Below are 72089 nucleotides of genomic sequence, written 5' to 3'. Positions count from 1 at the left end.
ATCCCCGGCAACGGCGCCAAAAACTTGGTGCACGAAATTGTGATCTCCAGGCTCGAACAAATCCTGGTAATGGCTTCAAAGCTTGGTGCTCTGATCTTAATTCATGATTGTCACAACTTCGATACAACTAACCAGCAAGTGCACTGGGTCGTCCAAGTAATACCTTACGTGAGTAAGGGTCGAATCCCACGGAGATTGTTGGTATGAAGCAAGCTATGGTCACCTTGTAAATCTCAGTCAGGCGGATATAAAATAATTATGGAGTTTTCGAATAATAAATAAAAGAATAGGGATAGAGGTACTTATGTAAATCATTGGTAGGAATTTCAGATAAGCGAATGGAGATGCTTTTCGTTCCTCTGAACCTCTGCTTTCCTACTATCTTCATCCAATCAGTCTTACTCCTTTCCATGGCTGGCTTTATGTGATACATCACCACTGTCAATGGCTACTTTCGGTCATCTCACGGGAAAATGATCCAATGCCCTGTCACGGCACGGCTAATCGTCTGGAGGCATCACCCTTGTCAATGGCTTCATCTTATCCTCTCAGTGAATAATATGCTCACGCACCCTGTCACGGCACGGCTATTCATCTGTCGGTTCTCGATCATGCTGGAATAGGATTTACTATCCTTTTGCGTCTGTCACTAACGCCCTGCAATCGCGAGTTCGGAGCTCGTCACAGTCATTCAATCATTGAATCCTACTCGGAATACCACAGACAAGGTTTAGACCTTCCGGATTCTCTTGAATGCCGCCATCATTCTAGCTTACGCCACGAAGATTCTGGTTAGGAGATCTAAGAGATACTCATTCTAGCTTATTTCATGTAGAACAGAAGTGTTTGTCAGGCACGCGTTCATAAGGGAGAAGGATGATGAGCGTCACACATAATCATCACCTTCATCACGTTCTTGGGTGCGAATGGATATCTTAGAAGCGAAATAAGAAGAATTGAATAGAAAACAGTAGTACTTTGCATTAATCTTTGAGGGACAGCAGAGCTCCACACCTTAATCTATGGAGTGTAGAAACTCTACCGTTAAAAATACATAAGTGAAGGTCCAGGCATGGCCGAGATGGCCAGCCCCCTAAAACGTGATCAAAGGATCATAAGGTAATCCAAAGATGCCTAATACAATAGTAAGAGGTCCTATTTATAATAAACTAGCTACTAGGGTTTACATGAGTAAGTATTTGATGTATAAATCCACTTCTGGGGCCCACTTGGTGTGTGTTTGGGCTGAGCTTAAGTGTTGCGCGTGCAGAGGCCAATTGTGGAGTTGAACGCCAGTTTTTGAGCCAGTTTGGGCGTTCAACTCTGGTTTTGGATCCTTTTCTGGCGCTGGACGCCAGATTTGGGTAGAAAGCTGGCGTTGAACGCCAGTTTACGTCATCAAGTCTTGGCCAAAGTATGGACTATTATATATTGCTGGAAAGCCCTGGATGTCTACTTTCCAACGCAATTGGAAGCGCGCCATTTCAAGTTCTGTAGCTCCAGAAAATCCACTTTGAGTGCAGGGAGGTCAGAATCCAACAGCATCAGCAATCCTTTTTCAACCTCTGAATCTGATTTCTGCTCAAGTCCCTCAATTTCAGCCAGAAAATACCTGAAATCACAGAAAAACACACAAACTCATAGTAAAGTCCAGAAATGTGAATTTAACACAAAATCTATTAAAAACATCCCTAAAAGTAACTAGATCCTACTAAAAACATACTAAAAACAATGTCAAAAAGCGTATAAATTATTTGCTCATCATCTATGCACATCCGCCATCCTGTGACTCTCCTTGTAGGAATTAGTTCGTTCTTCTCATTGGGAACCACGGTAATTCCTCCCTTTTTTGGGACAACATTCACGGGGCTAACCCAGGGGCTGTCTGAGATCGGGTAGATTACCCCTCCCTGCCATAACTTCATAACTTCTTTCTGTACCACTTCCTTCATGATTGGGTTCAACCTCCTTTGGGATTGAATGGATGGTTTGGCATCATCTTCCAGCAGTATCTTGTGCATGCATATGGCCGAACTTATCCCTTTCAAGTCAGCAAGAGTCCAACCAATGGCATCTTTGTGGTTTCGCAGTACTTTGAGCAGTTCATCCTCTTGATCTTGGCTGAGGCATGAGCTTATGAATACTGGGTAATTTTCATCTTCTCCTAAGTATGCATATTTGAGAGAGGGTGGCAGTGCTTTGAGTTCAAGTTTGGGTGCTTCTGACTTTTCGTTCTCTTCCTTTGGTCCACCTTGTATTTGAATCTCTGCTGTTGCAACCTCCTCACTAAACGTAGACTCCTCCTCTATTATACCTTCAGGTTCTTCTTCTTTAAAACTTTCCTGCACTGTATCTTCAAGTGAGTCCAACCTCATACACTGTTCCAATTGCTCTGGTGGGTAACTCATGGCCTTGAACACATTGATCGTCATCTTTTCATTGTGTACTCTCAGGGTGAGATCACCTTTTTGGACATCGATGACAGCTCCAGCAGTGGCCAAGAATGACCTTCCCAGGATAATGGAGATCTTGGTTTCTTCCTGCATATCCAGCACTACGAAGTCTGCCAGGAATATGAAGTCTCCCACTTTCACCAGCAAATCCTCTACTACGCCATGAGGGAACTTGAACGATCTGTCTGCCAATTGTAAGGCCATTTTTGTTGGTTTAGCCTCCTCTATCTTCATCTTCCTCATCATAGCTACTGACATCAAATTGATGCTAGCTCCTAAGTCACAAAGAGCTTTCTCCACTGTGATTTCCCCTATAATACAAGGGATCTGAAACTCCCGGGATCCTTCAATTTCTGGGGTAGTTTGTGGTGAATGATAGCACTACATTCTTCGGTTAATATCACAGTCTCGTTGTTCTTCCAGTCATTAGCTCCTTTAAAAACTTGGCATAGAGTGTTATTTGTTCTATTACTTCAGCAAAGGGTATGTTGATTTGTAGTTTCTTGAAGATCTCCAAAAATCTCGAAAACTGGTTGTCATCCCCCTTCTTCTTTAATTGCTGAGGATATGGGACTCTTGGTACGTCTGGCTTCAGTACTCCTTCCCCTTTTTGTGAACTCAAAGTGGGAACTCGAGATTCATCCTGCTGTTCTTCCTTTTTATTTGAGTCTTCTTCTTGTGGTTTCTGGGGGGTTTCCTTCAGTTCCTTCCCACTCCGAAGGGTGATAGCCTGACACTCCTCCCTTTGGGTTGAGTTAGTATTGCTGCGAAGGTTGTGGCTTGGAATTTGCTTGAATAAGTAGCCAATTTGTGTCTCCAGTTTCTTGATGGCAGCATCCTGATTCTGCATATTGGACATCACTTCTTCTCGGAATGCTTTACTATCTTGAATCTCCTTGCCTATCCCTTCAAGTAGATTCTCAATCTTTGATAGTCTGTCATCCAATGATTGTAGATTGGGATCAGAGGTGGAAGAATGAGGTATGTTATTTTGGTTTTGATGTGGATATGGAGAGATGTTGTTATGGGAGTGTTGATATGGTTTAGATGTGAAATGTTGGTGAGCTGCATTGTTGGGATTTGGGCGTCTTTGATCAAGGCTTTGGTCTTGTTGATTTCCCCACCCAAAGTTTGGGTGGTTCCTCCATCCAGGGTTGTAGGTCTTGGAGTATGGATCATGGTTTTGCCTAGGTGAATTCCCAATGTAGTTGACTTGCTCCTGACTTCCCTCTGCTTCTTCATTCAGTCCTTCTTGGGTTGTTGATGAAGTGGTGATTGCTGCTACTTGGTTCCTCTCCATCTTCTTGGTGAGGTCAGCCAGCTGCTGAGTAATGAGCTTGTTTTGAGCCAGCAGAGCATCTACATTGTTTAGTTCCATCACTCCTCTCGTGTTCCCTCTTTCGGAAGCATAGAAGTAGTCATTCTCTGCTACAGTTTCAATGACATCTATGGCCTCCTCAATGGTCTTCTTCTTGTTCAAGAATCCTCCGGATGAATGGTCTACTGCTTTCTTTGACTCATAAGAGAGCCCTTCATAGAAAATGTGCAGCTGCACCCATTCATTGAACATATCTGGTGGGCACCTCCTTGTTAGGTCTTTAAACCTCTCCCATGCTTCATACAGAGTCTCACCATCTTGTTGCCTGAAAGTTTGGAACTCAGCTCTCAGCCTATTGATTCGATAAGGAGGGTAAAATCTTGCTAAGAATTTGTTCACCACATCCTCCCAGGTTGTCAAGCTCTCCTTTGGGAAAGACTCCAGCCACTTGGCTGCCTTATCCTTGAGTGAGAATGGAAATAAGAGCGGTCTATAGGCATCAGAATGAACACCATTAGACTTCACTGTGTCACATATTCTCAGGAAGGTGGTTAGATGTTGATTGGGGTCCTCTTGGACACTCCCTCCGAACGAACAGTTGTTCTGAACAAGGGTGATGAGCTGTAGCTTCAGTTCAAAATTGTTGGTGTGGATGGTTGGCTTTTGAATGCTACTTCCACAATTTCCTGGGTTTGGATTGATGTAAGAGCCTAAAACTCTTCTGTCCTCCCCAGCATGATTTGCTCGACCTCTTCTGCCATGGTTGTGAGTCTCTTCTTCATGATGGTTTTCCATGTTTTCTTCCATGTTTGGTTCAAAGTATTCCTCCTCTTCCTCAGCACCAACTACTCTTTTTCCTCTTGCTTCCCTTCTTAATCTCAAGAAAGTCCTCTCAGGTTCAGAATCAAAGGAAGTTGAAGCCCCACTTCTTCTCCCTGTCATACAACCAACAAGTACAAGCAAGGAAAATAGATGCAGAAAGTATTTCTGTCAGAATTACAAGTAGTATGAGTGATGCAATATATCAAACAGTTATGGGTTAGTGAAATGAATTATAAATAACTAAAAACAAAAAATAAAAAGAAGGGGGAAGGGAAGAAATTAACTAAAACTGAAAGTAAATTACTCAAACAAAAAATTAAGTCACACAAAAATAAAATGCTCAATCTAGTTATCTTCCAATTTAATCATTGTTGATGCACAATCAATCCTCGGCAACGGCGCCATAAACTTGATGCACGGAAAACTTATCTCGTGACAAATTTCCTTCGGCAAGTGTACCGAATTCGTCGTCAAGTAAAAACTCACAATAGAGTGAGGTCGAATCCCACAGGGATTGATTGATCAAGCAACTTTAACTAGAGGATTGTTCTAGTTGAGCGAATCAGAATTTGAGTTTAGAATTGCAAAAAATTAAATGGCAGGAAAGTAAATAACAGAAAAGTAAATGCTGGAAATAAAGAGCTGAATGTAGATGACGGAAAGTAAATTGCAGAATCTTAAATGGGAATGGGGTAATTGCTCATAAAAGTAAATGACAGAAAATAAAGAGAATGGGTAAGATCAGAAATAGGGAGTTCATTGGGCTCAGGAGATGTTGCATTCTCTGGATCAATTTTATTTTCATCTCTTCCTCAATCAATGCACTCATTGATCTCCTTGGCAATATTAAGTGACCGAATTCCAATTTCTTGTAATTCAATCTCTCAAATCTTGATCAATAGCCAATTCCTTGGTCAATTGCTCATGAGAAGAGATGAAGTATGGTCACTGATTATACCACATGCATTTCCCAAATCAAGTGTTGAGAGGATTATAGTCACATATCCATCCAAACCCAATTTGGTCCAGCATGAGAAAGCATTTCTAGCATGATCTCTTTATTCCTCTTTCAAGGTTCAAAAGAGATCCAAGTTTGAATAGCTTCTTTTCCAAGATAACTACCCAATTGGATGAAGATCGAAAGCTTTCAAGTAAAATCAAGAGAAAAAATAGAAGAAGAATAATGAAAACTAGTATTGATCCATCAAATTACAACAAAGCTCCCTAACCCAATGAAAGGGGTTTAGTTGTTCATAGCTCTGGAAAATAAAAACAAAGATGGAGAATACATTATGAAACTAGAAGTGCAGAGAAAGTAAAATACAGAGAGTAGTTATATGCCAAGAGGCTCCCTATAATTTTCCAGCTCCCCCAATTTAATTCAAAGCTACTCCTATATATACTACTCTTCTGTTCTTCTAGTTGGCTCTTCAAGTCTTGGGTATGGGCCTTTGGATCTTGAGTTTGAAGCACTTCTCTTCTTCATTGGGCTTGGATTTACTTGCAGAGAGAAAGTATAAAGTGGGCAGAGACTTTAGCTCAGGACGTTAGTGGTGTTAACGTTCAGTGAAAATATGGGTTCGAGAACGTTAGTGACAATCACCTTTTCCACTAACGTTCCTCACCAAAGTAAGAGCCACGTTAACTTCAACGTTAGTGGCACAAACGTTGCCACTAACGTTGCCTCTATGCCCTTCGCACATGTTACTGGGACTTACCTTTCCCAGTAACGTTGAGAAGTCTCCCCCTTCCTTACGTTAGAGTCCACGTTAACTTAGTTAACGTGGCTCTTTTAACGTAGGCTTGCCAACCTTCGAGAACGTTAGTGACACTTACCATTGTCACTAACATTCCAATGTGCCCCTATTTCTGACGTTAGAGTCTACATTAACTAGGTTAACGTGGCTTCTAACGTGGCCATGCTAGCCATCTCCAACGTTAGTGACAAAGTTGAGTGTCACTAACGTTGGCTCATCATTCCCTTATCCATGTTAGCTTCCATGTTAACTAAGTTAACGTGGGAGTTAACGTGGCTCATAGTGGATTGTGTGGGCTCATTCCAACATTAGTGACAATGTTTGGTGTCACTAACGTTGTCGACCACCTTGTTTCTTCACGTAAGCTTCCACTTTAACTAGGTTAACATGGGAGTTAACATGGCTTATTGTGACTTGGCCAATGTTAGTGATAAAGTTAAATGTCACTAACGTTGGCTTCCCCTTTACTTCTTAACGTTAGAGGCCACGTTAACTAAGTTAACGTGGCAACTAACGTGGCCACTTATGAGCTTGGTCCAACATTAGTGATAATGTTGAGTGTCACTAACGTTGGCTCCATTTCCTTTCTTCCACGTTAGAGTTCACGTTAACTTAGTTAACGTGACTCTTAACGTGGGCAATGATGGCTTCGAGAGCGTTATTGGCAATTACTTTTCTCATTAACTTTGCAAGTTACTCCCATTCCACGTTAGTGTTAACGTTAGTGTAACTAACGTAGCCACTAATGTGGTTCTTCTTCCTTTGTCCTGAAATCAAGCAATAGAGTGCATCAAAGTTCTAATCCAAGTCATGGGAATTGCAACATCCAATTTGTCATTAAATCCATGCAAAATCCTCATGAAATCATGTAAAGTGCACAATGTATGCTTGAATCAAGATGTAAGTGAATATCTACCCAAAACTAGCTTATTTCCTAAGGAAATGCATGAAACTACCCTAAAAACAGTAAAGAAAAGGTCAGTGAAACTGGCCAAAATGCCCTGGCATCACCCGGGTACCTGGCTGGGTGTTAAACGCCCAAAAGGGTAGTAATTTGGGCGTTAAACGCCAGAATGGATACCATTCTAGGCGTTTAACGCCAGGACAATACAAGGGAGGTAATTTAGTTTTTAATTCAAATCTTTTTCAAATTTTCATAATTTTTCAAAATCAAATTTTTTCAAATCATATTTTTTTTACCATATCTTTTTCAAAATCAAATCTTTTCCATTTTTCTCTCACTATTTTCGAAAATCCTTGCTACCAATTAATGATTTGATTCAAAAAATTTAAGTTTGTTACTTCTTTGTTAAGAAAGGTTCAATATTTGAATTTTAGAGTCATATCTTTTAAATTTCTTGTTAGCCAAGTCATTAATTTTAAAAATCACATCTTTTTCAAAATAATTTTCAATCATATCTTTTTGATTGCTAATTTCAAAATCTTTTTCAAAATCATTTAACCACTTTCTCACTTTTAATTTTCGAAAACCATCAACCACTTTTTCAAAATTCCTTTTAATTTAAATTTTTTTTTTATTTTGTTATCGAAAATTTCCCCACCTCCTCACCCTCTTCTATTTAAGGACTAACACTTCTCCTCTATTAGCAATTCGGACTCTCTCCCTCTCTATAAGTTTGAATTCTCCTATCTACCTCATCCTTTTATTCTTCTTTTCCTCTGACACCTCAAGGAATCTCTATACTGTGACATAGAGGATTCTATACGTTCTTGTTCTCCTCTCTTTCATATGAGCAGGAACAAGGACAAAGGCATTCTTGTTGAAGATGATCCTGAACCTGAAAAGACCTTGAAGAGAAAGCTAAGAGAAGCTAAAGCACAACTCTCTGGAGATGATCTAACGGAAATTTTTGAAAGAGAAGAAGACATGGCAGCCGAAAATAACGACAATGCCAGCAATGCAAGGAAGATGCTTGGTGACTTCACTGCACCCTCTTCTGACTTCTGTGGAAGGAGCATCTCAATTCTTGCAATTGGAGCAAACAACTTTGAGCTTAAGCCTCAATTAATTTCTCTGATGCAGTAGAATTGCAAGAATCATGGACTTCTATTGGAAGATCCTCATCAGTTTCTAGCTAAATTCTTGCAAATCTGTGGCACTGTCAAGACCAATGGGGTTGACCCTGAGGTCTACAAACTTATGCTTTTTCCCTTTGCAGTAAGAGACAGAGCTAGGACATGGTTGGACTCACAACCTAAAGAAAGCCTGAACTCTTGGGAAAAGCTGGTCAATGCCTTCTTGGCAAAGTTCTTTCCACCTCAAAAATTGAGTAAGCTTAGAGTGGAAGTCCAAACCTTCAGACAGAAGGAAGGCGAATCCCTCTATGAAGCTTGGAAAATATACAAGCAATTGATCAGAAGGTGTCCTTCTGGCATGCTTTCAGAATGGAGCATCATATGTATATTCTATGATGGTCTGTCTGAACTGTCCAAGATGTCATTGGACAACTCTGCTGGTGGATCTCTTCATCTGAAGAAGACGCCTGAAGAAGCCCAGGAACTCATTAAAATGGTTGAAAATAACCAATTCATGTACACTTCTGAAAGAAATCCTGTGAATAATGGGACAACTCAGAAGAAAGAAGTTCTTGAGATTGATACTCTGAATGCCATATTGGCTCAGAATAAAATATTGACTCAGCAAGTCAATATGATTTCTCAGGATCTGTCTGAAATGCAAGCAGCAACAGGCAGTACTAAAGAAGCATCTCCTGAAGAAGAAGCTTATGATCCTGAGAATCCTGGAATGGAAGAAGTGAATTACATGGGAGATTCCTATGGAAACACTTACAATCCTTCATGGAGGAATCATCCTAACCTCTCATGGAAGGATCAACAGAAGCTTAATCAAGGCTTCAACAACAATAATGGTGGAAGAAATAGGTTTATCAATAGCAAGACTTTTCCATCATCTTCTCAGCAACAGATAGAGAATTCTGAGCAGAGTCTCTCTAGCTTAGCAGCCATAGTCTCTGATCTATCTAAAACCACACTAAGTTTCATGATTGAAACAAGGTCCTCCATTAGAAATTTGGAGGCACAAGCGGGTCAGCTGAGTAAGAAAGTTATTGAACTCCCTCCTAGTACTCTCCCAAGCAATACATAAGAGAATCCAAAAAGAGAGTGCAAGGCCATAAATATAACCAACAAGGCCGAACCCAGTGAGGAAGAAAAGGCAGTGATTTCCAGTGAAGAAGACCTCAATGGACATCCACTGGCCTCCAAGGAGTTCCCTAATGAGGAACCAAGGAAATCTGAGGCTCATACAGAGACCATAGAGATTCCATTAAACTTACTGTTGCCATTCATGAGCTCTGATGAGTATTCTTCCTCTGAAGAGGATGAAGATATTACTGAAGAGCAAGTTACTAAGTACTTAGGAGCAATCATGAAACTGAATGCCAAGTTATTTGGTAATGAGACTTGGGAGGATGAACCTCCATTGCTCATCAAAGAACTAAATGATCTGGTTCAACTGAAGTTACCTCAAAAGAAACAGGATCCTAAAAAGTTCTTAATACCTTGTGCCATAGGCACCATGACCTTTGAGAAGGCTCTGTGTGATCTAGGGTCAAGTATAAACCTCATGCCCCTCTCTGTAATGGAGAAACTAGGGATCCTTGAGGTGCAAGCTACAAGAATCTCACTAGAGATGGCAGACAATTCAAGAAAACAGGCTTATGGACTTGTAGAGGATGTCTTGGTGAAGGTTGAAGGCCTTTACATCCCTGCTGATTTCATAATCCTGGAAACTGGGAAGAATATGGATGAATCCATCATCCTTGGTAGACCCTTCCTAGCCACAGCAAAAGCTGTGATTGATGTTGACAGAGGAGAGTTGGTCCTTCAAGTGAATGAGGACTACCTTGTGTTTAAAGCTCACGGATCTCCCTCTGTAACCATGGAGAGGAAGCATGAAAAGCTTCTCTCAAAGCAGAGTCAAACAGAGCCCCCACATTCAAACTCTAAATTTGGTGTTGGGAGGCCATCATCATGCTCTAAGTATTTATGAGGCTCTATGAGAGCCCACTGTCAAGCTATTGAAATTAAAGAAGCACTTATTAGGAGGCAACCCAATTTTATTCAATTATATCTATTTATTTTCCATTGTTATTTTATATTTTCTTTAGGTTGATGATCATATGAAGTCACAAAAATAATTGAAAAAGCAAAAACAGAATGAAAAACAGCATTAAAAATAGCACACCCTGGAAGAGGAGCTTATTGGCGTTTAAACGCCAGTAAGTGTAGCAGAATGGGCATTAAACGCCCAGTCTGGCACCATTCTGGGCGTTTAACGCCAGAAAAGGGCACCAGACTAGCGTTTAACGCCAGAAAAGGGAAACAAGCTGGCGTTTAACGCTAGAAAGGGAAGAAAAGCTGGCGTTAAACGCCAGAAATGGGCAGCAACCTGGCGTTTAACGCCAGGATTGGCACTCCAATGGGCATTTACATGCCAAAATGGTGCAGGGATGAGAAATCCTTAACACCTCAGGATCTGTGGACCCTACAGGATCCCCACCTACCTCACACCTTTCCCTCCCATACCCAACCCCTAATACACGAACCCTAACCCTCTCTCCACTCCTATAGAAACCCCTCCGTACTACCTTCATCTTCACACAACATACACACTTCTTCCCCCCTTGGCCGAACCACTCCCCTCACTCCATCTCCTCCATTTTTTCTTCTTCTTCTCCTTCCTTCCTTCTTCTTTTGCTCGAGGACAAGCAAACCTTCTAAGTTTGCTATGGTAAAAGCGTTGCTTTTTGTTTTTTAATAACCATTTATGGCACCTAAGGCCGGAGAAACCTCTAGAAAGAGGAAAGGGAAGGCAAAAGCTTCCACCTACGAGTCATGGGAGATGGAGAGATTCATCTCAAAGGTCCATCAAGATCACTTCTAGTTGGATTTGTCATAGAGAAAGATATCCTCATTGAAGAGGACAAGCCGATCACTAAAAGGACGATGGAGCAAATAAGAGAGCCCACTTATGGACCTCAACAAGAGCATGAGGAAGTCCCTCATCAAGAAATCCCTGAGATGCCTCAATGGATGCATTTTCTCCACACAACTATTGGGAGCAAATCAACACCTCCCTAAGAGATTTGAGTTCTAATATGGAGCAACTAAAAATGGAGCACCAAGAGCACTCCATTATTCTCCATGAAATTAGAGAGGATCAAATAGCCATGAGGGAAGAGCAACAAAGTCAAGGAAGAGACATTGAGGAGCTCAAACACTCCATAAGATCTTCAAGAGGAAGAACTAGCCGCCATCACTAAGGTGGACCCGTTCTTTAATTTCCTTGTTCTTATTTTTCTATTTTTCGTTTCCTATGCTTTATGTTTTATTTGTGTTTGTGTCTTTATTACATGATCATTAGTGTCTAGTGTCTATGCCTTAAAGCTATGAATGTCCTATGAATCCATCACCTTTCTTAAATGAAAAATGTTTTCTGAAAAAGAAAGAGAAGTACATGAATTTTGAATTTTAAAATAGTTTAATTATTTTGATGTGGTGGCAATACTTTTTGTTTTCTAAATGAATGCTTGAACAGTGCATATTTTTCAATTTGTTGTTTATGAATGTTAAAATTGTTGGCTTTTGAAAGAATAATGAAAAAGGAGAAATCTTATTGATAATCTGAAAAATCATAAAATTGATTCTTGAAGCAAGAAAAAGTAGTGAATACAAAGCTTGCATAAAGAAAAAAATAGCGAAAAAAAAAGTATTAAAGAAAGAAAAAGAAAAAGCAAGCAGAAAAAGCCAGTAACCCTTTAAACCAAAAGGCAAGGGTAGAAAAAGGATCCAAGGCTTTGAGCATTAATGGATAGGAGGGCCCAAAGGAATAAAATCCTAGCCTAAGCAGCTAAACCAAGCTGTCCCTAACCATGTGCTTGTGGCATGAAGGTGTCAAGTGAAAAGCTTGAGACTGAGCGGTTAAAGTCGTGGTCCAAAGCAAAAAGATTGTGCTTAAGAGCTCTGGACACCTCTAATTGGGGACTCTAGCAAAGCTGAGTCACAATCTGAAAAGGTTCACCCAGTTATGTGTCTATGGCATTTATGTATCCGGTGGTAATACTGGAAGACAAAATGCTTAGGGTCACGGCCAAGACTCATAAAGTAGCTGTGTTCAAGAATCAACATACTGAACTAGAAGAATCAATAACACTATCTGAATTCTGAGTTCCTATAGATGCCAATCATTCTGAACTTCAAAGGATAAAGTAAGATGCCAAAACTGTTCAGAAGCAAAAAAGCTAATAGCCACGCTCATCTAATTAAGACTAATCTTCATGGATGTTTTCGGAATTCACTGTATATTCTCTTCTTTTTATCCTATTTTATTTTTAGTTGCTTGGGGACAAGCAATAATTTAAGTTTGGTGTTGTGATGAGCGGATAATTTATATGCTTTTTGGCACTATTTTTACATAGTTTTTAGTATGATTTAGTTAGTTTTTAGTATATTTTTATTAGTTTTTAAATAAAAATCACATTTCTCGAATTTTTTATGATTTTTTGTGTTTTTCTGTGATTTCAGGTATTTTCTGGCTGAAATTGGGGGACCTAAGCAAAAATTTGATTCAGAGGCTGAAAAAGGACTGCAGATGCTATTGGATTCTGACCTCCCTGCACTCGAAGTGAAATTTCTGGAGCTACAGAAGCCCAATTAGCGCACTCTTAATTGCGTTGGAAAGTAGACATCCTAGGCATTCTAAAAATATATAATAGTTTATACTTTTTCTGAGTTTTGATAACGCAAATTGGCGTTTAAATGCCAACTTTCTACCCTATTCTGGCATTAAACGCCAGAACTAGCATAAAAGCTGGAGTTAAACGCCCAAACTGGCACTAGAGCTGGCGTTTAACTCCAAGAAAATTCTCTACATGTGAAAGCTTCAATGCTCAGCCCAAGCAAACACCAAGTGGGCCCGTAAGTGGATTTCTGCATCATTTATTTATTTCTGTAAACCCTAGGCTACTAGTTCATTATAAATAGGACCTTTTACTATTGTATTTTCATCTCTGGAACACATTATGTAACTTTTACGTTTTGAGACCTCCATGGGAGGCTGGCCACTCGGTCATATCTACCCTATTTTTACTTATGTATTTTCAATGGTGGAGTTTCTACACCCCATAGATTAAGGTGTGGAGCTCTGCTGTTCCTCATGAATTAATGCAAAGTACTACTGTTTTTTATTAAATTCAAGCTTATTCTTATTCCAAGATATTCACTCGCACTTCAACATGATGAATGTGATGATCCGTGACACTCATCATCATTCTCACCTATGAACGCGTGCCTGACAACTACCTCCATTCTATCTGCAATAGCTTGAGTGCACATCTCTTGGGTTTCTAATCTAAGATTAGAACCTTCGTGGTATAGGCTAGAATTATTGGCGGCCATTCTTGAGATCCGGAAAGTCTAAACCTTGTCTATGGTATTCTGAGTAGGATCTGGGATGGGATGACTGTGACGGGCTTCAAACTCGCGAGTGTTGGGCATAGTGACAGACGCAAAAGGATCAATGGATCCTATTCCAACATGAGTGAAAACCGACAGATGATTAGCCGTGCGGTGACAGCGCATTTGGACCATTTTCACTGAGAGGACGGACGGTAGCCATTGACAACGGTGATCCCCCAACATACAGCTTGCCATGGAAGGGAGTATGAATGATTGGATGAAGGCAATAGGAAAGCAGAGGTTCAGAAGGAACAAAGCATCTTCATACGCTTATCTGAAATCCCACCAATGAATTACATAAGTGTTTCTATCTTATTTTCTATTTTAATTATATTTCAACTATCAAAATCCCATAACCATTTGAATCCGCCTGACTGAGATTTACAAGGATGACCATAGCTTGCTTCAAGCCGACAATCTCCGTGGAATCGACCCTTACTCACGTAAGGTATTACTTGGACGACCCAGTGCACTTGCTAGTCAGCTGCACGGAGTTGTGTGAAAAGTGTGCGATCATGATTCCGTGTACTACTCACCCATATAGCCTTACCCTTGCATCTACCCTTGTTAACCCATTTTGAGCTTTTTAATCCCCTTTGTTCTAATTGTTAGCACATCACAACCCTAAGCGAAAAACCATGAATAACCTTGGATTGTATCCTTGATTGGCTTAGGTTGAGGAGTGTGTTACATTTAAGTGTGCGGGGAATCTTTGGGAGGAACTTTGGTAGAGAAAAATTTTGTTTTGGGTAATTAAAGAAAATTTTGGAAAATGGGTGCACATTCATGTATCAAATTGCTTGAACCATATGTATTTGTCATAAAAAAAAAGAGAAATAGAAAAGAAAAAAATAAAATGAAAAAAATAATAAGAGGGGACAAAGGTTGCCCCAAAGAAAAGAAAAAAATGAATAAGGAATGCATATGTGTTTTGAATAGAAACTAAGGCATGAATGTGTGTGAAAAGAAGTAATGGGTGGTTAGAATGCATTTTTTGTGATTTGGTTGATATAGGTTGAGTGAGATACTTGAGCCAATCAAAGATCCAATTCTTTCGTCCACTTAGCCATATCTATCCTACCTTGACCCTAACCCCCCATTACAACCCTAATAAGTCCTCATGATAATTGCATTCATGCATCACTTGTTGTTGATTGTTAGATAGAAAGCAAAACCTTGAAAGCATGATTAAAAGGAGACTTGAGTGATTAACCCTTAGACACCGAGTGATTAGAGTGCATACACACCTAGTGAGGGTTCGATCACTCAATTCTATATTTTCACATCTCTTATCATGCATTCTTTCAAATTACTTCTTTTTTATGAGTTGGATCAATTCAATAGATTTTGTTTGCATTGAGCTAATTCTTTGCTTAGCCCTATATGTCCATAATCTTGCTTAGAATTTGATTGTTTGTTTTCACCAAATCATAGGAAACTATAGATACATAGATATATATATAAATAGTATATAGCATACTTGCATGCATATAGATAGTTGCATTTAATAAGTTGAACCCCTCTTGATTGTTTTTCTTGTTGGCTTAGCATGAGGACATGCTATTGTTTAAGTGTGGAAATTGATGAGTCTATATTTGATGATATATTTTGACTCAATTTGGATGGATTCTAGCACATAAACTCACACTTAAGCACCAAAATAGCATACTTTTGTGTTTGATCCCTAATTTGGATTTAAATGTGAAAACATGCATTTTAATGCTTAGATTAGTGATTTTTAATTCCACTTTTATGTTATTCGATGCCGTGATATGGTTTGTGAGTAATTTCAGGCCTTAGAGTCAAGAATGGATGGCTAAAAGTGGAAGAAAGCATGTACAAGGGAGAAAACATGAAGAAAATAAGGAAAAGCACACACAGCAAGGTGTGTGTGCGCACAAGCAATCGTGCATACGCACAAGACCGCATCAGCTACGTGTGTGTGCGCACAAGCCAGCGTGCGTATGCACAAGAGGAAATTTCCATACGTGCGTGCACACAAGTACCCGTTCGTACGCATAGGAGCCAAAACAGCAAAGTGTGCGGATGCACACATCTGTGCATCCACACAGGACCCAACATGTGATTTCATTAATGGAACACGTGCTTTGTGAATTCTGAGGCCTCTTGGCCCAATTTTTGAAGGCTCAAGGCTGAAATGAAGTGCTATATTAAGGGGGATTGAAACCATATGAAGGTATTAGAGTAGAAGGCCACATTTTACATTTTTAGCATAGTTAATTAGGAGTAGGAGTAGGAGTAGTGTAGCTTTGCTCTCCTAGGGTTTATACAATTTCATGTAGCATTTTAGGGCAAGCTTAATTTTGGATTTTGATCATCTTTAATTGTAAGTACTCTTTACTTCCACTTTAATTACATTGCCTTTATTTTCATTTCCTTTGGTTCAAGCACCTTGTTTATAATTGCAATTTTGAGTTCTTGGATTTTTGATTGATGAATTTAATGTTTCATGCGTTCTTTATGTTTGTTTGGATGTTTATTATTGGTATTGTTGATAGTTGGTTATAGTTTGTTATTTTTCCTTGCAATTTTCCATGATTTACTTTTATGCACACAAGGTGTTTGTGAAAATGCCAACTTTAGAATTTGAGTAGATTTTCCCACCTTGGCTTGTGGTTTGAGTTCCTAGGATACTAGAGTCATAATATCCGACATTTAGTGGTAATTCTTGGGTAGTTAGTTGACTCTTATTTCCATTGATGCTAGCTTTTTATAAACTAGTTTGGTAAGTTAGCTAGGATTTATGGATTAAGGTCAATTATGCTTGCTTGACTTACTCCTCGATGGTTGGGGTTGACTAGGCAAGATTGACTCATCATAATTACCATAGTTGTGGTTATGGCAATGATAGGATTCCTTGGATACGCATTCCCAAGTCAAGACCCCTTATTACATTTATAGCATTTTCACTAGTTTTGATCTCATTTTCTCTTTACTTGCTTTAATTACAATTTTGATCATTGCTTAGTTCTTTTATTGTTTAATCCTTTTAATCTTTCATTTCATGCTTGAAAACCCCCCTTTTACCTCACAACCGAAAGAAAAACACTTCCGATTGCATCCTAGGGAGAACGACCTGAGGTTGAAAGACTCTCGGTTAATTTGAATTAGAAATATTAAACTTTGATTGAGAGGATTGTTTGTCAGTCTAGGCTATACTTGCAACGAACATATTCTATCTTGAGAAATTCTAGACTAACAATAATTTTCTTATCACCAATCGTCAAGCTAATGACGTTAAAAGAGTGCTTGTTGGGAGGCAACCTAACCAGAGGTAAACCTTCTTTGTGATTCTTTTCTTTGTTTAATAAAGGTTCAAGTAACCTTCTATGCATTTCAAGGAATCAAGTTTCGTGTTTCACACCAAAAGTGATGATCTCATGAGTCAATAATTCAAGGATGAATGTGTGATACTAAGTTTGGCGTTCCACCATGAAGTTCACATGAACACACTGCAATCATTCAATTATCATAAGATATCACCAATTCCAAGCAATCACAGAAGCAATTTGACTCTCGAATCTAGTCTAATATATGTTTTCAAAAAGATTAAAGGTACATGATGACACTACAGACAACTTATTGCACAAGGAAGTAAGCAAAGAACTAAGTTTGGTGTTCACACACCAGAGTATGTTCAGAGGCTTACAAGTACACATGAATGCTAACCATTCAAGTGCTTGAGAAGCAAGCAACTTCCACTACTCTTGCAGGAAAAGCAGTAAACCCTTAGAAGGAATATGCATCATCACCCAGGATGGAAAAAGAAAGACACAACAGCTAAAAGAGGTGGTGACAAGGAAGAAACAAGAAGCTATCAAAAGGTTGTACTGCTCCCTAACTGTTCTTAAGATGGCAATTGAAAGTGTGCTTGTTTTGGTGTAATCAATATTCCTTCAATCTTTCAGTCATTTGCATTTGGTTTAGTTTCTTTAGTTTATCTTTTTGCATGCTAGCCTAGTGCCTAGACCACTGCATCCTTGCTTGAATTGTATGCTGTGTCCTTGAGCTCAATAAAGGAAATTATGAAAAAATGTTGTGAAAGACAAGAGTGAAATCCAATGTTAGTCCTAGTGTTTGTGGTGGTATTTGCTAGCTAAGTTTGTTCATCAATAAGGTACAAAGCTAAGATTTCTCTTGAATTATGAGCTTGAAGTGCATTCTATGGGACTTAAATGAACAATAAGATCCTAAAAAGAGAAAAAGAGAACGAAAAAGAAAAAAAAGAGCAGAAAATAAAGCTAGGCACCAATAGTTTGAACCTTGAGGCATGTGTCTGTGGTATTGATTGTGCAAGGATCTGCTTGGATGAGTAAGTTCTTGGGAGTGCTTCATCACTTGATAACTTGGGTTAACTAACCCGGGACTATCAACTGAAAGTCCACTATCAAGAGCAACCTTGTCACAAAACATTTAGTAACCCAAAGAGGTGCTGGACACCAAGATCTAAGGAATGAATAACAAACCATGTGCCTGTCGTGTGTATGTGCTGAGGAGAGACTTGGGTGATTAATTCCTTAGGGGCATTTCAACACCTAGCACCTTGAACCAACTGGTTCGGGAGTGTTGGCTAAAAGCCTATCCTAAAGAGTCATCTCAACACAGAACACTTAGCTATAGAAAGCAATAAGCTCTAAAGAAGGAAAGAAAACAAAAACAGAGCTAAGTTAAGGATCAAGAATAAGAGTCTCATAGAAGGCAATAGAGTGAGAATTCAAGAGCATATGATAGCCTAGAAACCAGCAAGAATGTGAACCTAAATTACCATGCATGAAACTCCATGAACCAAGGATTTGAATTCTCTGAATAAGGACTTGTATCTCTTGTATTTTCATTTCATTCTTTTTATGTTCTATCACTTGCTTGAGGACAAGCAAGATTTAAGTTTGCTGTTGTGATGCCAGAGCATCTTGGCTAGTTTCACAAGCTATTTTTAGTTTGTTTTAGGGTAGTTTTATACATTTTCCCAGGAAATAAGCAAGTATTTGGTTGAATATGTATTCATACCTTGATTCAAGCAAACATTGTGAATTCTAGACAATTTCATGAGAATAATGCAAGGATTGAATGATAAAATGGATGATGCGTCATCTCATGATTTAGAGCAAGACTTTGATGCACTTTGTTTGGTTGATGATAGGTGAAGAGAAGCAGAAGAAGGGTGAGAAAGAACCAGAGAAGGCAACGTTGGTGGCTAAAGTTGGCTCACCAACGTTGCCACCAACATTCCAAGGCTTGATATGCAACGTTGGTGGCCAAAGTTGCCACACCAACGTTGCTGGAAACATTATGAAAAAGAGGTGCCAACGTTGGTAGGAACGTTGGTGAACCAACGTTACCTCCAACGTCTTCGATAAAAGCTCACTTTGGAGATTGGAAAATTTTGATATGACGCGTATGCGTCGATGACGCGTACGCGTCGATGACGCGTACGCGTGAAAGTGGAAAAACAACAAGTCTCGCATACGCATGGGCGACGCGCACGTGCAAAATGGAAAAAATCCAGCTTGACGTGTACGCGTGGTCGACGTGTACGCATGACCATGAAAGTGTTGGTGTGCAAACGTTGCCACAAACATTGCCAGTTTCCACCAACATGTTTGATAGCTTTGAAGAGAATCACATAGAAAACTGGTCATCGACACACACGCGTGAGCGACGCGTACGCGTGACCAGGCCAACGTTGGTAGTAACGTTGGTGCACAAACATTGCCTCAAATGTTCTTCACTAGATTAAAAAGAACGTTGGCCAACGTTAGTAGCCACCAACGTTAGTGACTAACGTCCATGCTGAGCTCATTTCCAGTGGCACCCATGCAAGCTTGTGAACGTTGGTTAGCTCAAGCCCACGTCAACTTCACTCAAAGCAACTCTTAACTTGCTTCAACAAAGGCCAAAGCCCATAACCAAGACTTGAAGATTTATTGGAAAAGTGTATAAAAAGGATAGAATTTAAGTTAGAGAGGGATTGGCACCTGGGGGAATCCAGGATTGTAACACCCTGTATTTTACTTTCTCTGTAATTCAGTTTTACTTTCAGAATGCAATTTACATTTCAATTCTCCATTCCTAGAGCTATGAACAACTAAACCCACTTCATTGGGTTAGGGAGCTTTGTTGTAATTCAATGGATCATTAATAGTTCTTATCCTTCTTCTTCTTTCCTTTCTCTTTGATTTACTTGAAAGCTTTTGATCTTCATCAAATTAAGTAACTATCTCGGAAGAGAAGTTGTTCATACTTGGATTTTCTCTGAACCTTGGAAGAGGAATGAGAAAATCAAGCTAGAAATGCTTTCTCATGTTGGACCGGATTGGGGGTTGGATGGATATAGTGACATATAATCCTATCAATACTTTGATTTGGAAAAACATGTGGTATAATCAGTGATCGTACTTCATTTCTTCCCATGAGCAATTAGATAAAGGAATTGGACAATTATTCAAGTTTAGAGAGATTGAATTGCCAAGGAATTGGGATTCAATCACCTAAGATTGCCAAAAGATCAATGAGTTGCACAGATTGAGGAAGAGATGAGAATGAACTTGATCCGGAGAATACAATATCTTCTGAGCCCAATGAACTTCCCATTTCTGATCTTCCCATTCTTTATATTCTTCTGTTTTACATTTATGATCATCATCCCCATTCCCATTTAAGTTTCTACAATTTACTTTCTGCCATTTATATTCTGCCATTTACTTTCTGTTATTTACATTCCTTGCTATTTACATTTCCCACCATCATAATTTCCTGCAAATCTCAATTCAATTCTATTTAGTTTAACTAGAACATTCCTCCGATTAAAGTTGCTTAACCAATCAATCCTGTGGGATTCGACCTCACTCTACTGTGAGTTTTTACTTGACGATAATTCGGTATACTTGCCGAAGGAAATTTGTAGAGATACAGATTTTCGTGCATCATATTTTCCTTAAGTTGGACATTTTGGTGAGCTCCTTGTCATAGTGGCTTGTGTTTGTACTCATCCTTGAATGGGCACCTATGCTTGGACTTCCAATAAGCTCCAAAGTTCAAATTTAATAGCTCCAAGCTTTGATGAAGTTCCACATAAGCTAAGGGCTCCCAAAGTTAATCATCTTGTTGCCGGGATCCCAAAGGTTTTTACACCCATCTTCAAGTTGATCATCACAAGTCCAATTGGGTGGCAAGTATCCGAATTCCCACTAAAGCAACCAAAAAACTTCCTAGATCCTTCTAATTTAGTATTACTCCACCCTTGGCATTTAGAGTTTGGACATGCAACCCTAATGAACCTAGAATGATATTTCCAACCACTATCCATCTCTCTCTTGCTCTTCAATCCACAAATATTTCTAAGTTGATCATCCGTCTCAAGCAAACCATATTCAAGTGGGAAAGTAAATCTTAGGGATAAGAGATTTACCCACTTGAATGAATGAATGGATGATGATGGCTTGGGGAGAGGTATTTTCAATAATCTTGCAAGCTTCACTCCCTTGTGCTCTTCTTGATTTGCCTCCACCTCTTGGTAGCCTTCTTCCAATCTTATGTTTTCTTCATTATTTACCAAGGGTCTTGGAGGTTGTGCACATTCTTCTATGACCTCAATTTCAAGTCCAGTGGGAGAGGATTCAATTATAGATAAGAACACATCAATGATTGAATCTATTTCTTCCAATTCTTCACTCATGACATGCTTTGGAGGTTGCGCACCCTCCTCAACATCAATTTCAAACTTCTTGGAAGGAGGCTCTATGACTTGAGATTCCCACGAAGGTTTGGCATCTCCTAAATCTTCAACCACTTCCTCTTCTTCAATAATCATAGCTTTCTCCAATTGCTCCAACACAAAATCCAAATCCTCATTCTCCACCGGAGTTTCCAACCTCTCTTTCATACTCCATTCTTCAATTGATTCTCCACATTTGGCCATGGGCATACTTTGAGTGTCTAAAATTTGGGGAGCTACATGAGTTATTACCCCTAAGCATTAGGAAGCTAAATTAATTACTCCTTGAAGAGTAGTATAAAGCTCCCTCTGCCCTTGGAGAATTGAAATGAGAGTGTCTTTCATTGGTGCTTGAGGTGAATAGGAGGGTTCATTGTTTGGAAGAAAGGGTTCATAATAGGAAGGTGGTTCTTCTTGGTAAAGGCATGGAGGTAGTGTATATTGAGGTGACTCTTGGGAGTAATTGGGTTGAAATTGTTGTGGCTCTAAGTATGGCTCATATGGTTCGTATGGTGGTTGGTATGGTGGGTAAGGATTGAGGTCATATGAAGGTGTTTGGTGGTGTGGGGCTTGTGAGTATGGTAGTTCAAAACTATGTTGAGAAGGGGGTTCATAGGCATATATTGGTGGTTGTTGATAATTAAAAGGAGGTCCACCATAGCCATTGGATTGGTATGCATATTGGAATGGTTCTTGCTCATAGTGCATTGAAGGAGGTTGTTGCCAAGAAGGTTGATCATAAGCATATGGCTCCTCCCATCTTTGATTGTCCCATCCTTGATGCAAGCCTTCATTGTAGTTCTCATTTTCTACAACATAGTTGTAACCACACTCATAGCCAAAGGGTGAGAATTCATGATAGCAAGAGAAAATAAAGACAAAAACTAACAAGAAATAAGCAAACACAGTCCTAAAACTAGCAAAAACTAATAAAGAGGCAAAAGTAACTATTCACAATATTAACATATATACGATAACCAATAACAAGGCATACATTTACAAATCCCTGATAACGGCGCCAAAAACTTGATGGAGGATTAATGTCGGTAAGGAATTTTCACAAAAATAATTCCGTTGATAGTATAGATCCAAACCGACAAATAAACCTCAATCAAAGTTTAATTTGTTTGTCACAATGCAAACCAATAAAAATAATCGAAGTATTCAAATCTCGGATCGTCTCTCAAGGAATTGTAGAAAAGTGTACTTATTATTAGTTGTGGGAAAGTATTTTTGGGGTTTCGAAATAAGGGAACAAGGTATGTAAATAACAAGAAATGAACTAACAACTAAGGAAAGTCCTATCAAGGGTTAAGAATTGGAATTCCTATCCTCATTATCATCATCAGTTGTGATGGTCATTGCCTTTTACTCTCACTTAGTTAACCTCCAACAATTGAAGGAAAGTCAAGTGAGCAAATTCAACTCTAATTCACAAGTCCCAATCAAAGATTAGCTTTAGTGAATTTTAAGCCAACTAGCAATCCTCAATCACCAATCAACAAAAGAGTTTGATAACTTAAGAGTCTCCAAATTACTCAATCCAAGCCAAGAACACAAAAATCTATTTTAAAATCCAACCAAGCATTTTATCAAACACTTGGAAGGCATAAAAATAAGGAATGTTAAGATTGCAACAATAATAAAATCTAACGACTAACAATTGCAAGAAATTAACAATAACAACTAAAGAAAACAATAATAACATGAGGGGAGAGAGCATAAGTTGCAAGGAAATAACAAGAGTGCATAAGTAGAATGGAGGGGGAAATAACAAGTATAATTGCTCATAGTGCATAAGTATAAAGGCAACAAAGTGAGGGAAATAACAAGTAAAATTAAAGAACAAAGGTGCAGGAACAATAAATTGCAAGGAAATGTAAATGAAAACAAGAATTGAATCTAAATCTAAGAAAAAATTGAAATAAAAAACCCTAAAACCTAGAGAGGGGAGAGAGCCTCCCTCTCTAGAATCCTACATCTGGCTAAAACTAAAAAATTAATGTGGGTGAATGAATGAGTGAATCCCCCCTTCGTCCTCCTTCACTCCAAGCATATAATTCTGCGGACTGGGCTCCAAATTGGGCCAGAATTGAGCTCTGAAATCGCCCCTAGCGTTTTCCCTTTAATAAGGAACGTGCTGCTCGTCATGCGTACACGTCAGCCACCTATACGCATCGCTCGGACTTTGCACAAGGTCACGCGCACGCTTCAGTTATGCGTATATGTCGGTGGACGATGCTCCTGGTCACGCGCATGCTTCAGCCATGTGTACGCGTCAGTCCAGCTTCTCAAATCTCCAAATTTCTTATGTTCCTTCCACTTTAACATGCTTCTTCTTCATCCTTTATGCCATTCCTGCTCTATAAATCCTGTAATCACTTCACAAATGCATCACGACATCGAACAGTAATACGAAAGGATTAAAAATTAGTAATTCAAAGGTCTAGGAGGCATGTTTTCAATCATAGCACAAATTTCGGAAGGGAACTTAAAAACATGCAAATTATATGGATATGTGTAAGTAAAGTTGATAGAATCCACTCTATTCGATCCAAAATAAGTCACAAAATAGTGGTTCATCAGTCCTATCCCTCTAGATTCACTAAAACTTTCTTTTGCTATTCTTCTAATAACTTCTGTCATCTCCCTCCACATCTCCTTCACGCTTCCATCCCCTTCCCACTTTGCCTCTTCTCCTACTCGTCTTAGGAAGCTTCTTTGTTCCTCCCCTTTCATCCGCCACCACCTCGTCCTTGAGTTTTTCGTATGATGTCTTTTTCTCAATTTTTTCTCAACACGAAAATTCATGACGAGCATCCTATGTTGTGTTGTTAAAATCTCTCCCTAAATTTATAATTAAACTAAAATTTTTGGTCGACTCTCCTAAACAAGAAAACTCGATTTGAGAGCTTCTCATGCCACTCCTATAGGTTATAAGATGTTCGTCTCTCTTTTTAAAACATGTATTTGCGATGAGAAGGTCAGAAGTTGAGAAAAAGTCCAAAATAGTTTTACCCTCGGTATTGACCACCCCAAAATGATGGTCTCCGTGAATACTTTCATACCTAGTCATTTCTCTTCCAACATGGTCATTTAAATCTCCTCCTAAAAAATCTTATCTCCCGAAGGTATGTCTTGGACCAAACTCTCTCTAGATCCTCTCAAAACCTTATTTTGTGTTGCTCGTCCTAACCGACTTGCGGTGGATAGGTACTAATCACATGAAAAGTACCTCTTTCCACTACAAGTTTGATAGAGATGATCCAATCACCCCCTTCTTGACATCCACTACGTCCTTTCACTACTTATTCATGATAATACCTACCCCATTCCTATTCTTCACATTTCATGTATACCAAAGTTTGAACTCAAAGGTATCCAACCTCCTAACCTTTGCGTTGACCCATTTTGTTTCTTGTAGGCATGATGAGCGGATAATTTATACGCTTTTTGGCACTGTTTTTAGTATGTTTTTAGTAGAATCTGGTTACTTTTAGGGATGTTTTTATTAGTTTTTATGCTAAATTCACATTTCTGGACTTTACTATGAGTTTGTGTGTTTTTCTGTGATTTTAGGTATTTTCTGGCTGAAATTGAGGGACTTGAGCAAAAATCAGATTCAGAGGTTGAAGAAGGACTGCTGATGCTGTTGGATTCTGACCTCCTTGCACTCAAAGTGGATTTTTTGGAGCTACAGAACTCAACATGGCGCGCTTCCAATTGCGTTAGAAAGTAGACATCTAGGGCTTTTCAGCAATGTGTAATAGTCCATACTTTGGCCGAGTTTAGACGATGTAAAAGGGCGTTGAACGCCAGTTCTACGCTGTTGTCTGGAGTTAAACGCCAGAAACACGTCACAAGCCAGAGTTGAACGCCAGAAATACGTTACAAACTGACGTTCAACTCCAGAAAGAGCCTCTGCACGTGTAACATTCAAGCTCAGCCCAAGCACATACCAAGTGGGCCCCGGAAGTGGATTTATGCATTAATTACTTACTTTTGTAAACCCTAGTAGCTAGTTTATTATAAATAGGACTTCTTACTATTGTATTAGATCTTTGGATCATCCTGGATTGTATTTTTGATCCTGTGATCACATTTTGGGGGCTGGCCATTCGGCCATGCCTGAACCTTTCACCTATGTATTTTCATACGGTAGAGTTTCTGCACTCCATAGATTAAGGTGTGGAGCTCTGCTATTCCTCAAAGATTAATGCAAAGTACTACTGTTTTTCTATTCAATTCAGCTTATTCCGCTTCTAAGATATTCATTTGCACTTCAACCTGAATGTGATGAACGTGACAATCATCATCATTCCCTATGAACGCGTGCTTGACAACCACTTCCGTTCTACCTTAGATTGAATGAGTATCTCTTAGATCTCTTAATCAGAATCTTCGTGGTATAAGCTAGATTGATGGCGGCATTCATGAGAGTCCGGAAAGTCTAAACCTTGTCTGTGGTATTCCGAGTAGGACTCTGGATTGAATGACTGTGACGAAGTTCAAATTCGCGAGTGCTGGGCGTAGTGACAGACGCAAAAGGAGGGTGAATCCTATTCTAGTATGATCGAGAACCTCAGATGATTAGCCGTGCTGTGACAACGCATTGGACCATTTTCACAAGAGGATAGGATGTAGCCATTGACAAGGGTGATGCCTCCAGACGATTAGCCATGCAGTGATAGTGCATCGGACCATTTTCCAGAGAGGATTAAAAGTAGCCATTGACAACGGTGATGTCCTTACATAAAGCCAGCCATGGAAAGGAGTAAGACTGATTAGATGAAGACAGCAGGAAAGAAGATGTTCAGAGGAACGAAAGCATCTCTATACACTTATCTGAAATTCTCACCAATGATATACATAAGTGTTTCTATCCTTATTTTCTATCTATTTATTATTTATGTTCGAAAACTCCATAACTATTTTATATCCGCCTGACTGAGATTTACAAGGTGACCATACCTTGCTTCATACCAACAATCTCCGTGGGATCGACCCTTACTCACGTAAGGTTTATTACTTGGACGACCCAGTGCATTTGCTGGTTAGTTGTATCGAAGTTGTGAATGAAAAACAATTTATTAAGACGTGTGTACAGAGTTTTTGGCGCCGTTGCCTGAGATCACAATTTCGTGCACCAAGTTTTTGGCGCCGTTGCCGGGGATTGTTCGAGTTTGAACAACTGACGGTTCATCTTGTTGCTCAAATTAGGTAATTTTCTTTTTGTTTTATTTTCAAAAATTTTTCAAAAAAAAAAAGTCTTTCAAAAATTTCTCCTTTGTTTTCGAAAAAATTTTAAAATAAAAATGTTTTCAAAAATATATTTTTCTTCAGAATTTTTAAGAATGAATTCTAGTGTTTCATGAAGCATGTTGAAGCCTGGCTGACTATAAAGCCATGTCTAATTCTTCTGGATAGGGAATGTCAGGCGTGTCATGTCTGAGTTACATACTAAAGCTTGGCTGGCTATTAAGCCATGCCTAACCCTTTGATTGGCGCTTTAGACTAAAGAGCATAAGATTCCTGGAATTCATATTAAAAATTTTGGAATCCTTATTTTTCTTTTTCAAAATGATTTTCGAAAAAATTAAAAGAAAATACAAAAAAATTAATAAAATCATAAAAATAAAAAAAAAATATTTTTGTGTTTCTTGTTTAAGTCATGTGTCATGTCATAAGTTTGGTGTCAATCGCATGTTTTAAAATTTGCATAAAATTTTCGAAAAACTCATGCATTCATAGTGTTCTTCATGATCTTCAAGTTGTTCTTGGTAAGTCTTCTTATTTGATCTTGATGTTTTCTTGTTTTGTGTCTTTTCTTGTTTTACATATTCATTCTTGCATTCATAGTGTCTATACATAAAAAAATTTTTAAGTTTGATGTCTTGCATATTTTCTTTGCATTAAAAATTTTTTCAAAAATATGTTCTTGATGTTCATCTTGACATTCAAAGTGTTCTTGGTGTTCATCTTGACATTCATAGTGTTCTTGCATTCATCACATACTTTGATCCAAAATTTTCATGCATTGAGTCTTTTTCATGTTTTTCCCTCTCGTCATTAAAAATTCAAAAAATCAAAAAAAAAATATCTTTCCCTTTTTCACTCATAAATTTCGAAGATTTGAGTTGACTTTTTCAAAACTTTTTAAAATCTAGTTGTTTTTATGAGTCAAATCAAATTTTCAATTTAAAAATCTTACCTTTTTCAAAATCTTTTTCAAAAATCAAATCTTTTTCAATTCTCTTATTTATTTTCGAAAATTTTAAAAATATTTTTCAAAAATCTTTTTCTTATCTTTATCTCCTAATTTTCGAAAATAACATCATCAATTAATGTTTTGATTCAAAAATTTCAAGTTTGTTACTTGCTTGTTAAGAAAGATTCAAACTTTGAGTTCTAGAATCATATCTTGTGATTTCTTGTGAATCAAGTCATTAATTATAATTTTAAAAATCAAATCTTTTTCAAAACTAATTTCAATCATATCTTTTCAAAAATATCTTTCTATCTTATCTTTTTCAAAATCATTTCTTTTTCAAAAATTTGATTTTAAAATATCTTTTCTAACTTCTTATCTTCTTATCTTTTCAAAATTGATTTTCAAATTTGTTTCAACTAACTAACTAACTTTTTGTTTGTTTCTTATCTTTTTCAAAACTACCTAACTAACTCCCTCTCTCTCTAATTTTCGAAAATATCTTCCCTCTTTTTCAAAATTTCTTTTTAATTAACTAATTATTTTAATTTTTGATTTTAATTCTGGAAAATTACTAACCTTTTTCAAAAACTAATTTCAAAAATCACTAACTCTTTTTCAAAAATTATTTTCGAAAATTCACTCTCTCTCTCATCTTCTTCTATTTGTTTATTTATTTACTAACATCTCTTCCTCACTCACCAAAAATCCGAACCCCCTCTCTCTTTCTGAGTTCAGATTTTTTCTTCTTCTTTTCTTCTACTCACACAGGGACCTCTATACTGTGGTAAAAAGGATCCCTATTATTATTTTTTTTCTGTCCCTCTTTTTCATATGAGCAGGAGCAAAGACAAGAATATTCTTGTTGAAGCAGATCCAGAACCTGAAAGGACTCTGAAAAGGAAACTAAGAGAAGCTAAAATACAACAGTCCAGAGACAACCTTTCAGAAATTTTCGAACAAGAAGAGGAGATGGCAGCCGAAAATAATAATAATAATGCAAGGAGGATGCTTGGTGACTTTACTGCACCTAATTCCAATTTACATGGAAGAAGCATCTCCATTCCTGCCATTGGAGCAAACAATTTTGAGCTGAAACCTCAATTAGTTTCTCTGATGCAGCAGAACTGCAAGTTTCATGGACTTCCATCTGAAGATCCTTTTCAGTTCTTAATTGAATTCTTGCAGATATGTGATAGTGTTAAGACTAATGGAGTAGATCCTGAAGTCTACAGGCTCATGCTTTTCCCTTTTGCTGTGAGAGACAGAGCTAGAATATGGTTGGACTCTCAACCTAAGGATAGCATGAACTCTTGGGATAAGCTGGTCAAGGCTTTCTTAGCCAAGTTCTTTCCTCCTCAAAAGTTGAGTAAGCTTAGAGTGGATGTTTAGACCTTCAGACAGAAAGAAGGTGAATCCCTCTATGAAGCTTGGGAGAGATACAAAGGACTGACCAAAAAGTGTCCTTCTGACATGCTTTCAGAATGGACCATCCTGGATATATTCTATGATGGTCTATCTGAATTAGATAAAACGTCATTGGATACTTCTGCAGGTGGATCCATTCACCTAAAGAAAATGCCTGCAGAAGCTCAAGAACTCATTGACATGGTTGCTAATAACCAGTTCATGTACACTTCTGAAAGGAATCCTGTGAATAATGGGACGCCTGTGAAGAAGGGAGTTCTTGAAATTGATACTCTGAATGCTATATTGGCTCAGAATAAAATATTGACTCAGCAAGTCAATATGATTTCTCAGAGTTTGAATGGAATGCAAGCTGCATCCAACAGTACTCAAGAGGCATCTTCTGAAGAAGAAGCTTATGATCCTAAAAACCCTGCAATAGCAGAGGTAAATTATATGGGTGAACCTTATGGAAACACATATAATCCATCATGGAGAAATCACCCAAATCTCTCATGGAAGGATCAACAAAAGCCTCAACAAGGCTTTAATAATGGTGGAAGAAATAAGTTTAACAATAGTAAACCTTTTCCATCATCCACTCAGCAACAGACAGAGAACTCTGAACAAAATACCTCTAATTTAGCAAACTTAGTCTCTGATCTGTCCAAGGCCACTGTAAGTTTCATGAATGAAACAAGGTCCTCCATTAGAAATTTGGAAGCACAAGTGGGCCAACTGAGTAAAAGGATCACTGAAATCCCTCCTAGTACTCTCCCAAGCAATACAGAAGAAAATCCAAAAGGAGAGTGCAAGGCCATTGACATAACCACCATGGCCGAACCTATAAGGGAGGTTGAGGACGTGAATCCCAGTGAGGAAGACCTCCTGGGACGTCCAGTGATCAATAAGGAGTTTCCCTCTGAGGAACCAAAGGAATCTGAGACTCATCTAGAGACCATAGAGATTCCATTAAACCTCCTTATGCCATTCATGAGCTCTGATGAGTATTCCTCTTCTGAAGAGAATGAGGATGTTACTGAAGAGCAAGTTACCAAGTACCTTGGTGCAATCATGAAGCTGAATGCCAAATTATTTGGTATTGAGACTTGGGAAGATGAACCTCCCTTGTTCACCAATGAACTAAGTGATCTGGATCAACTGACATTGCCTCAGAAGAAACAGGATCCTGGAAAGTTCTTAATACCTTGTACCATAGGCACCATGACCTTTGAGAAGGCTCTGTGTGACCTTGGGTCAGGAATAAACCTCATGCCACTCTCTGTAATGGAGAAACTAAGAACCCTTGAGGTACAGGAAGCCAATTTCTCATTAGAAATGGCAGACAAATCCATGAAAATAGCTTATGGACAAGTAGCGGACATGTTAGTAAAGGTTAAAGACATTTACATCCCTGCTGATTTCATAATCCTGGATACTGGGGAGGATGAGGATGAATCCATCATTCTTGGAAGACCCTTCCTAGCCACAGCAAGAGCTGTAATTGATGTGGACAGAGGAGAATTGATCCTTCAATTAAATAAGGACAACCTTGTGTTTAAAACTCAAGGATCTCTCTCTGTACCCATGGAGAGGAAGCATAAAAAGCTTCTCTCACTGCAGAGTCAACCAAAGCCCCCACAGTCAAACTCTAAGTTTGGTGTTGAACTCCCATATCCAAACTCTAAGTTTGGTGTTGGAGAGTCTCAACAATGCTCTGAACATCTGTGAGGCTCCATGAAAGCCCACTGTCAAGTTATTGACATTAAAGAAGCGCTTGTTGGGAGGCAACCCAATTTTTATTTATCTAAATCTAATTTTATTTTTCTTTCATGTTTTATTAGGTTCATGATCATGTGGAGTCACAAAATAAATATAAAAATTGAAAACGGAATCAAAAACAGCAGAAGAAAAATCACACCCTGGAGGAGGATCTCACTGGCGTTTGAACGCCAGTAAGGAGCATCTGGCTGGCGTTCAACGCCAGAACAGAGCATGGTTCTGGCGCTGAACGCCCAAAATGGGCAGCATCTGGGCATTTGAACGCCAGAATTGCACCCTGGAGAAGAGCTGGTGCTGAACGCCCAGAGCAAGCATGGTTCTGGCGTTCAACGCTAGAAATGGGCAACAAATGGGCGTTCAACGCCCAGAACAAGCACCAATCTGGCGCTGAACGCCAGAGTTGTGTGCAAGGGCATTTTGCATGCCCAATTTGGTGCAAGGTTGTAAATCCTTGAACACCTCAGGATCTGTGGACCCCACAGGATCACCTCAGGATCTGTGGACCCCACAGGATCCCCACCTACCTCCACTCACTTCTTCTCACCCCTCTTTCACACAATCTCATAAACACTCTTCCCCAAAACTCTTCACCAATCACCTCAATCTCTCTTCCCTATCACCACTTCACCACTCACATCCATCCACTCTTCCCCATAAACCTACCTCATAAACCCCACCTACCTTCAAAATTCAAAATCAATTTCCCATCTAAACCCACCCTATATGGCCGAACCTTAACCCCCTCCATTCCCTATATATAGCCCTCCATTCTTCCTCATTTTCACACAACACAACCCTCTCTTCCCCTTCTTGACCGAAACACATCTCTCTCTCCCTCTCCTCCATTTCTTCTTCTTCTTCATCTATTCTTTCTTCTCTTGCTCGAGGGCGAGCAAAATTCTAAGTTTGGTGTGGTAAAAGCATAAGCTTTTTGTTTTTCCATTACCATTGATGGCACCCAAGACCAGAGAATCCTCTAGAAAAGGGAAAGGGAAGACAAAAGCTTCCACCTCTGAGTCATGAGAGATGGAAAGATTCATCTCCAAAGCTCATCAAGACCACTTCTATGATGTTGTGGCCAAAAAGAAGGTGATCCCCGAGGTCCCTTTCAAGCTCAAGAAGAATGAGTATCCGGAGATCCGACATGAAATCCAAAGAAGAGGTTGGGAAGTTCTAACAAACTCCATCCAACAAGTCGGCATCCTGATGGTTCAAGAGTTCTATGCCAATGCATGGATCACTAGGAACCATGATCAAAGTAAGAACCCAAACCCAAAGAATTATATTACAATGGTTCGGGGGAAATACTTAGATTTTAGTCTGGAGAATGTGAGATTGGCATTTAACTTGCCTATGATACAAGGAGATGCACGCCCCTACACTAGAAGGGTCAACTTTAATCAAAGGTTGGACCAAGTCCTCATGGACATATGTGTGGAAGGAGCTCAATGGAAGATTGACTCCAAAGGCAAGCCGGTTCAACTAAGAAGATTGGACCTCAAGCCTGTGGCTAGAGGATGGTTAGAGTTCATCCAATGCTCCATCATCCCCACTAGCAACCGATCCGAAGTTACTGTGGATCGGGCCATCATGATTCATAGCATCATGACTGGTGAGGAATTAGAAGTTCATGAAGTCATCTCTCTTGACTTCTACAAAATAGCCGAAAAGCCCTCTCTTGGGGCAAGGCTAGCTTTCCCTTATCTTATTTGCCATCTATGTTACTCAGTTGGAGCTTTCATAGAAGGAGACATTCCCATTGAGGAAGAGAAGCCCATCACTAAGAAAAGGATGGAGCAAGCAAGAGAGCCCATTCATAGATCTCAAGAGACGCATGAAGCTCATCACTATGAGATTCCGGAGATGCCTCAAATGCATTTTCCTCCACAAAACTATTGGGAGCAAATCAACACCTCCCTAGGAGAATTAAGTTCCAACATGGGACAATTAAGGGTGGAACATCAAGAGCACTCCATCATCCTTCATGAAATAAGAGAAGATCAAAAAGCAATGAGGGAGGAGCAACAAAGACAAGGAAGAGACATAGAAGAGCTCAAGGACATCATTGGTTCCTCAAGAAGGAAACGCCACCATCACTAAGGTGGATTCATTCCTTGTTCTTACATTCTCTGTTTTTTGTTTTCTCTATGTTAAGTGCTTATCCATGTTTGTGTCTTCATTACATGATCATTAGTATTTAGTAACTATGTCTTAAAGTTATGAATGTCCTATGAATCCATCACCTCTCTTAAATGAAAACTGTTTTAATTCAAAAGAACAAGAAGTACATGAGTTTCGAATTTATCCTTGAACTTAGTTTAATTATATTGATGTGGTGACAATGCTTCTTGTTTTCTGAATGAATGCTTGAACAGTGCATATGTCTTTTGATGTTGTTGTTTAAGAATGTTAAATATGTTGGCTCTTGAAAGAATGATGATAAGAAGACATGTTATTTGATAATCTGAAAAATCATAAAAATGATTCTTGAAGCAAGAAAAAGCAGCAAAGAACAAAGCTTGCAGAAAAAAAAATAGCAAAAAAATAGAAAGAAAAAAAAAGAGAAAAAGCAAGCAGAAAAAGCCAAAAGCTCTTAAAACCAAGAGGCAAGAGCAAAAAGCCAATAACCCTTAAAACCAAAAGGCAAGGGTAAATAAAAAGGATCCCAAGGCTTTGAGCATCAGTGGATAGGAGGGCCTAAAGGAATAAAATCCTGGCCTAAGCGGCTAAACCAAGCTGTCCCTAACCATGTGCTTGTGGCGTGAAGGTGTCAAGTGAAAACTTGAGACTGAGCGGTTAAAGTCAAGGTCCAAAGCAAAAAAAGAGTGTGCTTAAGAACCCTGGACACCTCTAATTGGGGACTTTAGCAAAGCTGAGTCACAATCTGAAAAGGTTCACCCAATTATGTGTCTATGGCATTTATGTATCCGGTGGTAATACTGGAAAACAAAGTGCTTAGGGCCACGGCCAAGACTCATAAAATAGCTGTGTTCAAGAATCATCATACTGAACTAGGAGAATCAATAACACTATCTGAACTCTGAGATCCTATAGATGCCAATCATTCTGAACCTTAATGGATAAAGTGAGATGCCAAAACTATTCAAGAGGCAAAAAGCTACAAGTCCCGCTCATCTGATTGGAGCTATGTTTCATTGATAGTTTGGAATTTATAGTATCTTCTCTTCTTTTTATCCTATTTGATTTTCAGTTGCTTGGGGACAAGCAACAATTTATACGCTTTTTGGCACTATTTTTAGTATGTTTTTAGTAGAATCTGGTTACTTTTAGGGATGTTTTTATTAGTTTTTATGCTAAATTCACATTTTTTGGACTTTACTATGAGTTTGTGTATTTTTCTGTGATTTCAGGTATTTTCTGGCTGAAATTGAGGGACTTGAGCAAAAATCAGATTCAGAAGTTGAAGAAGGACTGCTGATGCTGTTGGATTCTGACCTCCCTGCACTCAAAGTGGATTTTTTGGAGCTACAGAACTCAAAATGGTGCGCTTCCAATTGCGTTGGAAATTAGACATCCAGGGCTTTCCAGCACTGTATAATAGTCCATACTTTGGCCGAGTTTAGATGACGTAAAAGGGCGTTGAACGCCAATTCTACGCTGCTGTCTGGAGTTAAACGCCAGAAACACGTCACAAGCCAGAGTTGAACGCCAGAAATACGTTACAAACTGGCGTCAACTCCAGAAAGAGCCTCTGCACGTGTAACATTCAAGCTCAGCCCAAGCACACACCAAGTGGGCCCCGGAAGTGGATTTATGCATCAATTACTTACTTCTGTAAACCCTAGTAGCTAGTTTATTATAAATAGGACTTCTTACTATTGTATTAGATCTTTGGATCATCCTGGATTGTATTTTTGATCCTGTGATCACGTTTTGGGGGCTGGCCATTCGGCCATGCCTGAACCTTTCACTTATGTATTTTCATACGGTAGAGTTTCTGCACTCCATAGATTAAGGTGTGGAGCTCTGCTGTTCCTCAAAAATTAATGCAAAGTACTACTGTTTTTCTATTCAATTCAGCTTATTCCGCTTCTAAGATATTCATTCGCACTTCAACCTGAATGTGATGAACGTGACAATCATCATCATTCCCTATGAACGCGTTCCTGACAACCACTTCCGTTCTACCTTAGATTGAATGAGTATCTCTTAGATCTCTTAATCAGAATCTTCGTGGTATAAGCTAGATTGATGGCGGCATTCATGAGAGTCTGGAAAGTCTAAACCTTGTCTGTGGTATTCCGAGTAGGATTCTGGGATTGAATGATTGTGACGAACTTCAAACTCGCGAGTGCTGGGCGTAGTGACAGACGCAAAAGGAAGGTGAATCCTATTCCAGTATGATCGAGAACCTCAGATGATTAGCCGTGCTGTGACAGCGCATTGGACCATTTTCACAAGAGGATAGGATGCAGCCATTGACAAGGGTGATGCCTCCAGACGATTAGCCATGCAGTGACAGTGCATCGGACCATTTTCAAGAGAGGATTAAAAGTAGCCATTGACAACGGTGATGTCCTTACATAAAGCCAGCCATGGAAAGGAGTAAGACTGATTGGATGAAGACAGTAGGAAAGCAGATGTTCAGAGGAACGAAAGCATCTCTATACACTTATCTGAAATTCTCACCAATGATATACATAAGTGTTTTTATCCTTATTTTCTATCTATTTATTATTTATGTTCGAAAAATCCATAACTATTTTATATCCGCCTGACTGAGATTTACAAGGTGACCATAGCTTGCTTCATACCAACAATCTCCGTGGGATCGACCCTTACTCACGTAAGGTTTATTACTTGGACGACCCAGTGCACTTGCTGGTTAGTTGTATCGAAGTTGTAAATGAAAAACGATTTATTAAGACGTGTGTACAGAGTTTCTGGCGCCGTTGCCTGAGATCACAATTTCGTGCACCAAGGCACATGATGTTAATCTTCCTTCTTGTCATGGTATCCACCACCTCCATGAATTTTTCTATTAGAGTGCCTATGTTTCATGTCCCAAATCTCAACCTTCTGTCGCTCCAACCTTTACCTTTACCTTTTTCTTTGTGAACTAGCTTATTCACTATTGTCCGTTCACGAAAATGTGGGAACCCTTGCTTATTTAATACTACATCTGAGCACTGATGCAGCGGCTCTTACTCATTTCACATTGTACGCGAGCCATACAGCGCGTTGCTTCCGGGAAACGACCTAACTTTAGCATAATAACGTTTTTGAGTCATGAAGATTCGACTAAGTTAGTTTGATATACTTAACTGCGTAAAATATTTTACACAGTGTACACTCACATACGCTCTTTTGGATGACCATTCACATGAAAATATAAAAGGTAATTATTTTTACTGATGTAGTGTTTATATAATTAGAAACATGTATGTGTAAAACTGCTCTACACTGATAGTGTAGTAAAATTAATTAGGTAAAACTCAAATGCAGTTATCTTTATGTGAAGTTGATAGTTAAAATCCGTTAAATGATTTGACAGGTTTGACTAAATTGTCATCTAACATCTTTTAACTATCAACTTCACATGAACACAACTATGAGTTTTCACCAATTAATTATCAAAAGATTTAATGATGTCGATAATTATTTATTCTAGACAATTAGAAAAAAGATAAAGATAGAACAATCTCTTTTTTGCATTTCTCATTACACATCACTTTTAACATGTACAGAGACAAACACAATATGTATGTAGACATTAGCACTTTTTCTTCTTTTAAAATGATGTATTGTACACTCTTAGAAGAAGGTGAGCACGTGCATGCATATGTTCATATAATTACTAAGCTAAGAGCCAGAAATCCTTGTGGCGCTTAGTGGTAATCATGTAGCCACCAATCTTACTGCTTTTTCTGCGGACAGCAATGGCCATGCAATGTGCATTCTGAATGCAGTAATCCACCACCCCACCGTTCACTCTCTGCCCTGCCCACATCATCACTAGTCTCCACGTTGTGGACCTCTTCTTCTGCCCCAATACTAGAAGCCCCACCCCTTCTTTCTTCGCTTCCTCCACTATTTTCGCCCCCTTCTCTTTCCCTTCTACTACTGCAATCTCTGTTTCTACCTGCACTAACATTCCATTCATTCCAAATCCTTAGGCTAGTTATATTCAAGATACCTCTTTTGTTGCCGGAGAAGATATTAGTGTACAAGTAACATTTTTCTACGGATAATATTTGTATGTTACTCCTATTTTTTATAATGTCACTCACATGATTTTTTTATGTTGTTTTTTGTATAAATCATATTATGTCAATGTCACCAATTGGACTTTACTTTGGTATAAACGCATGCCTTAATGATTAACATTAATTGTTTTCCAGCATCATCATAGAAAGTGTGTAATCTTGATTTGTACTTCGAACAAGAAATTCAATGTTACCTAAATTAATCGTACTTTATTAATTGTATCTAATTTCTGGATTTTTCACCCCAAATCTAAAGGTAACAGTATAACAAAAAATTCGTCGGTAATGTTCGACGGTATTGAATGTATTTCTGATTCTGTGAATAAAATTTTAAATGTCAGAGGTAAGGGAATGAAATATACAAGTGTCTAGATTTTTTTAATTATTTTCAAATAGAAATACAAGTAGATATTGAAAGAAAAAGACAAAAGTGTCTATAATTTCATTCTCTAATAAAAATAGTCTCCTTTACAAATCGAAATGTTTAAATATATATATTCCTGTTATCAATTAGAGTCTCGTAAAAAACAAGTTAACTGATGAACTCACCTCCGGCCTCTTCACATTGCACATGCTCTTAAAAGAACAAGCAAGTTCATAAGCCCTTGGAGCTCTCTCCTTGCTGGATTCTACTTCAGTGGCTGCCACAATTTTTGCATGAGTCAATTCACTACCATACTTAGGTCATTTCGATCAAAATAGCAAAATTAAATCAAACTTAACAAAGTAACAAACACAAAACACAAGACAATGGTACGATATAATCAATTGTGTTTGCACCTTGTTTATTAGAAGGCTTGATCACATGAAGAAGAATAATTTTGTCCTGGTTCTGAACCGTGTGAGTTAGAGCCCATTGGACAGCACCTTTAGCTTCAAGGCTAGAATCAACCACAATCATAATCTTCCGACCAATTACAACCCCGGCTTTCGCTTCTTCCTTTGGTGTCTCCTCACAACTGCCGCTAGAATTCTCATTCTTTGTATTCTGATCACCGGTTTTTGTGGCACTCGAGTCATCGTTCTTCTTGGCTTCTTGTATTATCGGGGGTGATCGCATTCGAGCATGAGGCCTAATTCTGTTCAGGCAAAAGCCTGGTAACCTTGTTCCTCTCTTTCCCATTTGTCTATTGAAACAGAGTTAAGAGAAGGCACCAATTATTATTATAAAGAGATAGAATAGCAAAAGCAAGAGCAAGCTAAGCAAACAATAATAATACATTGATGAGAAGTATTTGCTAAAATGAATGTTTATTTGCCCTGCTGGGACATAGTTTCATTTCTCTCTTTGCCTTTAATTTCTCTTTCACTTTTTTTTTTCTTTTTCTTCTAATCACCATTTTCTAGCTCTTGGTTGATTCCTTTTTATTTTTTTTTCAATCTTTTTGTTGGGGGTCCTTGATTTGTTCCATGTGAACGTGATTGTCATCAAGGTGTAGGCCCTTCTCTCCTTAGCTTCTCGGACCAGCTTATTTATTTATCTTTTATATATATATAATTCCTTTTTTTCAGACGGTATCCCCTAGCAAATCAAGTACTAATTTGTGGTGGATGAAAACTCCATTTAATGATTTATTGTTGACCAATAAGTTGCTGCATGTAAAAGATGGGATTCTAACCTCCAACATGTACATATAATCTAACCACTTCTACAACTCAAGTTGATTGGATATATATGACCCTTTAGACATGGTTAAATAACCAATCTTATTATTAGGGCACTTTATTTCTCATTCTAACAACTCAATAGAGAGGCTTCTGCTGTGATTGATTTTCCAATTTGTAAAGCTTCCATTCATATCATTGCAGGGGATGCTTCCTTTTAGCTTTATTTTTGCTTTTCTCCCTTTTGTTAGTTTTTTCCTTTATGCTAGTGAAGGCTTGTTAGTTTAACAATGCAACCACAAAGCATTTCAAGTGTTAATCAATAAACAAACAAATATATATTTATTTGTAGTTTACTAGCGTCAACCTGAAGACAAGGATATGCTTTACAGTTTTAAAATATAGTAAATTACACTTGTACACTTCAGATTTATCAAAATTGCATTGCATAATGAATTTATTAGAATAATTTGCACTCCACCCATTTTTTTTTTTGTTACAAAGTCAAACATACAACAAATAACTTTAACATTTTTTTTTACGTTTAGTTTGTTTTGCATAATTTTTTATGCTTATTTCAATTTGAATTTTACTACAAAATTTCGTGGACTGCAATTTTTTAGTACAGAAAAATAATTTTGATACAATTTCTTTACACAAACTTTAATTATATCTTAATATTTACTAAATAGTTTTATAAAAATAATTAGAAAAGTTGTAAACGACAACTTAAAAATACATGGAGAAAACAGGGCAAAGAAAAAAAGATAATAGTTGTTAAGAATTGTTTGTGTATGTAGCATAGCTAGAGTGCAATATTTTAATAAGTTTGGTGTGAATTGTAATTTCATCAAAGTTCAAGGAGTGTAATAAGTAAAATTTATTATTTAAAGATATTATAATTATGCAATTCGTTATAATGTTAGAAGCGTTCATGACTAGACCTGAAAACTTGCTATGTGATCCAAAAATTTTTTGGCCACTTAAATTTTAACTTATTTAGATATGATGTTATTTCCAAAATTAGTTTGATTGTAAAAGATGGCTAAATAAAATAATCAGGTTGATTTTTTTTCTCATAATATTTTTCAACTCGACAGGTTAAGAACTAATTCATAACAAATCTAAACTTTATTTAAAGGTCTATCATTGACCAATAGATTGTTGTACACATAAGAAAGGATTCAAATCCCTAACCCTTATTTAACCGAACGAGTCTAGTCGAACAACCCAAGTTGGTCAATAATATGGTTGAATTTACGTCTAATTTTTTTTTTGGCGGACAGCAAGGTTCGAACCTGCGCGGGCGAAACCCAACAGATTTCAAGTCTGTCTCCTTAACCACTCGGACATATCGACGATGATAATTTACGTCTAACTTAACTAACTCATTCTACAAGCCCAATTATTTACTGGATGCTTCAGTCTGGGTTGTTCTCTTCTAATTTCACATTATGCCCTTATCATCCAAATAAAATAAGTAATTAACAAAAAGAATGTCCTCAAAGGCTAAAAGATATTATGTGCCACATTTGTTGCTGGAGAATTTCTTCTTCTCACAAAACATTGTTGTAAATTGCTGGAATCAAGAACTATATATGATGGCTTCGCCGTTACCAATTCCTATTGTATTAGATGACTTTCTTCCTACGCAACAATGGTTCATCATTTTAATGGCACTAATTGAAATTTAACTTATCAATACAATGATGTTCCCCATATGGAAAAAGAAGTCCAAAATGATTAATTAGATAAAGGTTGGGGCCTCATAATGTAAATTTGCAAAGTTAAAATAATGTCAAAGGCTTTTGTTTCAAAGATTCTGTGGCATCTACAAAAACAAAGTCCTCTATCTCTCGACTATAGCTGGCACTATTCATTCAACATATTAAAGGTGTCACACTCATGACTCATATATATATATATATATATATATATATATATATATATGGTAAATTCTATTCTATCCTTCCTATAATAACATGTAAATTACCCTCTATGACATGTCACTCTTTAATTAGTTGTTATGTTAACTATGGTTAAATTATTTTGAAATTAAATTATAACCCAAATGGATAATTGTATAATTTACTAAAATACTAAAAACTGAATCTTTGCTTCTTCCCCAAATTATGAACCCTAATTTTTCTGTAGCTCCTCTTCCATTCCATCGCCGTCGTCGTGCCACTTGAGTATAACCGCCTCACTGAATGTCCCGTTCTCTCCGTTTGTCGTACCATCATCGACCTCCAAAACATCGTCGCTGCTGTCGTCACAAGCAGCGCCGCCGCTGTGCACATATTTGATACAGTGCTTTCATCCATCCGCTGTTCATTCTCTGGTATAAAAAAAGAGAGGAAAGGAAGAAAAGAAAGTGAGGCAGATGTTCACTAATTTTTGTCACATATATCGAAGTTAGAAGTGATTGTAATTGTCCCCAATATTGATCGTTTATAAGAAACATAAGTACAATTTCAATTAAATTTCTCAGTTTATTTTCTCATTTTTCACGAAAAAGGCTGGTTGGGCTGCCCCTTGTCTTAAAGATGCAAACATATAAATTTAGGATTTATTTTTTTATAAAATATAAAAACATATAAATTTATTTTTTAATATTTACAAAAATTATCTAATCATTCATCTTAAAAAAATATTTAATTATAAAATGGTCCTACTTTAGTTAAGATGTTAACTCTTGTTGGGTTAAATTAACTTAAACTAAAACTAAACATCTAATTAATATGTGCCATGTCATAGAGGATAATTTACATGTATAAGGGTGACATGTATTGAGAATGACATTTCATATATAAACCAAAATGACAATAATATCCATTTTAGTACCTTTATATATGTGCTTCAAATGATGATACCCTTCGCTTACATTTGATCATCTTCATATTTTCCCACATAGCTTAAGCACTGCCAAGGGTGATTCCATATGTCTAACGTGTCACAGCTCACAACTTAAGTATTTCTCTATTTTCAATACTGAAGCTTATTTATATATAATAATTAAATATCATCTATATGTAAAGTTAAACAAAATCTTAGACCATTAAAAAGTCTTTTATCGGAATATTTTTTTTTTATAAAATTCACGTTTGAATTTAAAGCTAATATATTATAGATCATGACTATAAAATTTCATGCATGTCAATTCAAAATCATATATATGATATACCGTTTATTAATTAGATAAAAATTAAAGGTATATAAAAATTTAGAACGAACGTTGATATCAATATGAGGTGTTAGACTATAGCTCTATTGATCTTCAGATTTTACAAGTTTAGTACAAACAATTTTCACGATAAATTCTTGTAATTTAACGATTAGATCGATAGAAATTAAATTACTTTTTATGAAAAGATATAAGAGATATAATTTTTTTAATGGTATCTTTGATCCAAACACACACACTTCAATAGTTTAGATGTTTCATTTTGGATTTATCAATTTTTACAAGTAATTAATAAGAATAATTTAGCATATTTGTTCTCGTAAATATGCCGTTTAAGTCTTGTAATAATACTTAGCCTGTCTCCTTAAACACAAACACAAAGAAACAAAAGGAAGAACGTGATAACTACAGGCTAACTTAAAGTTTGACTCTCCAACGAAAAGAAAGAAACATCTGACTGATTTGAAGGCAAAAAATGGATTCTCCCATAATCGTAAACATGCTGACTCACCTTGATTAGAATGGTAATTAAAGTCATTAGGTGGTGAAGTTATTGAACCTGCTAATATATAGAATCTCAACTATAATTTTGGTGTAGTGTCTAATTATGATTCTAGTTATGGAGTCACATCCAACAAATGTTCAACATAAAATTTGTCTAATAATTCCATCTGGTTAGCTTTTATGCTAAACATAAACGACCAGAGATCAATTAAAAATGAAATATTTGCTGCTGTTAATAATTAAAACAAAAGTATTGAAAACTAAACCGATTATTTAACTGTTGAGACTACTTTGATTTAGAAATTTAAAAGTTGTTCATACTATGGTAAAAAAAACTAAAGCCATGGCCGAAAACTTAGTTAGACCCACAGAAAACTACCTAGATCCAAGATAATTTCAAAATGCCATATGGATTAACCTATCCGATCTATTTGGGGCACGGGTACCATGACTCTGCCCAACCCAACCTGGGCAAGAAATAATATGGTCACCCCACTATTTCAGATGTTATACACAGATCAGGCAACTACTTTTACATAGAATTACTTTTCAAATATTGAGAAAGAAACTACCCACTACTACAAGAGAAAAGATTCAGAAGTAGTAAACAAATCAGCATTCACCTCTATAACACCTCATCAAATTCAGGTACTTCTTAATCCTAATTCACTTATCTAAAATTCTTGCTAACTTAAGTATCAGAGTCCCTTGTAGGTACTCCCATCACTATTTGGAGTTAACACGAAGCCACACCATAACAACCTCATCACATTTCTGACCTCTTTTCCAAAGTCTAAAACACCAATAATTCATTTCAGGTATGCCTCGTAACATTGGCGCCGTTGTCAAGAACTTGGAGTTAAACTTTCGATAATGGCAAGGACCCACAGTAAAATGGACGCACTGCATCTAATTTAGGATCCATGACTGGATTTCATCGCAATGGTGACCGAGCACATTCTATCCATCGCGATTCTGAAAGAAACAAAGGGGAGCATGCAGGACGAAGAGGAAGCTCCCAGATTCATATTTCGAAAAGGATCGGAAGACAAGAATGTAGCTGAGATCATGGCACTCGTTCATGGTCATCAAGGGAGACTTGAGCAGTAAAAGATCGAGTTGGAGCGACAAAGAGAATTCAAACGATAACATCGGAGGAAAATGCTTAACGGTAGAAAGGTGGGAGATAAACTAAGAAAACTAGAGACTGACTTGAAAGGTAAAGGAAGTCGAGAAGAAAGAGATCTGCTCTTCTTGGGAAATGATGACTCCTTCTCTTAGGAGATCATGCTAGCTAAAGTTTCCAGAAATTTTAAAAGTACCAACATGGACATATATGATGGCACCACAGATCCATGATGCATGCGCATCTTTATTAGCTTTCAGTTATTATTTCTTTAAATAGTGGTAGTGATTTAGTGTTTTTATTAGGAATTTTATGCTTTTAATCTATGTTCTTATCATTTTTTTCCTTAAATTCAAGATAGAGACTTTCCATGCTTTAATTGAGACTTTTGGTGCCTTGATCAATGCTCTTTGAAGTTGTTTTGTGCTTTGATAAGTGTAGAAAATGAAACAAGGATCAAAAGAACAAAGGAGGAAGCTAAGGACATGCTTTAGAGGGAAGGACATGCTTTGAAAGCCAAGGACACTCTTTTTCCAAAGACCAAAATCAACACATTTGGGCCTGGAAGCTATGCGGTCCAACGTGGAGGTACTGGCATTCCACGCCAGTTTTGTGACATCCCATGCCGAAGCAAAACAGAAGCATAATTTGGCACATGAATTGAAGCAATGTTGCAGGCGTCCCATGTTAATCACTTGGCGTGCTAGGACAAGCAAGCAGAGGCCAATTTGGGCTAGATTTTGAGAAGCAAAGTGTGCCATTCCACATCCAATCTCCCAGGCTTCAATTTTCCCTCATTCATTCCTTAATTATCCAAGGATCAAAAGAGTGGATTGATGAATGAATTTTTGCGTGGTTTAGAATTTCACAAGTGAATTCTCGTTGTAAGTATAGTTTCTAAACCAACAATAATCCTTTCATACAAAAATTTGTTTATCACAAGTAACAAACCCCTAAAATTAATAACCGAAGTTTTCAAACCTCGGGTCATTCTCCCTAGGAATTGCAATAAAGTGTTCTTGTTATTGGCTATGAAGTATGTTTTGGAGTTTTTGAGTTAAGAGACAAGAAATATAAATTGCAATAAAATAAACTAACACTAACAAGAGCTCTTGGCAAGGTATGAGAACTAGAAGTCCTATCCTAGCTATCCTTATCAATTGTGATGAGAATTGTCTATTGCTCCCACTTAGTTAACCTCTAACTATGAAAGAAAGTCAGGTGGATGGATTAACTTGATTCCACAAGTCCTAGCCTAATCATGATGAAAGACTAGCTTTAGTGGCATTCAAGTCAATTAGCAACTTCTAATTATCAATCAACAAAGAAATTAGATAACTCAAGAGTCACTAATTACTCTACCAAGGCCAAGAGGAGAAAAACCTACTCTATAATCCAACCAAACATTTTGTCAAACACTTGGGATGCATAAAAGGAAAGTAAAATCAAATTACAAGAATTATAAATCTACAACTACTAATTGCAGAAATTAAACAACAACAAAGCAATTCAACAATAAAGGAACATGAATCATAAATTGCATTAAAGGAAAATGGAAGAACAAAAGTGCATCAACATAAAAGTAGAGAATTACAAGAATAAAATGCTAAACTAGAGAGAGGAGAGGTAGAAGAAGAAGAAATTGCAAAGAAAAAGTAAATCAAAGCATGAAATTAACCTAGATCTAAGAATATCTAATCTAGATCTAACCTAATCCTAATTCTAGAGAGAAGTGAGAGCTTCTCTCTCTATAAACTAACTTTTCTTCCAAAACTAAACTAATTGGTCACTAATTGGTTCATCCCTCTTCAATTCTTGGGTTAAATAGCATCAAAAATGAGTTGGATTGGGCCCAAAATACTTCAAAAATTGCTGGCCACGAGTTGCCTTTAGTGAGTCACGTGCTATCATCACTGATGCGTACGCATACATCACGCGTACGAGTTCCTAAACGCTAAGAAACTATGTCAAATCTTATATCATTTTGAAGCCTCGGATAGTAGCTTTCCAACGCAACTGAAACCGTGTCATTTGAACCTCTGTAGCTCAAGTTATGATCGATTAAGTGCGAAGAGGTCAGGATTGACAACTTTGCGATTCCTTCATTTCTTCATGAGTTCTCCATTTCTTCATGCTTTTTCTTCATTCCCTCAATCCAATCTTTGCCTCCTAAATATGAAATCACTTAACAAACATATCAAGGCATCTAATAGAATCAAGGTGAATTAAATTTAGCTATTTTAAGACCTAAAAAGCATGTTTTCACTCTTAAGCACAATTAAAGGAGAATTTATAAAACCATGCTATTTTAGTGAACAAATGGGAGAAAAGTTGACAAAACCCTCTAAATTCAACACAAGATAAACCCTAAAAATGGGGTTTATCATGGATCAAGCCCAAGAATTCAATTTCAATTTAATCTTGAATTTAATGTAATTTGCATTTCATTTGAATTTGTAATTTAGATATGTTATAAATAGAGGATGAAGGAGACACCTTGCGGCATCTAGCTCTCTAAGCTCTCTTCTCCCACTCTTCTTCCCTCTATTCTTTCACACTTTGTAAGACATGAGTGGCTTATTCCCTTTTCATTGAGGAAGAAGCTCTATTGAATTTAATGGATTAATTGTGATTTACTTTTTATCTTCAATTCATCTTTCATTTGCTTCCTTAGAAAGAATATTCGTTCTTCATTCCAAGGATTCAAATCAATTGAGAGATAGTTTAAATCTCATTTGAATCCTATGAAAACTTGAGAGAGGGATCATAGGAATTGAGTGATAAAACACTATTTTATGGTTTATCTTATACTCAATTGAGTGGATTTTTTCAATCTTTCATACACTTATCCATACAAAATGCATAGTTTTACAATTTCCTTCCTGAATTTGTGCTATGATTGAAAACATGCTTCTTTGGCTTTAAATTACCTAATATTAATCTTCTCTTATTACCATTCGATGCCTTCATTACAGGGCAGGAATGACTCAGAGGATGGAAAGGAAGCATGCAAAAGTGGAAGGAATACAAGAAATTGTAGGAACTGCAAAGCTGTCAGCCTGACCTTCTCGCACTAAAACGGTCATAACATGAACTACAGAGGTCCAAATGATGCGGTTCCAGTTGCGTTGGAAAGCTAACATCTGGGGCTTCAATTTGATGTATAATTTGCCATAGTGTCCGTACAGCTAGGCGACGCGAAGGCGTGCTCCACGCGGACACGTCGCAGTGACGAAAATCAGCGTGGCAGATTTCGCAATCAGCGATTTCTGGGCTATTTCCGGCACAGTTTCAGGTCTAGAAAACACAGATTAAAGGCTGCAAAGTGGAGGAATGGAGGAGGTCTTCCATTATTATTCACTTTTCATAATTTAGATGTAGTTTTTAGAGAGAGAGGTTCTTTCCTCTCTCTTAGGATTAGGATTAGGATTTATATTAGGATTTAGGATTTCAACTTCTTCTCAGGTTCAATATTCCTTTTATATTTTTATTTATTCTAATGCTTTTATTCGTATCTGACTCATGTTACCAATTTGGCTTATGAATTCTTTGTATTTAGATTTGAATGTTTTATTTAATATAGATTGAGGTATTTCAGATTTGACTTTGCTTTGCTTTATTTATATGAATGCTTTTAATTTAATTTAGATATTTTCTCCCTTTTGGCTCTGGTTAAGTAATTGGTGACGCTTGAGTTATCAAATAAAGTAGTGGTTGAAATTGGGAGCTGCTGATTAATTTGAGTTCCAATAACTCTAGCCTTTCCAAAGGAAAGACTAGGACTTGAGGATGAAATTAATTAGTCCACTTGACTTAACTAAGTGGGATTAAAACCCAATTCTCATCACCATTGATAAGGATAACTAGGATAGAAATTCCAGTTCTCATATCTTGCCAAGAGTTTTATTAATTATTAATTTATTTTTCTTGTCAATTAAATTACTTGTTCAAACCTTTTAAAAACCCAAAATTCTATCTTTTCCATAGCTAATAATAAGTCATACCTCCTTGCAATTCCTTGAGAAGACGACCCGAGGTTTAAATACTCAGTTATCAATTTTATTGGGTTTGCTTAAGTGACAAACAAAACTTTTGTAAGGAAGGAATTCTTGTCGGTCTAGAAGCTATACTTACAACGGGAATTTATTTTTAGAAAATTCTAGATCGCGCGAGAGTTTCGTTCTTCAAAATGGCGCCGTTGCCGGGGAATTGCAAACGTGTGCCTTATTATTGGTTATTGTAAATATTTACTTTTAAATTGATTTTTTCGAAAAAAAAATTTTCAGATTTTTATTTTAAAATTTTTTATCTTATCTTATCTTAGTTTTAAATTTCAAAAATCAATTTTTTTTTTCAAAAATCATATCTTTTTCAAAATCTTATCTTATCTTTTTTTTTTCAAAAATCATATCTTTTTCAAAATATTTTCTTTTTGTTAGTTTTTGTTTTTATTTTCTTCTACTACTATGAACTCTCACCCCTGTGGCTATGAGTCTAGTTACAACTATGTTGCAGAAAGAGGAGATTACAATGAGAACATGCACCAAGGATGGAACAATCAAAGATGGGAGGAGCCACAAGGATTTGATCAACCCTCATGACAACAACCATCTCCAATGGACTATCAACAACCATTCTGTGATGCATATCAAGGCAATGGCTATGGTGAGCACTCTTTTGATTATCAACAACCACCACTATATGCCTATGAACCCCCTCCTCAATATCATTTTTGGACCACCATACTCACAAGCCCCTTACCACCAAACACTCTCATATGATCCTAACCCTTATCCACCATACCAACCACCTTATGAGCCATATGAACTATATTTAGAACCACCCCAATTTCAACCCAATTACTCCCAGGAGCCACCACCTCCATATACACCATGTCCATGTCCATCTACCCAAGAGCCATATGATCCTAATCATGCAATCCAAGTGGAACAAGAATCAAGGGATCATCTCAAGGAATCAACGAATCGATTTCATGCAACTCTATATCAACTAAATCAAGCGATAAGTCGATTAGCTTCCCAACACTCGGACACTCAAAGTGCTCCCATGGCTACATGTGGAGAATCAATAAAAGAGCGTAGCATAAATGAGACACTAGAAACTCCAATGGACAATGAGGAACATACCTTTGTATTGGAACAAGTGGAAGAAACCGTAAGAGCTGCAAAAGAGGAAGTGATTGAAGACTTAGGAAACGCGGAACCTCCATGGGAAATTCAAATCATAGAACCTCCTTCCAAGACGTTTGAATTTGATGTTGAAGAGGGTGTACAACCTCTAAGGCATATCATGGTTGAAGACTTGGAAGAGGTTGATCAAGAGATGGAGACTAAAGAAGCAGAAGCACAGCCTCCCATGCCCTTGGTAAGCAATGAAGAAGAGATCAAATTGGAAGAAAGCTACCAAGAAGAAGAGGTTGATATTGAAGAAGCTTGCAAAAAGGTGGAAGGTGTCAAGAAAGAACACATGGGAGTAAGGCCTGCAATTACCTTGCCAAAGTTGTTGGAGACCCCTCCCCCTAAGTTGCCATCATCCTTCACAATATTCAAGTGGATAAAATTCATATCCCTTAGCTTTCTAATTCCACTTGAATATGGGCTACTGGAGACGGATGGTCAACTTAGAGCTCTTTGTGGTATTAAGAGTAAGAGGAAGATGGTTAGTGGTTGGAGTTGTCAAGCAAGGTTCAACATGGTTGTGTGCTCAAAGTTTAAATGCAAGGGTTGGTGTAAAGCTCAACTGAATGGGTCTAGAAAGTTGTTTGGCCGCTTTAGTGAGAATTCAGATTGCTTGCTACCTGGATGGAATCATAATGATCAACAACAAGACGGGTGCAAAAGCAAGATTTGGGACCCCAGAATTCAGTCTAGAAATTAACACTCTTGGGGCCTTGTCACTTGCTTTAACCTGCTTGAAGGCTTTTTGCGCCTAGTTTGGGATCCCGGAGGCCATTGGAATTCCAAACATTGGTGGAGATTTTTGGATGAATACAAGCACAAGCCACCATAACAGGGAGCTCACCAAATGTCCAACTTAAGGACTTTAACTAAAAGTGCTAGGTGGGAGACAACCCACCGTGGTATGATCGTTCCATTTTCAATCTTATTTAGTTTTGTTTGTTTTTTAGTTTTATTTTATTTTATTGAACCTGGAATTATTCATAACATCTGCATCAGCATCTGCATACTGCATTCTGAATTTTGCATGGCACGTGACGCGACAGCGTCGCCGACGCGTCCGCGTCATATGTGCGTTGGGAAGAAAACAAGATTGAACAGAGAGTTATGCGAAAGCGTGGCTGGAGGCCTGCCTTTGGCACAAATTGATCCACGTGACCGCGTCGCTGACGCGTCCGCATCATGTGGAAAAAATGCCTCCCACGCGTCCGCGTCACTGATGACAAGTCATCCTAGCATATTTTAGCTAGTCTTTTTTTTTTGTTTTCATTAGAATTATGCACTTTCTTGAGCTACAAGCAAGCTAATTGAGTAGATTTTCATGTTTCCCTTGATTGAACCAACCATATATGAATTTATGCCATTTCATGAGGTTTTATGCTATATTTGTTGCATATTATGAAAGAATGAATATCTCATGATTTTGAGCATAGCTTTGATGAGTTTGGTTGATTAATGATAGGTGAAGAAAGCTTGGAGAAAGGTTGAAGCAAAGAGGAATGGCTAGGAGTGAAGAGAGGACAATGGAATAAGTGAAATTGAACCAGGAAGCAAGAAGTTAGCCCCAACGTTAGCCCCCTAACTTGGAGGCTAACGTTGGAACTTGAAATTTCCTCCCTGGCCATCCCACGTTTGCGCCAACGTTAGCCCCCTAACTTGGAGGCTAACGTTGGCACATGAATTCCTCCCTGGCCATCCAACGTTTGCGCCAACGTTAGCCCCCTAACTTGGAGGCTAACGTTGGCACATGAAAACACAAGGGAGAGGGGCCAACGTTTGCGCCAACGTTAGCCCCCTAACTTGGAGGCTAACGTTGGCGCCACTAGCATACAAAGCAAGGCCAACGTTAGGGTCAAAGTTAGACCCCTAACGTTGGCACCAACGTGCATACCAGAAAAATGTGTTTGCTGCTATGAAAAGTTAGAGCCAAAGTTAGACCCCTAACTTTGGCTCAAACTTTTGGTCCAACTTTTGCTAACCTCAAAACCGGTTCAATTGGTTCACTTCGGTTCTTCTCCAAACTTCAAGAGCAATCAACCAAGGCCTCTTTCAACCCAATTCCACCAAGAGCAAAGGCCCAACTCAAGGCTTGAAGATCATTTTTGAAAGTGTATAAATAGGATAGAATTCAAGTTCTTCGAGGAGCTTTTCTTTGGGAATTTTCATAATAGTTTTCGGAGAGCTTTTGAACTTTAATTTCTTTGTTTTCATTGCTTTCAATTTCATTTGCACTTGTCTTGGATCTTGGATTGGAGAATTGAAGAAATTCTGTTTCAATCTCAATCTTGGATCTCTGTTTCTTTACTGCTAATTGAATTTCATTTCCGGTTAATTGCTCTTTATCTATTTTCCTTGCCATTTACAATTTCCTTGCAATTGTTCTTGTTGGATCTAGGAAGGCATTGAGATCTAGACTTGATTTTCTAGTCTCTGGGTCCTGAGATCTGAATTTCCCATTTCACTTCTCTGTTTACTGCTTTCTATGTTCATTTACTTTTCTGCTTCATATCCGGTTCAATCCCAATTCCCTTTCCCTCTTCTGTTTAATGCAATTTAATTTTTCCTTGTTTAATTTCTGCAAATCCACATCCAAATCCCCTTTACATTTCAAGCAATTTACATTCCTTGCGCTTTAAGATTCCGCAATTTACATTTCTTGCACTCTAAGCTTCCGCCATTTAATTTCTTGTTCTTTACGTTTCAGCAATTTATTTCTTGTTCTCTTTACTTCAATGCAATTTAATTCTGCAAGTCACAAAACCATAAACCAAATCTTGATTCGCTTGACTAAATCAACCACTAAACTAAAATTGCTCAATCCTTCAATCCCTGTGGGATCGACCTCACTCCCGTGAGTTTTTTTATTACTTGATACGACCCGGTGCACTTGCCGGTTAGTTTTGGGTATTTTGGGAGAAATTTATTTTTCCTCCAAAATATCTCATCAAGTTTTTGGCGCCGTTGCCGGGGATTGATTAGATTGACAATGATTAAGTGAGGTGGTGATCTAGATCAAGCACTTTTTCTTTAATTTTTGACTAACCCGCTAACTGTTTGAAGTTTTGCCTGAGCTAATAGAACCCTCATTCTAGCAATAGAGTGAAATTTCCTTGGCTCATCCTGCTGAATATAATTTTCATGGCTTGAAAAACAAACGAGAGGAGTGGTTTTCGTTCATTACTCTCTCAAGTTTGCCAACTGTTTGATACTTTGTGTCAACTGATCCTTCAATCATATTCTGGCCTGAATATGCTCTATCTTCACTTGAATTGGTTGTGACTGTGCAGATCATGGAAGGGAACTCCACAAATTCTAGCAATCATGAGAGTAATACTCCCACCTTGGATGATAATGTAACCCATAGTTCGAAGCAACTATCCATAGCCATGAATGATGTTGCCCAATGGTTTGAAGCTTTTCCACAAGGAAGCATTATCGGATGGGAAGAACTGGTGAATGGGCTCCTAGTCAAATTGAACCCATCACAAAGAATTGTTAAGCCAGAGGCAGAAGTGCATCCATTCACACAAGAGAAAGAAATTGAAGGTGCTCGTGAAGTAATAAGCCAAAACAAGCAGATACATCAGCAGACTCTACAACAACTAGACATGATGGCTAGGAAAATCACTGAGTTGAGACATGTTGTAATACATACATACAACCTGACTCAAAGCTCATATGGGAGTAATCAAGCTGAACACAGTTTTGGGGTCATTAACAATGAGCAACTACAATCTCTAAGCAATCACACTAGCATGATCCAACACAGGCCTCAGAATGATGTGTACAATCCACCTTGGAGGACTCATTCTAATGGGAGGGGGGTTGAGAACCAAAACCAAAAACCAAGGGACTTCAACTGCAACAATCTCAGCTTCAAAAACCAACTTAAAACACACCCCCACAACAACAATCACACACACTTCCAACCCCGCCCTACCCCACCATTCGCCCAAAATGACCTTCATCAACCACCACAATTGACACAGCCACAACCACTTCCAACCTTTCAAAGAATCTATATTCTAGAAATGCTGATGGAGCGGTCCATAAAAATTCAAGAAATGATGGTAATAGAGCGGGAAGAAATAAAGAAACATCAAGAGATGATAAGCAAGAACCAGGAGGCTTCACTCAGAAGACTTGAAAGGCAGATGGAACAACTGGTTCAAAACCTTACTGAATTGAGTGAGAAGGAGGGGACTCTGAACCCAAAGAGCCATGGAAAGGATGCTGTGCTGAAAGCGAAGGGAGTCATGGAGGAAAGTAAGAGGGCTATGGAAAGAGAAACAGAGGGAAGGAAATCCACAGCAAGAGGAGGAAACCTGAGGCAACCGAAGCCTCAAATGCCATAAGCACAAAATGATGAATGTCAAGCTAGTGACAATAAAAGAGCGCTTGTTGGGAGGCAACCCAACCCGAGGTAGTTTTCTGTTCATAACCATTTTAATAAAAAGGTTAATTAGTTTCATCTATAATGCAAGAAGCTAAGTTTGGTGTTGCACACCAAAACAATCTAAGGGAGAATGAAGGATCCTAAGTTTGGTATTCCACCAAAATCCCATTATAAAACACATTCTCACTTTCTGCATAATGTAGGCTTCAAGCATACTGGATGAACTAGTTAGCCATTTTACTGTTTTTCTTAGTTTCCAGTTCTTTTACTTTTGAAAAAGAAAAAGAAATTATCACAAATGGTTAACCATTGGCAAGGTACTAAGTTTGGTGTTCCCACACCAAAGTAAGTTCAAAAAGCCCGCAAATAAATCATGAAAAATTAACCATTGTTTCCAAGTGCTTGGGGAACAAGAAACTTTCAATATCATTGCAGAATGACATACAAGCTTTTGGAGGTTTGAACATCATCAAAAAGGAGAAAGATGAACACGAAGGTCAGCAACAATGATGATGAGAAAAAAGAAAAGCAATTGAACTCCAACAGGTTGTATTGTTAAGTGATTATTCTACATCAATTATTGCTGTGATTTAAAGTTGGATTGTATCCTTAATTGCCCTGCCTGCATAGCATAGTCTTTCTTTATAATTCAATAAGCAAGATGTTTGATCATTCACAACATTCTCATCTTCAAAACTTGTTTGCACTCAATTTCCAAGAAATGCATCACATGAAAGTTCTTTGAGAAGAAAGATTGAGGAATTAAACAATTTTGAGGCAAGCAAAAGATTAGGAGAAGTGGTGGTTCTAGTTGTATGATTATGTATTGAGGTTGCATGCTTGTGAAAACTTGCATGGGAGCTCATAGGCGGGACATGAAGTTCAAAGAAGTATTGTGGAGATTCTCAAAATTTATTGATCCAAGAAGCAGCAAACAAAACAAAAGAAAGAAAAGAAAATACAAAAACAAAAAGAATATGGCCCAAGGCTCTGAGCATCAATTACTAGGCAGAAAAAGAAAGAAAGAAACAAAAACTCAAAGAGTTGTTATCCTAGTAAATGCTTGTGGTTGAAGTGTGTCAAGGAAAGAGGCTTGAGCAAGTAAATCCTTAGGGGTGCTTTAACACCTAATACCTTAAAACCAACTGGTTTAGGAGTATTGATTGAAAGCTTATCTAAAGAGCCGCTTTGAGACATGATACTTAGAGTCGAGGCCAAAGCACAGAAACTATAAGCTGCTTCAAGGTGATTACATATAAAGAGATCTCCATGATACCATTTGGATGAAAATCCTAAAGACCTACGACTCCCAATATGTAAGGACTAGTGAGCACTGAAGCCCTTGCATGAGCATATGATTTAGAGTTCACCCCACTGATACTTGATCACTTCACTCACTGCACTTTACAAGTGTTCCTCAATCCATCTTAATTGAAAGAACCTTGGAGCATAAATCTATTTCTTGCTTGGGGACAAGCAAGCTTTAAGTTTGGTGTTGTGATGACAAGTCATCCTAGCCTATTTTAGCTAGTCTTTTTCTTTTGTTTTCATTAGAATTATGCACTTTCTTGAGCTACAAGCAAGCTAATTGAGTAGATTTTCATGTTTCCCTTGATTGAACTAACCATATATGAATTTATGCCATTTCATGAGGTTTTATGCTATATTTGTTGCATATTATGAAAGAATGAATATCTCATGATTTTGAGCATAGCTTTGATGAGTTTGGTTGATTAATGATAGGTGAAGAAAGCTTGGAGAAAGGTTGAAGCAAAGAGGAATGGCTAGGAGTGAAGAGAGGACAATGGAATAAGTGAAATTGAACCAGGAAGCAAGAAGTTAGCCCCAACGTTAGCCCCCTAACTTGGAGGCTAACGTTGGAACTTGAAATTTCCTCCCTGGCCATCCCACGTTTGCGCCAACGTTAGCCCCCTAACTTGGAGGCTAACGTTGGCACATGAATTCCTCCCTGGCCATCCAACGTTTGCGCCAACGTTAGCCCCCTAACTTGGAGGCTAACGTTGGCACATGAAAACACAAGGGAGAGGGGCCAACGTTTGCGCCAACGTTAGCCCCCTAACTTGGAGGCTAACGTTGGCGCCACTAGCATACAAAGCAAGGCCAACGTTAGGGTCAAAGTTAGACCCCTAACGTTGGCACCAACGTGCATACCAGAAAAATGTGTTTGCTGCTATGAAAAGTTAGAGCCAAAGTTAGACCCCTAACTTTGGCTCAAACTTTTGGTCCAACTTTTGCTAACCTCAAAACCGGTTCAATTGGTTCACTTTGGTTCTTCTCCAAACTTCAAGAGCAATCAACCAAGGCCTCTTTCAACCCAATTCCACCAAGAGCAAAGGCCCAACTCAAGGCTTGAAGATCATTTTTGAAAGTGTATAAATAGGATAGAATTCAAGTTCTTCGAGGAGCTTTTCTTTGGGAATTTTCATAATAGTTTTCGGAGAGCTTTTGAACTTTAATTTCTTTGTTTTCATTGCTTTCAATTTCATTTGCACTTGTCTTGGATCTTGGATTGGAGAATTGAAGAAATTCTGTTTCAATCTCAATCTTGGATCTCTGTTTCTTTACTGCTAATTGAATTTCATTTCCGGTTAATTGCTCTTTATCTATTTTCCTTGCCATTTACAATTTCCTTGCAATTGTTCTTGTTGGATCTAGGAAGGCATTGAGATCTAGACTTGATTTTCTAGTCTCTGGGTCCTGAGATCTGAATTTCCCATTTCACTTCTCTGTTTACTGCTTTCTATGTTCATTTACTTTTCTGCTTCATATCCGGTTCAATCCCAATTCCATTTCCCTCTTCTGTTTAATGCAATTTAATTTTTCCTTGTTTAATTTCTGCAAATCCACATCCAAATCCCCTTTACATTTCAAGCAATTTACATTCCTTGCGCTTTAAGATTCCGCAATTTACATTTCTTGCACTCTAAGCTTCCGCCATTTAATTTCTTGTTCTTTACGTTTCAGCAATTTATTTCTTGTTCTCTTTACTTCAATGCAATTTAATTCTGCAAGTCACAAAACCATAAACCAAATCTTGATTCGCTTGACTAAATCAACCACTAAACTAAAATTGCTCAATCCTTCAATCCCTGTGGGATCGACCTCACTCCCGTGAGTTTTTTTATTACTTGATACGACCCGGTGCACTTGCCGGTTAGTTTTGGGTATTTTGGGAGAAATTTATTTTTCCTCCAAAATATCTCATCAGTCACCCACGCGAACGCGTGGCCCTGTAAAATCGACGTAAACGGGTGTTTGGCAACAAGTTATGATGGAGTGGGGCTGGAATGATGCTAGAAGCACCAGCCCTATCACGCGACCGCGTGCCCCACACATCCGCATCATTTTCAAAATATGGCCATTCACGCGGTCGCATCACCTTAAATTTTAGCAAAATGAGTTTGAAACAGAGAGTTGCGCGAACGCGAGGCTGCACTCGCACCAATCGCACAAATTAGGCCACGTGATCGCGTGACCCACGCGTCCACGTCACCTAAACTTATCGCACACCACGCGACCGCGTCACTCATGCGTCCGCGTCACATGCGGCGCACAACTTATCTAAATCAGCCAAAATATCTTATCTTTTCTTCCCCAATCCTAATTTTTCTTATCCTTTCTTACTTTCTTCTTCTTCATCTTTTTAATTTTGTGTATATTTTTATTTTCTTTTCTAAATTTATTATTTTTCTGTTGGTGTTAAAATTTTTTTATTCAACTTTTATATCTTTTATTGAATTATTCTGGTGCTTAATGACTTGTTTTACTCTGACTGGGTATTATTCTTCATAAGTCAATGCTACTCCTTCATGATACTTATATTATTTTGCATTGATATAAACTTATACTGTCTTTCATTACACACACTCCCCCCCTTTGTTGCAAATTTTGCACCACTGGTATGCCATGTGCTTCTATTGTTTTCTCACTTGCATGTTGTAGCTACCATGTAATTAAGACCCCATTATTTGGCATTAACCCACCCATACTGTATTTATTTTCTTATCTTTATTTCTGGGTTACTTTTCTTCTTTCCCTCTTCTTTCAGGATGGCCACCAAAGAAGGGAAAAGGAAAACTTCTATATGGGGCGACAGACAAGTCCATCTGCACAATCTTTGGAAAAAAAAAGCATCAGTTGAATCAACCCGTCCACTTGCACATCGTAGCATGCACCGAGGACGGTGCAATCTTTAAGTGTGGGAAGGTCGATACCGATCTTCATGGGTTAGTACCTTCTTGTCCAAACACCAATATTTTATTTTCTTTGTTTGTTCATTGTTGCATTTGCATGTTTGATTGCATAATTGTTTGATTTTGTGCATATTTTACCACTTGGTTGAGTAATATTTTCTTTTTTAAGAAACTTTTTAGAGCATTTCACTAATTTGAATAAAATTAAATGTTAAACTTATTTGAAGAAATATTATACTGGAACATAGTTTAGAGCTCGAACACACAAAACCTGTGAGATTTTGAGCCTATTTGATTGGTTGCATTCTATCAACCAATATTTTATTTTTGGTGTGTGTTGTTCTCTCTAAAATTGTGATCTTTGTCTTGCTTAATTCTATATTTCCATTGTTTGATGTATGCATGCACTTATATAATTGAGGCCTTTGTTTCACTAAGCTTACATACCCATATGGCCTTAACCCTTCATTATCCCTTGCAAACTAATTTTGAGCCTATTATACCCCTTTGTTCTTTACTTTAGCACATCATTAATTCTAAGCAAAAACTAATAATGTCCTTAATTTGAATCCTTGGTTAGCTTAGACTAGTGAGAGTGCTTATGATTTAAGTGTGGGGAAATTGGATTTGAAAACATTTGGTTTAAGAATTGGGTTTTATATATCTTTATGAAAATGTGAAAGAAATGTTTAGGACATGATTCATGCATCCAATAATTTAATCATATGCATTGAGAAAAATAAAAGAAAAGAAAAAATATATATAATAAAAAGAAAAAAAAAGAGCAAATAATAAAAGGGGACAAAATGCCCCAAAGTAAATAGTGAAAGCAATGCATATGTACTGTACTCAAAATCGGATGCATGAATATGTGGAAAACATGGTTAACGGATAGTTAGATGTGGTATTATGATTACATGGATTGTCTAAAGTTAGGTGGAAAGTTTAGGTTAATTAAGGATTCAGATTTTAGTCCACTTGGCCAAATACAATCCTACCTTGACCCTAACCCCATTACGACCCTTAAATGACCTCTTGATATGTGTATTTTGTGCATTAAATTTTTGTTGATTGGTAGAAGAAAAGCAAGCCTTATAAAGCAAGATTAGTAGAGAATTGAGAGATCGAACCTTAAATACCTGAGCGATTAGAGTGCATACACTTCCAGTGAGGGTTCGATGCTCGATTCTTTGTTCCCGGCTTTCATGAGCTATTTTCTTCTTGCAAGTTCACTTTTACTTTATTTTGTGATTTGAATTAGTGGAATCCAGTTTATATTTATTCTTGGAGAATTTATTTACTTTTAACCAAGTAGATGAAAACATTTTGCATGTAGTTGCATTCATATAGATAGATTGCATTTCATAAGTTTTACCATTCCTCTTCACTCTCTTATAGCTTCTCTTGAACTTAGCATGAGGACATGCTATTGTTTAAGTATGGGGAGGTTGATAAAATACTATTTTATGGTTTATCTTATGCTCAATTGAGTGGATTTTATCAATCTTTCATACACTTATCCATACAAAATGCATAGTTTTACAATTTCCTTCCTGAATTTGTGCTATGATTGAAAACATGCTTCTTTGGCTTTAAATTACCTAATATTAATCTTCTCTTATTACCATTTGATGCTTTGATATGTACGTTAAGTGATTTCAGATATTACAGGGCAGGAATGACTCAGAGGATGGAAAGGAATCATGCAAAAGTGGAAGGAATACAAGAAATTGTAGGAACTGCAAAGCTGTCAACCTGACCCTCTCGCACTAAAACGGTCATAACTTGAACTAAAAAGGTCCAAATGATGCGGTTTTAGTTGCGTTGGAAAGCTAACGTTAGAGGCTTCGATTTGATATATAATTTGCCATAGTGGCCATAGAGCTAGGCGACCCGAAGGCGTGCTCCACGTGGACGCATCGCAGTGACGAAAATCAGCGTGGCAGATTTTGCAATCAGCGATTTCTGGGCTATTTCCGGCCCAGTTTCAAGCCCAGAAAACACAGATTAAAGGCTGCAAAGTGGAGGAATGGAGGAGGTCTTCCATTATTATCCACTTTTCATAATTTAGATGTAGTTTTTAGAGAGAGAGGTTCTCTCCTCTCTCTTAGGATTAGGATTAGGATTTATATTAGGATTTAGGATTTCAACTTCTTCTCAGGTCCAATATTCCTTTTATATTTTTATTTATTCTAATGCTTTTATTCGTATCTGACTCATGTTACCAATTTGGCTTATGAATTCTTCGTATTTAGATTTGAATGTTTTATTTAATATAAATTGAGTTATTTCAGATTTGACTTTGCTTTGCTTTATTTATATGAATACTTTAAATTTAATTTAGATATTTTCTCCCTTTTGGCTCTGGTTAAGTAATTGGTGACGCTTGAGTTATCAAATAAAGCAGTGGTTGAAATTGGGAGTTGCTGATTAATTTGAGTTCCAATAACTCTAGCCTTTCCGAAGGAAAGACTAGGACTTGAGGATGAAATTAATTAGTCCACTTGACTTAACTAAGTGAGATTAAAACCCAATTCTCATCACCATTGATAAGGATAACTAGGATAGAAATTCTAGTTCTCATACCTTGCCAAGAGTTTTATTAATTATTAATTTATTTTTCTTGTCAATTAAATTACTTGTTCAAACCTTTTAAAAACCCAAAATTCTATCTTTTCCATAGCTAATGATAAGTCATACCTCCCTGTAATTCCTTGAGAAGACGACCCGAGGTTTAAATACTCGGTTATCAATTTTATTGGGTTTGCTTAAGTGACAAACAAAACTTTTGTAAGGAAGGAATTCTTGTCGGTCTAGAAGCTATACTTACAATGGGAATTTATTTTTAGAAAATTCTAGATCGTGCGAGAGTTTCGTTCTTCATTGAGCTAGAAATTCTTTCTCCCAATTTGGTGAATTTGGGTTTGGGATTGATATGTGACATATAATCAACCTATAATTTGATTCATAAAATCGCGTGGCTCTAAATCAGAGACCAATCTTCATCTCTTCTCGTGATCAATTAGATCAAGGCATTGGCAATTGATCAAGTTAAGAGAGATTGAATTACTAAGACATTGGAATTTAATAACTTATGATTCACCAAGAGAACAATGATTGTATAATTGAAGATAAGATGAAAAAATATTTGATCCAGAGAATTTAATATCTCTGTACCCCTATGATCTTCCCTTATTCTTTTATTCCCTTTCTTTATTAATTCCTTTCACTTTAATGTTGATTTACATTGCTTTTTTTTACATTCTTGCAATTTAATTTTTCGGTATTTACATTCTAGCAGTTTAAATTCCCAATAATTTACATTTATGTTCTTTATTTTCAAGTCATTTATTGCTTCCATTTACTTATTTACTTTAGTCATTTACATTTCATGTTTTTATTATAATTGTTCTTAATCAAAATATGAATTGCCTGACTAGAATACTCAATCAACCATTGCTTGCTTAATTCCTTAATCCTCGTGGGATTGAAACTCACTCACTGTGAGTTTATTACTTGGTATGACCAGGCGCACGTGCCGGTAGTTATGCGAGATTGTAAAATCCCATATCAAGTTTATTGCTGAATTCATTACTTGTGCGTACATATGGAGGCATGCATCCTCCATGCATACGCATGAGTTCACTTATTTTGACAATTGTTCGTACGCATGGGGAATGCTTACGCACAAGTGCCGTTGCATGCCAGTACCTTCCACGTTGGACGGCATAGCTTCCAGGCCCAAATATGTTGATTTTGGTCTTTGAAAAAAGTGTGGCCTTAGCTTTCAAAGCGTGTCCTTCCTTCTAAAGCATGTCCTTAGCTTCCTCCTTTGTTCTTTTGATTCTTGTTTCATTTTCTACACTTATCAAAGTATAAAACAACTCCAAAGAGCATTCATGAAGGCACCAAAAGTCCTAATTAAAGCAAGAAAAGTCTTTATCTTGAATTTAAGGAAAGAAATATTAAGAACATAGATTAAAAGCATGAAATACCTGATAAAAACACTAAATCACTACCACCATTTAAAGAAATAAACACCAAAAACTACTAAAGATATGCATGCATCAATCCACGACATCTCCTTAGCAATTTCAAGAGTCATATGTACTTGGTTGATGCATTTGACGTGAATCGGTGTAAAGCATTCCTGACTACATTGATCAAAGTTGCCATGAAGTGGTTTGACAATTTTGTTCAAGGAACCATTTGATAAATTTGGGTTAGATGCAAAAGGTTTGAGAGCATATCCATACGCTCTATTCGGATTGGGAAAGATGGCCATCTATCCTCTCGTATTCATTAGCGTGCATACAAATTTTGGGAAAAATTCGAGTATCACAAAAAAAATTGATGATACAGTAATCAATGTCCATTCAGCTTACAATGCATTATTGGACGAGGCATATTAAATCGATTAGCAGCGGTAGTCTCCACACCATACCTGTGCTTGAAATTCCCAATAAAAAAGGAAATCACAGTAGTTCATGGAGATTAGGCTCTTAGGAGGCGATGCTATGATGAAAGCCTTGGTCTTATAGGAACAAAAGTGGGAGGATTTGTTTTTGTGCTCGAAGTTGGCATCCCAAGAGAGTGGAAAACTCTCTGACCTCATTCGAAGAAAAAGTTGGAAGAAGTATAAATCAAATATGATGTCGAGTGAACCACAAGTGTAGGAGCAGAACTCTACCATAGAACTCAAGCAAGAGTTGATTCAACTCTTGCGAGAGAATTATGTTTTCTATGCTTGGAAAGCATTCGACATGCTGGGTATCTCATCCAAGTTAATGTCATACAGGCTTCAATTTACCCTAGTTTAAAGCCAGTTCAACAAAGGAGAAGGAAACTTAGCATGGAGAGAGCCTGAGTCTCTCTTAAAAAGAATGGATAGCCTTAGCTGGATGGCTTTCAGGCTAACTCTATTACTCTTTATTGTGTCACATAGCTGTAGAAAATTAGCTATGTGTTTGTTCGGATCGTCTTGCGTGCTACTACTGAATTGATCTCTTTGTATCAACTGAATTAATGATGGCTTTAGTCAGTGGCGGATCCAGAAACTTTATAAGAGGGAGGCCAAATTAAATACAAAATAAATTTAAATATAACATAATAAAAAATTAACAAAATATAATTTACAGTATAAAGATCAAAATTAATAATTATATTATATAAAAATTAACATTCAACTACATACTTTAGGATTTTAGTATTTTTGAATTTGGTCTGTGATATTTCATATAACTAAAATCATTAATTTACCATCTGAAATAAATATTGAAGCATTTTCTTTTTCAACATATACAATCATATAATATGCTAAAAGTTCATCTTTCATATTGTTTTAATAATTTTTATTGCTTAAAAAATCTATTCAATTGTTATTGTTGTCATAAAAAGAGTCAAAACAAGAATTTTTTTTATAATTATTACTTTTTACATTAATCAAAACCTATAATTTTTAATAACTTTTCAATTATTTATATATTTATACACTTTTATTATTTTTTAAACTTATTTGTTAATTGCTACTAATATATTATAATATATATATTATAATTTATACATATTAAATTTCTAATATGTAAATTTTTTGTGTGTAATATACAAAAATATATTTAATCAATAATATATATATATATATATATATATATTAATTATATAATAATAATAAACTAATAGTACTCGTTTAAAAAAAAAATTGGGGAGACCATGGCCACCTTAGGCCCCCCTTTGAATCTGCCTCTAGCTTTAGTTCAAAGTTGTTAGCTTGAATCGTGGGCATCACTATGCTACTTCCGTAGCTATCTATGGTAGGTATAGTGTAATCGCCAAGAGTCCTTCTATTGTTAATTTGTTATTCTCCTCTGCCATCTTTTTTACTTATTCTCTCCTAGCCCTTGATCTCTTCCATATTTGTGCAAGCGTCTTTTCAGCTTCTAAATCGAAGATAATGCGATCCTCTTCCCCTTGCATGCACAAAAATAACAAGAAATCAAGCGTACCTGCAGAACAAAGAAGAAGAATAAAGAAGAATGAAAACATGATAAAGAAAAGAAAATAAATTAAAACAAAATAAATTAAAATAAAACAAAATATAAGTTAGTTATTTAACTAGACATATGTTGTCAATCTCAATTAATTTCTGGCAACGACGCCAAAAACTTGTTGAGCCAAAATTGATATGCTCGTATTATTGACAAGTGCACCAAATCGTATAAGGTAAAACCACGATGAGTGGATATCATTTCTATGAGGATTAACGGAATGAGGCAAGTAACGTCTAATTAAATCTCTAATTAGATTAATAACACCTTGGCAAGAGAAAATTGGACCGTGAATTGGAGCCAAGAATAGTGAAGAAGAAGAATTAACAGCTAAGATTGTAGAATATAAATGGGAGAGGGATTAGAGAATTAAGAAGAAATCAAGAATGGGAGATGTTAAAGGCTTCGGAGATGTTAAATTCTTAGGAAGAGCAATGCTTATGTTTCCTTACTATGACTCACTCAAAAATCTTTTCACAGCAAATCATTTATAATTGAATTCCGATTCCTTGACAATCCAATTTCTGTTATCCTAATTACTCGCCAATTTTTTGGTCAACTAATTAAAAAAAGAGGCAAAGAACGGTTTTGATTTAAAGCCACACAATTTTCAAAATACTATTCCTAGTCAAGTTAAAAATCATGAGAAAGAGTTTAGAGCTAATTTCAATATTAAATTTCCAAATTAATAAAAAAAATCCAAGACAGAATTAGAATATTTTTTAATACTTCTAACCATTAAAGATGAAGAACAAAACTCAATCTTGAAAAAGTAGAAAAGCATGAATTAAAATAAAGAAAACACTTGCATTACTAATCCATGAAAATAAAACAGAGCTCCTAACCTTTAATAATGGAGGTTTAGTTACTCATGGTAGAAAAGAAACTAATGAAAGAGATGTTCGGTGATAATGGTGTCTGATGGTGTATATCTTCTTGTGGACCTTATTCACTTATTTATCTCTAACTTTCTAACTAATTGAAATTCAAAAACTAATCTAATCTCATATTTTAAAGAGAAAGATAACTTATTCAACTTCAAATCTAATCTAATCCTAACAACCAAATCCTATCTTTCTAGAAGAGGTTGTTGCTAACTAATCATTTAAATCTTAAATCTTGACTTGAGTTGAAGCTTCCTGGGAGTTGGCTAAGCATTTGGCGTTGGGCTTGAAGCAATTTGGATTACTGGAAGTGAAAAGTGCACTTGGAGCTGGGCTCCAATCATTGGAGTTTTGGTGGAGCTGGGCGCCACGTCTTGGAGCTAGACTCCAATTCATTTGTGCTCCTTCCCAAGCATTAAGGAGCTTGGCTCCGAGTCTTGGAGTTGGGATCCAATCTTTAGAATTTAGGTGGAGCTGGGCGCCACTTCTTGGAGCTGGGCTCTGAACATCCTTACTAATAGAATGTCATGCTTTCGACTGCACCACTTTGATAGTGAGGATATAACAACCACTTACATATATCTATAATAATAAAGCAGGACTCTTTACTTGAAATCCTTAGAATCTTTTCTTTTTAAACCTGTATATTTTTTTTGTACACTTTATTTCCTTCTAAAACCAAATCACATATATATACATTCACATCATCATAGCATTTTTTATTTACAACCATAGTCTTTACAAATAATATACAAACATATATTATAATTACAAATTCCTATCCCTCTTTATAAAAGCATAACCAATAACAAAGGCAAGGAAAAACAATAACTAGATACAAATTAATCCTCAAAATAGATTACTACATGTCCATGCTCAGTAAGCCTTTCACAGGTTTTCTCGTCCATTTCATGAAAAAAAAAGGGCTGTAGGGGGTGAAAACCTAACCTGAAGGTCTTCTGTAGGAGAAAGGAATGCCACAAACTTGATAGAAATAAATGTATCTGGTCAACGCACATCTCAAAAAAGTTTATCTTTATGAAGGCTTGCATTCTTTATTACTTTATTTTCAAATCATATTTAATTATATACAAATGCATATCTCAATATTTCTTACTTATATATGTTTTGCAAAAGCAAAATAACTTTTTAAATCTTTTCTTTAGAGGTTAAAGACACACGTAAAGGTTTTTTTACCTAATAAACTACCAACTCTCTTTTCTATACCTTTAACACAAAGGCCATACTGAATTCAACTCACATCATCCTCCATCACCTCCATACACTAGCAAATACAATCACATCAAACAATGAAAACACACAAACAAGCACATAGAAAGTACATAACACATAGAACGTACATCACAACAATAAAATGGACACGCAAACAATTCAAACAAATTCATATGATGCATACCTGTCTTACTGGTCGTGAGCTCATGTGTCGGTTAAACTGTCAAACCTGACACATCCAGTAGCTAGTCCGGATATCATCTTTCTGTCATGCATCCCTAAGAGGAACATCTTGGACTTATCACAAGCTGGTCTTGAGAGGGAGAATGCCCTATCACCTTCTTACTAGGGGCATCGGTATCTGGGATATAGTGTCTGGCCACACTTAATGACCAGAGACAATGTGGGCGGGACAAAACCACCATCCCCATATCTACATCACAATACTGAGCAAGCGGGACAAAACTACCATTCTTGCATGTACCAGATGCAGGTGCCTTATCAGTAACACGAGCGGGACTATGCAACCATCCTCGTCGTAGGTGGGACGAACCTCCATCTCTACAATATCAATAATGCAAGTGGGACAAAACCCATGTCCTTGCCAATCAATAATCATTATCAATCAAAACAATCATGATCAAATTCATCACAATCCTTATCACCCAAGACCATCATCTTAATCATAAACATATTTCACAATTATGCAAGCGGGACAAAACCTTCGTCCTTGCCAACTAATAATCATCATCAAATTCATCATTAATCATAATTTCTAGCATAAATCTCAATCATAATTTTCATTATAAACTGATGGGTGGAAAAATGCCGGTTAAGAAATTTTAATAAAAGCACCGTTGTCAGTACAGTCTTAACCGACGAAATTCTCACTATCAATTTAATTTATGTCACAATTAAGATTAAATAACTAGGAGTAGAATTCCCAGGTCATTTCCCAAAGAGTTGGCACAAGGTGTAAATTATTGATCAGGAATTTCTGAGTATTTTTTTAGGTTGAGAACGAAAAAATTAAATAAGCAGGAATTAAAGCAATGTATAATGACAAGAGGTGTTATGTATTTGAAATAAAAGGCCTTGGCTAGGAGAAGATTAATTAGAGTTTCTATCCTTGTTGAGTTTCCCAAGCATAACAGTAAGAGGTTGTTGCTTCCACTTAATTATCCTCTAACTAATAAAGGAAAGTCAAGTAGGTAACACTAACTCTGATTCACAAGTCCTAATCACTTCACAGGGAAGGATTAGAGTTAGTAAAAATTGAGTTAACTAGCAATTTCCAATTACAGATTAATACTTGAGTATTCCAACTCAAGAGTTTCCAATTAATCAACTCACAAGCCAAGTTGAGAGCTTTAAATCAATAACATGAATGCCATTTTCAACAGCATGGGATAAGAATAAATAGGAGACATGGTAATTAACATAAATTAATAAAAGCAAATTTGGGGCTGATAATTAATTGAAAGAAATCAAACAAGTAATGGAATTAAATATAAAAATAGTTCATTGCATTAATAGATTCAAAATTAACAATATCCAAATATGACCACGAGCAATTAAATAGAAAACAAAAGAGTAGAGTAATAGAAAGGCAAACTATAACGATGAAGACTTTAATCGAAGGTAGTAGCAACTCTCTCAATATCCAATCCAAAAGCCAAAAGCTAAGAATGCTAAGAACCCTAGAGGAAGTAGTGTTTTCTCTCTAAAAATTCAAAACTCAAAACTAAAACTAAGTGAAAGTGAAGATGTGTTGAGTCTTAGCTTGCCCTCTGCCTCTAATCTGTGTTTTTGGGCTGAAAACTGGGTCCAAATCGGCCTAGATATCGCCCCCAGTGTTTTTTGTAATTGCATCACGTGACGCTTGTCACGCTTACACGTCGGCCATGCATACGCGTCGCTGTATGATGCGCCAATTTACGCGCACGCGTCAGCCATGTGTGCGCGTCGATCTTCGCTGCTCTACTCCTTAGTTTCTTGTGTTCCTTCCACTTTTGCATGCTTCCTTTCCATCCTCTAAGCCATTCCTGCCCTATAGAACCTGAAAACACATAACACATAGATCACGACATCGAATGGTAATAAAGGAGAATTAAAAATTAGTAATTTAAAGGCTTAGGAAACAAGTTTTCAATAATAACACAAAATTAGGAAGGAAGTGAAAAACATGCAATTTCAATGGATAAGTGTGAGATTAGTTGACACAAACCACTCAATTCAGTCCAAAATACATCATAAAATAATGGTGCATCAAATCTCCCCACACTTAAACATTAGCATGTCCTCATGCTAAGCTCAAGGAGACCAAAAGAATGAATAGGGGAAAATAAGACTCATGCAATGCAACCTATGTATATGAATGCAACTATATGCTAAGATGCTTCTACCTACTTGGTTAAAAGTAAACAAGTTCTCAAAGATAAACATAAATCAGATTCCACTAATTCAAATCACATAATAAGGTACAAGTAAACTTGTGAGAAGAAAGCTCATGAAAGCCAGGAACACAGAAAAGAGCATCGAACCCTCACTGGAAGTGTATATGCACTCTAATCACTCAAGTGTTTAGGGTAATTCACTCGAATCTCTTCTAGTCATGCTTTCTAAAACTTTGTTCTTCATCTAACCAATCAACAAATATTTAGTGTACAAATGCAAACATCATGAGGGCTTTTCAAGGTTGTAATGAGGCTAAGGTAAGGTGATGACTTGCATCATCTACCCTTCTTTCTTGTATATAGAAGACCGTAAAAGAGCATAAATCTCATTTGATCAGTACAATTCATGCATTATTTGATGAATATTATGGTACACAAATTTAAGATGAGTTGTGATGAATTTCAAGTGAAAAGGCATCAAAAATGGGTAGAAGACAACAAGAAGCTGGGCGTGTGAAACTGGCGTGCCACTTGGGAGCAAACGCCACAAAAATGCACTGGCATGGCACGCCAAGAGCTAGGCGTGGCACGCCAGTACTAAATTCTAGGGAAAAGTCCAAGCATGCATGTGAGCGTGGCACGCCAGGGACTGGGCGTGGCATGCTAGTACAAAGTTCCAGAGAGAAACAATGGAGGACACAAAAGGGGCGTGGCACACCAGGTTGGGCGTGGCACGCCTAACCCATCAGCTAGTATGGGCGTGCTACTTGAGCAAAGGGGCGTGGCACGCCAACTCACTATGGCATGCCACTTGGTATCGAAGGCGTGGCACGCCAGCTCCAAGAAGTCACTTGGGCGTGCCACTTAAGAACCCAGGCGTGGCACGCCAAGCTTGAGGAGTTCACAAATGTATGGGCGTGCCACTTGAGTAGCATGGCGTGGTACGATGGTACAATAATCCAGAGAAGGGGCTGAAGGCAATTGAAGACTGGGCGTGCCACTTGAGGTCAAAGGCGTGGCACGCCAACCTCTCAATCTCACTTAGGCGTGCCACTTGAGCAACCAGGCTTGGCACGCCAATGAACAAAGAGACCAAAGCAAGGGCTGGGTATGCCACTTGGTGTCGAAGGCGTGGCACGCCAACCCAAGCATCTCACTATGGCGTGCCACTTGAAGGCTGAGGCGTGGCACGCCAGCTACTGGAACCAAGGCAAGATCATGGGCGTGGCACGCCAGCCTCTAGGCGTGGCACACTGGTATACATTTCCAGAGAGGGTAAAGAAGGCCAAATACATGGGGCGTGCCACTTGGTGTTGAAGGCATGGCACGCCATCCACTATTCCTCACTTGGGCGTGCCACTTGAATCCCAGGTGTGGCACGCCAGTGTCTTTCAGAGAGCAAAGAAGCATTGGGGCGTGCCACTTGAGTTCGTGGCTTGGCACGCCAAACAGAGGAACCACTTATTCATAAAGGGGCGTGGCATGCCAGACCCTGGGCGTGTCACGCTAGTTTAACTTTCTAGAGAAGCCTGGCCAAGCAGACAGCAAGGGCGCGGCACGCCAGATCCTAGGCGTGCCACGCTAGTTTAAGTTTCCAGAGGCAAATAGAGATGGAAAAAGGCTAGGGCGTGCCACTTGAGCTCGAAGGCGTGGCACGCCAAGGTTGTTAGTGAAGATGAGCGTGCCACTTGAAGGTTGGGGCGTGGCACGCCAAGCTAGAATTGAAGAGCACGTGACACGCCACTGAAGCACCAACCACACGCCAGCTGAGAAGTCACACTTATTGAGCTTCTTTTCCCTCCAAAATGTAATTTTCCTTTTTCACTTTTGTAATTCTTTTATTTTTACTAGGAGTAGTATAGATACCCCCAAGGAGTACTGAAGAAGGGGTTAAGCAGTTAGTTTTGGATCCACTTTTATACTTCACTTTTGAGTACTTTTCTTTGAGCTATGAGTAGCTAATTTCCCTCTCATTGAGAGAGGAAGCTCTGTTGTACTTGATGGATTGATAATAGTGAAATTCTTCTTCTCTTCATCTTCTCTTTTGATTTGCTAGAAGGAATTTCGTTCTTAATGCTTAGTGTTCAATTATCTTGGAAAAGAGATTGAATGCAAAATGGGTTTCATGGGAACCTTGGGAAAGGAAACATGAAATCATGCTTGAAATCCCTTCTCTCACTTGAGTAGAATCTGGGTTTTGGTATTTGGATATGTGACATATAATCCTCCCTCTACTTGGACCTATGATGGTGTGTGGTATAATCAGGGACCAAGCATATCTCTCTTCATGAGCAATTAGACCAAGGAATTGGCTATTGATCAAGATCTGAGAGATTGAGTCACCAAGGGATTAGGGCTCAATCAATCATGATTGCCAAGAGGTCAATGAGTTGCATGATTGAAGAGGATATAAGCTAGATTTGATCCAAAGAGACAACATCTCCTGATCTCAATGAATTTTCCCATTCTTATCTATCCCTTTTCTTTATAGCTTAATTTTACATTCAGCAATTCCCCATTCCCATTTATATTCAAGTCAATTATGATTCTGCACTTTACATTCTGCCATTTCCATTTCTGCACTTTATTGCTTTTCTTTATATTCTAGCCATTTACGTTTATGTCATTTATAATTCTGCAATTCACAATCTATTTGTTCCGCTTGACTAATTCATCAATCAATTAAAACTGCTTGAATTTGCCAATCTCTGTGGATATGATCCCACTCCACTGTGGGTTATTACTTGAAGATAATTTTGGTGCGCTTGCCAAAAGAACGGATTCACCAATTTTTGAATGGGGTGTGAATTCGACTCATCAAGTTTTATGGCGCCGTTGCCGGGGATTGGTTTAAATTTGACAGTGATTAAATTGATTGGAGAACTAGATTAAGCAATTTAAATTCCTTTTTATTTTATTTTCTTTTATTTAGCACCTTTTATTCTTTTCTTCTATTTCTACTCTGAGTTTTATTTCTTTCTTCTTTGATTATTTTAGTTATTCATCATCCATATTTCCACTCTTATAACTGTTCGATTAATTGCATCAACAAAGCTAACCACTAATCTCAACAAGATTTTTCCTACTGCACTTGTTCTCTGCTAGTTATTTGCCAATTGTATGACAGGTAGAAGAGGAGAGACTTCATCTCCCTTTGATAGTGAAATTGAGAGGACCTTCCTTAGGCGAAGGAGGGAAGCAAGAGGCAAAGGCATAATTGGAGAGGAACTAGTGGAGGAAAATCTAGAAACCACCATGGAAGAAGAAGCACATAACCATGTTGAAGAGGAAGCTGGCAATCATGCTGGGCAAGAAAGGAGAGTCTTAGGCTCCTACATCAACCCAAACCCAGGAAATTATGGCAACAGCATCCTAAAGCCAACAATTCATGCTAATAATTTTGAGCTGAAGCCTCAGCTCATCACACTTGTTCAGAATAATTGCTCATATGGAGAAAGTGCCCAAGAAGACCCTAATCAACATCTCAATACATTCTTGAGGATATGTGATACTGTAAAGTCCAATGGGATACACCCTGACATCTACAAACTACTCTTATTCCCTTTCTCACTCAGAGATAAGGCAGCAAAGTGGTTGAAATCATTTCCCAAGGATAGCCTAACTACATGGGAGGAGGTCGTGAACAGATTCCTTGCAAGATTTTACCCGCCACAAAGAATCAACAGGCTGAGAGTTGAGGTGCAAACCTTCAAACAACAAGATGGAGAAACACTCTATGAGGCATGGGAGAGATTCAAAGATCTGACACGAAGATGCCCACCAAAAATGTTCAATGAGTGGGTACAACTACATATCTTCTATGAGGGGCTATCCTATGAATCAAAGAAAGCTGTGGATCATTCTTTAGGAGGCTCACTCAACAAGAAGAAAACCATTGAAGAAGCCATGGATGTCATTGAGACTGTAGCTGAAAATGAGTATTTCTATGCTTCAGAAAGGACTCAGAAGAAAGGAGTGCTAGAACTCAACTCTGTAGATATTTTGTTAGCTCAGAACAAGGCAATTGCAGCACAAATAGCAGCCTTAACCAAGAGGATGGAGGTCAATCAAGCCTCAGTCATTCAAGACCAAACTC

General features: G+C 37.6%; 1 protein-coding gene and 3 non-coding genes across 5 annotated transcripts; 1 reads left to right on the top strand and 3 right to left on the bottom strand.

Moving 5' to 3' along the window:
- The first annotated feature begins 4018 nt into the window (after positions 1–4018).
- LOC112752432 (small nucleolar RNA R71) lies at positions 4019–4125 on the top strand. The gene has a single exon (XR_003176870.1). It is a non-coding gene; the product is annotated as a small nucleolar RNA R71 (small nucleolar RNA).
- A 25039-nt stretch (positions 4126–29164) lies between these two features.
- Positions 29165–29272, bottom strand: LOC112752685 (small nucleolar RNA R71). Its single transcript, XR_003177111.1, has one exon. It is a non-coding gene; the product is annotated as a small nucleolar RNA R71 (small nucleolar RNA).
- Positions 29273–36636: 7364 nt separating this feature from the next.
- On the bottom strand, positions 36637–38561 carry LOC112750409 (uncharacterized). Of its 2 annotated transcripts, XM_072216431.1 has the most exons (4): positions 38430–38561; positions 37990–38336; positions 37759–37850; positions 36637–37085 (listed from the first exon to the last, which is right to left on the bottom strand). In XM_072216431.1, the coding sequence occupies exons 2-4, from the start codon at positions 38330–38332 to the stop codon at positions 36801–36803; spliced, it is 720 nt and encodes a 239-aa protein (XP_072072532.1). In that variant the 5' UTR covers positions 38333–38336; positions 38430–38561; the 3' UTR covers positions 36637–36800. The 2 variants fall into 2 exon arrangements, with proteins under 2 accessions (XP_072072532.1, XP_025654905.1); XM_025799120.3 differs by having other exon boundaries at positions 37990–38457.
- A 1529-nt stretch (positions 38562–40090) lies between these two features.
- TRNAS-UGA (transfer RNA serine (anticodon UGA)) lies at positions 40091–40173 on the bottom strand. The gene has a single exon. It is a non-coding gene; the product is annotated as a tRNA-Ser (tRNA).
- Between the last annotated feature and the right edge of the window lie 31916 nt (positions 40174–72089).

This window comes from Arachis hypogaea, chromosome 15, assembly GCF_003086295.3.
Source record: "Arachis hypogaea cultivar Tifrunner chromosome 15, arahy.Tifrunner.gnm2.J5K5, whole genome shotgun sequence".
In the NCBI taxonomy this organism is placed as follows: Eukaryota; Viridiplantae; Streptophyta; class Magnoliopsida; order Fabales; family Fabaceae; genus Arachis; species Arachis hypogaea.
The sequence above is the reverse complement of the archived record's forward strand: the minus strand, read 5'-3'. Positions and strand labels throughout refer to the sequence as shown.

What these genes read in the sequence shown, in the direction of transcription:
- LOC112750409 (XM_072216431.1), bottom strand. Translation starts at nt 38,332, where the DNA reads ATGGGAAAGAGAGGAACAAGGTTACCAGGCTTTTGCCTGAACAGAATT. An exon ending in CAAGCCTTCTAATAAACAAG is followed by an intron (nt 37,851 to 37,989) that starts GTGCAAACACAA and finishes AAATTGTGGCAG; the next exon opens with CCACTGAAGTAGAATCCAGC. An exon ending in GCAATGTGAAGAGGCCGGAG is followed by an intron (nt 37,086 to 37,758) that starts GTGAGTTCATCA and finishes ATGTTAGTGCAG; the next exon opens with GTAGAAACAGAGATTGCAGT.